This window comes from Bombyx mandarina, chromosome 09 (genome assembly GCF_030267445.1).
Source record: "Bombyx mandarina strain Sakado chromosome 09, ASM3026744v2".
NCBI lineage: Eukaryota > Metazoa > Arthropoda > Insecta > Lepidoptera > Bombycidae > Bombyx > Bombyx mandarina.
The window spans coordinates 2,820,804-2,892,892 of record NC_143216.1 but is presented as its reverse complement, the minus strand read 5'-3'; the positions used below and the strand labels follow the sequence as shown (position 1 = coordinate 2,892,892).

The window sequence follows — 72,089 nt, the reverse complement described above, 5'->3', positions numbered from 1 at the left end:
GTCGTCGGCAAAATTAGGAGATTGGGCCTCGACGTGGCGCTCAGTAAATCCGAGGCCATATGGTTCCACAGGCCCCGGAGAGTGCCACCTGTCGATGCCCATATCGTGGTTGGAGGCGTCCGTATCGGGGTCGGGGTGCAGTTGAAGTACCTCGGCCTCATTCTGGACAGTCGTTGGACCTTCCGTGCTCATTTTCAGAACCTGGTCCCTCGTTTGTTGGGGGTGGCCGGCGCGCTAAGCCGGCTTCTGCCCAACGTCGGGGGGCCTGACCAGGTGACGCGCCGTCTCTATACGGGGGTGGTGCGATCAATGGCCCTATACGGGGCGCCCGTGTGGGGCCAGTCCCTGGCCGTGGGGGTGGCGAAGCTGCTGCAACGGCCGCAACGCACCATCGCGGTCAGGGTCATCCGTGGTTATCGCACCATCTCCTTTGAGGCGGCGTGTGTACTGGCTGGGACGCCGCCTTGGGTTCTGGAAGCGGAGGCGCTCGCCGCTGACTATAAGTGGCGGGCTGAACTTCGTGCCCGGGGCGTGGCGCGTCCCAGCCCCAGTGTGGTCAGAGCGCGGAGGGCCCAATCTCGGCGGTCCGTGCTGGAGTCATGGTCCAGACGGCTGGCTGATCCTTCGGCTGGTCGTAGGACCGTCGAGGCGATTCGCCCGGTCCTTGTGGATTGGGTGAATCGTGACAGAGGACGCCTCACTTTCCGGCTCACGCAGGTGCTCACTGGGCATGGTTGTTTCGGTGAGTTCCTGCACCGGATCACAGCCGAGCCGACGGCAGAGTGCCACCATTGTGGTTGCGACTTGGACACGGCAGAGCATACGCTCGTCGCCTGCCCCGCATGGGAGGGGTGGCGCCGTGTCCTCGTCGCAAAAATAGGAACCGACTTGTCGTTGCCGAGTGTTGTGGCATCGATGCTCGGCGACGACGAGTCGTGGAAGGCGATGCTCGACTTCTGCGAGTGCACCATCTCGCAGAAGGAGGCGGCGGGGCGCGTGAGAGACGCACAATCCCGCCGCCGTCGAGCGGGGGCCAGGGAGGCGGATCTCGCCCAAGCCCTGGCCCTCTAAGTGTTTCGGGTCCCCCTCACATGTCGGTCTGGGGACCGGCGAGGGGGGCCTAAGAAGACGACGTGCAAGCTGCTCTGCACGCGTTTTACGCAAGAGCATCCGGGTGATGGAAGGCCGGCTATCCTCGACCCACGCTGGTTCTGGCCCAGCGGGGTATTCCGTAGGGTAACCCACTCTAACCGGCGCCATCTAGGCGGGCTTCGGACAGTCTGCCGACCGAGAGGGCTGGTGGTCGTGGCGCCGACGACCGCCAGTCCGGCGTCCCGAGGGGGAGGGTGATGGGAGAGATGTGCTCCGCACTAAACGCTTCACTTTCCCCCCTTTGCCTTGTCATGAGTTCTGTCTCATGCGAGGTTTGGACGTTGGTTGTTGAGCGACAGGAGGTTTTAGTCAGTTCGACTCTGACATACCCCGCCCAGTATCCCCAGAAAAGGGCGGAAGAACGGCGATATCCTCCTGACCAAAAAAAAAAAAAAAAAATGCGTGTTTGAGTATGTTGCTTAATCGATTTTTCTCAAATTGATTAAAATATAAATAAATAAATAAAAATAAAGCATAACTTCTTGATTAGCTATATTCCTATTCATTCTCGCCTTCTCGCTGATAGCCTAAGGGACTATTCCAGCCACGAGCGGATAGGTAGGTGTGCTCACGGGATCGACCTGAGAGAATTTGCTAATACTAGCCCGAGAAACAGCAGCGCTTCGCAGAATCTACCGCCGGTTCGGAATCGCGATCCACTGAGAAGATCCAGCTCAGTGGGTAACGTCTATAGGTTAGTTCGCTCTTCGAGCTCTCTGCCATAGCCGAGGAATTTAACGAGAACGGTGACCGATGCTTCCGATGCTAGATGAGCCTAAAAGCGCCGAAAGTGTATCTGAGGGTTTTGATAAGACATGTTTTGGTCGACGGGGGCTTTGCGTTAGATTCTATCGTGGGTCGGATCTGTAGTTAACGGCGAACACGACAAGAGGGTTATCGTGTCGCGCCGGTTTGTCGAAAAAGCATGTAATTATATTTTTAAACTGTATATATCATCAACATACAAAGTTCACAAGCGGTGACGTAATGAGTCACAGTTCACCGAAGAAGTTTTAAATCATCGTGTGGATTGTTCTGGAGGAAGATGGCGATTTTAAAGGAAGTCATGACTCCTTCAAGAGGAACACTTAGGGGGTCAGTAATCCCGAGATCGGCAGTTTGCGGGGTGCTGCTTTAAGCCGCCGATTATTTAAATACTCCTCAAAAGAGTAGGACCTACTTTGTATCTCAAAATATCATCTCCGCATTATCATCAAGCAGTTAAGCCCGTACAAAAAATAAAATTAGTCGCCTTCAAGATAGACGAGCCTAAAAAGAGAAACGCTTACAAAATGATACAAAATTTAATGAATTTCAGAAACAATACCAAAGTGCTTTCGGTCTTATTCCTCTACGTCAAATTTAAATGACGGCTTACAGGCGTCTTCCAAAATTTTAAATAATCATTCCAATTTTTCGGTGTAGGTTTTAAGAAAATTGGTACAAAAAAAAATTGTTTTGTCTTTTCGCTAATTAATAAGGAAGTTGCATTATCTTGTTCTCTTCGACGGACGGATGTTTTATTATTCAAGTATTTTACATCAGTGAAAACATCGTTAGCGACCGTTTATGAAAAAACGAAAAATAGGCTTTCTGGCATACATATTTATGAGTATTTCTTTTGATAATTTAATAATATTCCTTCAGAGAATACGAAATCATAGGAAGAAAACAGCATTTCGCACTCGTAAATTATTGAAATTGAATTAGTAAAGTGACAATAATCTTCCAGTCATTCTACTCACGTCAGAAGGTCGTTGCCATTTTCATCCATGACTTTCGTTCTCACGATAATGTGCCGTCTCATTCTGTTTTTGACTACTCCAAGGACATGACAGGTGGTTGAATCAAGTGTGCTGCTGCTGCGCGATCTTTTTCTTTCCACTTTGTCACTAACCATCAGTTTTCCAAGATTATTTCCGTCTTTACTACTAATAATACTAGTCGTAAATAAATTAGGTTGATCAATTTTAGATTTTAGAATCTTACATTTTTAAATCTCCCGTCAACTTGCGCGGTAACCGCGTGATCAAGCTATTGCTACTTTGTGGCAATAAGTTCGAATCTCAGGCGGGTACCAATTTTTCTAATGAAACACGTACTCAACAAATGTTCACGATTAACTTCCACGGTGAAGGAATAGCATCGGGTAATAAAAATCAAACCCGCAAAATTATAATTTGCGTAATTACTGGTGGTAGGACCTCTTGAGAGTCCGCACGGGTAGGTACCACCACCCCGCCTATTTCCGCCGTGAAGCAGTAATGCGTTTCGGTTCGAAGGGTGGGGTAGCCGTTGTAACTATACTGAGATCGTAGAACTTATATCTCGAGGTGGGTGGCGCATTTACGTTGTAGATGTCTATGGGCTCCAGTAACCACTTAACACCAGGTGGGCTGTGAGATCGTCCACCCATCTAAGCAATAAAAAAAAAAAAAAAAACAATTGAAATTGCGACTTCTTGTCTGTAGTATGTGATGCCTATGGCTTTCGGTAACCACTTGATAGCAGGTACCAATTTTCGCTTACAAAAAAGGAAACAGAAAGCTAATGTAGATTTACAGAGTAGCGAGAACTGTAGAAGATACGTTTGAATTCTAATGCAAATTACTGGTCTAATGGAGTCACGTGCTTGCCTGATGAGAGCCGATAAAGAGAGTACTATCTTGAACAGAACGATACTTCGTGTTACGTCGTCAATACACACAATGAAACAGTAGTCTATGTTGTGTATATACATTGAAGAGGTCATTAAAATAAACATCACGTAACTATAAAAGGCAATGGAACACAAACTAGAACTGTTCTCTCTCGATTTATCTTTGCGCGCACTTATCCGGCAACACAAAACGGGTTTCTATGTAGTTTGCACAGAACTAAACATGTCATATTACATATCTATACTAACTAGAGGTCCCACAGTAGTCGAAATTCGACTACAATTACTAGAATTGTAAGTTTGTACACTGTTATGATTGTATTTTATACTTCTACAGTCACAAATTTCGCCAAGACTACACTATAAAAAATATTAAACAAAGTTAAACAATATTTATTTTAATCTATTCTCAATTTGACAACAGACGTCAAGAACAAAAGTTTGACAATAAATAGTGTGCATGCGTGTGTGCGTCAAAAACATGGTATGGAGTGTGTGTAATGTTTTCTTTATTGATTTAATGTGTCTCTTATGCATTATTTAAAAAAAATATTAGCATTGTGCACTTCTTCTCTATATTCTCTATAAGTGTGGAAAATTTCTTACTCCTCCTTCGGCGCAATTTTCGTAAAAAGGGGTACAAAGTTTTTGCTTCACGTATTAATACATAGATATTATAAGGAGGTAAGATTTGTTCGTTTGTATTGAATAGGCTCCGAATCTACTGAACTGATTTGAAAAATTCTTTCACTGTTAGGAAGCTACACTATTCCCGAGTGACATAGCCTATAAATCTTTTTTGAAAAAAAAAGGGATTCTTACTAAAGCTCCAATAATATAACCCAAGGTGTAAAAAGATTACCTAAAATATTCTTAGCGTGCCCTGCAAAAACTATTGATGATAGAATAAAATAATGTATTACGCCTTTGTAGAACATATTATTATTTACAAAAAGTGTAGCAACAGCATATGTCTAACTATTAGTTATGCCGCAATAAGTGTTCTTTTATTTAAAAAAAACAAAAGAGTAAGAATTTTTCAAATCGGTTCAGTAGTTTCGGAGCCTATTCAATACAAACAAACAAACAAATCTTTCCTGTTTATAATATTAGTATAGATGTAAATTGGAAATTGAAATTTGCAGCTTTAATTGCGGATCCACGAAACACGAACTACCTAATACGATAAATATTTGTGTGCGGTGCGCCAAGACAAACTAATTTGTTTTACGTTTGTTTTGACATGTAATTGAGTTCTGTAATTATACATCTATATATTAATACGTGAAGCAAAAACTTTGTATCCCTTTTTAAGAAAATTGCGCGGACGGAGGAGTATGAAATTTTGCACACTTATCTATACTAATATTATAAAGAGGAAAGATTTGTTTGTTTGTTTGTTTCGAATAGGCTCCGAAACTACTGGACCGATTTGAAAAATTATTTTTCCATTAGAAGCCGACATTGTCCCTGATGAACATAGGCTACTTTTTTTTCATTTTATTTTATTTTATTTTTTTGATTTCATGTGTGTTTTAATGTTTCCGAAGCGAAGCGAGGGCGGGTCGCTAGTAGAGAATATAGAGAAGAAGTGCACAATGTTAATATTTTTTTTAAATAATGCATAAAAGATACATTAAATCAATAAAGAAAACATTACACACACTACATACCATGTATTTGACGCACACACGCATGTATACTATTTATTATCAAACTTTTGTTCTTGACGTCTGTTGTCAAATTGAGAATAGAATATGGTTTGTCTTTGTTATTATTTTTTATAGTGTAGTCTTTATGACCATTTAACTGGTGGTACTGTTGTGAATTTAATTGCCATAGAGTTTAGCAGAAAAACATAGACCTCGCTTACAATTTACGTGGTTACAGAGACATTTTATATCAGACTAGCGACCCGCCCTCGCTTCGCTTCGGAAACATTAAAACACACATGAAACCAAAAAATAAAAAAATAAAAAAAATAAAAAAGTAGCCTATGTTCATCAGGGACAATGTCGGCTTCTAATGGAAAAAGAATTTTTCAAATCGGTCCAGTAGTTTCGGAGCCTATTCCAAACAAACAAACAAACAAATCTTTCCTCTTTATAATATTAGTATAGAAAAATAAATGCCGCCTTAATTAATTTAACTGTCGACAAAGACCTGTTTATCTATTTTAATGTTCATGAAAAAGAAAACGTTTTTGTAAATTATATAGGCACTGTTGCTATAAATACCAAAGGTTAGAACCAATTAAATTTATTTTTTCCCCTTATTATTTTCGTCTTATCTCGACAACGAAGGATGACACTCGAGAACCCTTCTATTATAAAAATTGATTTTAATTGGACATTCTACCCTGGGAAATATAAAATTTTGTATCGTTCAAAAGTATTTCTTTTTTCGGGACCTTTGTTGGTATTTTTGTCCTCTGGCTTCTTATTAAGTGAGGTTGTTTTTCACGAACATTCTTAGACGAGAGCTTAAACACCGCCTGATTTTAAAGAATTACCGGAGCTGATCTACCAATGGCAATAGTCTTGCGGCCGTCTAAGACTTCATACTGGCCTTCATGTATGTATGTTTTGAGAAAGAAATAGACAGAAGGTTGTTAGTTCAACTCGCAAGATATACTAATGTAGGATTGGTAAGAATGGAACGTATGAAAAGAGTGTAGAACGGAGCGTTAAGATGTGAGTGAATGAAAACGGTAAAAAAGGGAAAAGAGAATGACAGACAGAATGACAGAGGAAAAGGAACATGGCGAAGACGGCTAACAAAATGAGTAAGGCGTAATAAAAGTGTTAATTAATTTTTAATTATTATTATAACATAAGATTTTGGAACAGTGGAAGTTTTATTTTATGCGCTGCGATCACTACCCTACACTGGTGGTAGGACCTCTTGTGAGTCCGCACGGGTAGGTACCACCACCCCGCCTATTTCTGCCGTGAAGCAGTAATGCGTTTCGGTTTGAAGGGTGGGGTAGCCGCTGTAACTATACTGAGACTTTAGAACTTATATCTCAAGGTGGGTGGCGCATTTACATTGTAGATGTCTATGGGCTCCAGTAACCACTTAACACCAGGTGGGCTGTGAGCTCGTCCATCCATCTAAGCAATAAAAAAAAAAAAAAAAATTAATACTAGAAATGTTATAGATAATAAGGTGGGTAAATTGTGGATGATATACGTATGGTAAATACAATTTTCTTACATATTTATGCAAAGAAGCATGCATACCGACTTGTAAGGCAAGACAACGGTGAATTCAGTATCTAAGCATGAAACAAAAGCTCTAGTAGTAGATTCGATGATATTGAACTAGGTTTAGCCCGCGACTTCGTCTGCGTCTAATTTACTTTGGGATAACGCAAAATTTTACCCGCGACTTTCAAATCGGACCAGTAATTCCTGATATTAACGCGTTCAACCAAACAAACTCTTCAACTTTATAATATTATAGTATAGATAACAAATTTTCCACCCTTCAAACCACTTCGCATGACTGTCTCGCATAAAAACATACAGAGTGATGGCACCGCACGGAGTCATAATAGCTCTCCCCGCTACGAAGCTTCACGCGAATCCATCAACCATAAACGTAACAAAAATAATCTCTTCAACGTATAAATAAAATTACACGTGAACTGTTGACCTTAAGTAATCCGGGGGACCCTCAACGGAGCAATCCATTTATTATTATTAAGCTCGCTATAAGTTCCGTCCAGCGTTGGTAAGTTGGTGCCACTTACGGCAATAACAAGCCCGTCCCGCGACGTACCCTTGTGGCCGTAAGATGCGGTTCAACTATAAAGCGCAAGGTATAATTATTGTATTCGTCGTTTTTCAATGATTCAATTTCAATGATTCCCTCCCTTGATTAAAAATCTTGCAATTTAAGAGAATAATCTATTAAATTTTATTTTACTACAACGAACTCAACACCCAAAAAATGTGGTCTTTACTGGTGGTAGAACCTCTTGTGAGTGCGTGCGGGTAGGTACCACCACCCAGCCTATTTCTGCCGTGAAGCAGTAATGCGTTTCGGTTTGAAGGGTGGGGCAGCCGTTGTAACTATACTTGAGATCTTAGAGCTTATATTATCTCAAGGTGGTGGCGCATTTACGTCGTAGATGTCAATGGGCTCCAGTAACCACTTAACACAAGGTGGGCTGTGAACTCGTCCACCCATCTAAGCAATAAATAAAAAAAAGTATGGACTACAGCGACATAAATTCGAGTCCTTTCAATCCTTTCGATGCTCGTTTGATACTATTGACAGCTGACAAACGACCTTTGACGCATGAATAATTACAGATGTATAAATAAAAATCGGTAAAAAAACTTTTAAGGTAAACGGTTTTATTTTATGTGCACTGAAAACTACAAAATAAATAAATTGTTACTTACCTATCAACCTACGTAGGTAATCTCGGTCATTAATATCTCTGATGGTAGTGGTTGTCATAACATGAACCATGTCAGCGGCCGAATGGCAGTTCATGAAAGAACACTAACACCAGGGTTTGCTTGGTAGGTAAACTAAGCAGCCCACACTATAACAAGTAGGTATTTTGACCTTCTAGTTCAGAAATATTTTAGTACTAGGCAGAATAGCTTATAGACATATTAGACTAAAATAAAAACGTGGGGCCCATTATTATTTCTGTATTACTTTCTACTATACTAAGTGTGGATTGCATCGACTTGTTACAATCGTCATCATCATCATCCTAGCGGTTTATCCCGGTCGCATCCGAAACCTCAAAGCTCCGGAGCCCATGGTCCGCTGAATCGACTGACTTTAATCGTAACTGGGGGTTTTGACCATCAATAACCAGCCGTGGCGGCTTCACCAGCGAACGCCGAGCTCATGATCTACTAAGGTATAAGATATGCTCTGCCATAGGTATGATTTCAGAGGGGCCCCACGTTTTTATTTTAGTCTAATATGCCTAAAAGCTATTCTGCCTAGTACTAAAATATTTCTGAACTAGAAGGTCAAAATACCTACTTGTTATAGTGTGGGCTGCTTAGTTTACCTACCAAGCAAACCCTGGTGTTAGTGTTCTTTCATGAACTGCCATTCGGCCGCTGACATGGTTCATGTTATGACAACCACTACCATCAGAGATATTAATGACCGAGATCACCTACGTAGGTTAATAGGTAAGTAACTATTTATTTATTTTGTAGTTTTCAGTGCACATAAAATAAAACCGTTTAACTTAAAAGTTTTTTTACCGATTTTTATTTTCTTGTTTTTAGTATTTAGTGAAATTGTCTACCGAATATTCCTCATTCTATTTAATTCATTCAGTGCATCATTATTATATGGTTTCTTACCTGATAATTTAGTACAATCTAATTCCTCAATACATAGCCCTTCCAGAGACTTGACTCGACTTAGAGCCACGTATGCTTGTCCTTCTTCAAACAATTTTGAGCCCAAATATACTACTGCATGATCGACGGTGCTGCCCTGCATTTTATGGACGGTGGATTCCCATGACAAAACTAAGGGCAACATCCTTCTTTCAGCCGTACCATAATTGAATTTTGCTGGAAACTGTATGGCTGTATGGGCAAATAACATGCATGCCGTTACATTGCACGCCGGCAAATCTCGAAGTGAAAACGCTGTGGTCACCTTGATGCCACGAAGCCCGAATAATTCTAGCAACGTCATTAATACTAATGAATACATTTGGAATTTCAATTCTTTCAGGTTCACCGTTTTCAGGTATATCTGGCACACTAAGTCGTATTAAGTCTTGTTCACTAATCTGGACATTTTCGTCAATGCGTACATCTCTATAAAGCGGGTTATTTCAAGTTAACCATCTTAAAGCGCTGTAGACTTTTTCGCGAGATATTGTGAATTCTCTTGTGATGTTCAAATTCTCCAAACGTTCTGTAACTACAACGATACCCACCTGGCTGGAAGATCTTGGAAGCATATTAGGTAATCTTTCACTGACCTCAAAGATATCTTGGGCAAACAACACTGCTTGTCCGCGGAAACCGTACTGCCCGTAAAGCCCAGTAAATTTTACGATTTTAACAAACGGGATGATTCTACACAGCAATCGCTGCTCTGCTTGCGTCAGCGCTTGAATCTCATCTGGTATTGAACCTGGATCCAGATTATTCCAGTACGCCTTTGATGGTGCTATTGTTTTATTACTGGTCACATGTGTTTGGCAGCGCAAACATAAAAGTAATGTTGTTTTTGAAGATAGTTCTGCAGGTAGATATCCTAATGCAGCTGTGTTGTAATGTACAGTATGAATTTGGTTAGGATAACAATGCTTCGTGCAAATGTCACAAACGTGTATACACGATGTATTAATAGCATTTTCAAACGCTTGTACATGATTTTCAGCTCTGCGTTGCTGTGCACGCTCACGTTGGTTATTTAACCTGTCGTGGCATTGCTCAGGTGTTTCTGAAGCTTCTAACTCCTTTCGTCTCTCACGCCGTCCTGTTAACCTGGCCTCATGTTGCTCAGGTGTTTCTGACGCTAATAGCTCTCTTTGTCTGTTACGTTGTAATCTTAGCCTGGACTCATGACGCTCAAGTGTTTCTGACGCTATTAGTTCTCTTCGTCTGTCACGTTATGATGCTAGCCTAAACTCATGACGCTCAGATGTTTCTGATGCTAACAACTCTCTTTGTCTGTCACGTTGTGATGCTAGCCTGGACTCATGACGCTCGGGTGTTTCTGACGCTATTAGCTCTCTTCGTCTGTCACGTTGTGATGCTAGCCTGCACTCATGACGCTCAGGTGTTTCTGACTCTACCAGCTGCCTTTGTCTCTCACGTTGTGCTATTAACCTGGTATCATGTTGCTCAGGTGTTTCTGTTGCTAACCGTTCTCTTCGTTTTTGTAGTCGACTATGGGTTTCATTTTCACTTTCCTTTGCACGTTTCGTTCTATACTTTTCTTTTGCCTTTTCGAGCCTTCTTTTTCGTTGTGTAGCAGTTTCGTTTTTATTTTTGTTTGCTTTTTTATTTATTGTTACCATGTTGTTCCCACGATTAAGGGGCATTTTGACGGTTGACCCCCCCAGAGGTCCAGTAAAGGGGCAAGGCTTAATATACAACAAGATGCGCCCAATCTTGAGGGGGAAGCGCTGACGACATTACATTTTTATCCACCCTAATGCCATACAGTCCTCGGCACGTTTTAACATATTACCTTAACTTGGGTGGTATAGCTACCGCTTACTAACGAGGTATCTAATTACCTTTTTTTTTTATCTGCCCCTCTAACGTCACACAATCCTGGACGCAACTGTTCTCGACACGACTAATCATGCCCCCACCTAATACGCCATTTTGTAACAGCGTCGGTCTTGAGTTTGAAATTTTGACATAATGACAGTATTCTGCTAGTGTAGTCCTATTATTTGATACCCATATTGTGGTGGTTAAGGAAAAATATGTAATCCGCCATTTTGTATCGGCGGCCATCTTAGATTTATAATGTTATTGATTTTATTATATTGTATTGTCATCTAAATTAAATGTGTGTACCAAATTTCAGATCAATCTGACCACGGGAAGGTGCTTAAATTTCAATTTCTAATTTTGACCCAAATAAATAAACAAATAAATTCCGTACGGGTCGAGCTAAATAAAACCGTTTAATAATAATAAAAACATGTTGGATTTGAAGCTATCGCTGGCAACGTTCAAATTTGTTATAAAAAAAAGCGTGTGCGTCTTGGGATGCGCGACAGAATTAATTACTTAGACTAATCTAAGTTAAACTATTTAATATTGAAATTGTTCAACTTGAGAAAAACTTAGGTTATTACTTAAATTTGATGTGTACTAATATGATAATGTTATAACAGAATGGCAGCCACGTGATGGCAAAAGAAAAATAGGTAGGCAAGCTATAGATTGATTGATTGTAGATATGAACAGATGATATAAAGATGATTGGAGGGACAATCTGGTCCAGAAAAGCTAGCAATAGAGAAGAATGGAAGCAGCTGGAAGAGGCCTATGTGTCACAGGACACGCTGATCACTGAACCGGGAAACCCGATGTATTAGATTAGATTTAAGTTAAAACAATTTGCTACTATGTGTAAATATCATTGCTTAGTATCAGCAATAAAGGCTTATAAAAAAAAATGATAATGTAAGGAAAATCCGTGCAAGTCCTTCACTTGAAGTATTCAGGAAGGCATTAAAGGAGCACTATCTATCAATTTAGTATTACTTATATGTATTTATTTTATGTATTTCATTATATATGTACGTGTATGTATATGTTTACGTTATTTATGTGTGTATGTATATATATGTAGTCTAATATATTATGTATTAGTGTTTTTTTTATTTTTTATTGTTGTTCTTGTTTATATTGTAAATTGATTAGATTGTATTCTTCCACCCACTCATTTAAAGCTTTCCTTCGTTAAGAACGGTTAGCTGGTAGAAAACTCAATTGTTGAGTTAAGCTCGCCATTTTTTATATCTTACGCAATAACTGTAATATTAACTGTGTGTACAATAAAGAATAAAGAAAATTGTAACATAAATTGAAAAAGATAAATATAAATAGTTAGGAGCTACACGTGTACGTTTTCAATACCGCTGTCGTATGCGTGAGAGAAAGAGAAGCCAGACTGACGCCGTAACGCGTTACGTAACGTAGCGGTTTACACTCCGATGAGAACTTATCACGTCAGCTATGTCTGAAATATCATGAACCTTGATAAACTTAGTTCATACGAGTGGGCGTTCTACCACGCAATATATGATGACAAACTTGACTTGATACTTTAGGGACACCCTGTAGCTAAAACCAAGTTATAATCTGTATTATCAAACTATCGCCACAAGGTATTGCTTGTGACTAATATTGGAAACCGAATCATTGGAGGCTGTTTGAATTAATTATTCCTCCGCCTATTTTGTTACTAAAGGAATACGCTATTATTTGTCATCCTAACTGTACAAATGCGCTTCTAACACAGAATCTAAGATACCTAGAAAACGCAATATTTCTCAGAGTAATTCACATAGCAACGTTCCTAGACGGGAAATAATTCCGCCAATATAAGCTCTCCTATCTATTACATAATACCTATGAATTCTAATGTAAAGAAATTAATCCTTGTGGAATAATACCTTGTAGTAGCTATATCCGAACAAAAACAGTTTCACTGTAAAAAATTGCGCCAAGTCCACGTTTATAAAACTCATCTCAATAACATTTGCACTTTACAAAAAAAAGAAGACTTCAATAGCTTTCATTCTCTACAAAAATATGTGAAATACAAAAAAATACCAAGAAACCGTCATAAAGATGAAAAAATTAAAAAAAAATTGTTGAAAATTTAAAAATAAAAAAATAAAAATTTTATCGTACTTGGCGCGCGTCATTGAGTACCCCAAATTTTTCAGGATAAATGAACATCCTTTCAATGTTTAGAAATTTATAAGTAGGTCAACCTATGAAATGCATAAATGTAATTAATGAATTATTATTTCATAATAAGTTTTACAAAAGTTAAGTAAAATCGACATCTCATACGTATGTTATTTGAATTTTTTTCATTTCCCACTCATCTTTTATGATTTGAACTTAACACCCTCTCGTGTTCGCTTATACAAATACAGGCTACTTACGAGTCGATACGTATGTATACGTTGGCTTCAAAACATTTGAAAAAATTCTCAAAGATGTTTTTCAAAGGGTAGAAAAGAATAACAAAGTTTCAACTGAATCTAAAGGGGTCGAACGCAAAAGTGGTCGATTTGGCATATAATAGCCCATAGGTATATAGTGAGAGCTGTTGAAAATTACCGTAGTTCTGTCTCAATTTCTCATAAAACGCTAACAAGAGCGAAAAAGACAACCTGGGTAACTTTTTCAGCTTTCACTGTATATTAAAGCAAAATGGTTTTTTTCTCGGGTTGAAATTCTTCCGAAAAATTTTGGGGTACTCAATGACGCGCGCCAAGTACGATAAAATTTTTATTTTTTTATTTTTAAATTTTCAACAATTTTTTTTTAATTTTTTCATCTTTATGACGGTTTCTTGGTATTTTTTTGTATTTCACATATTTTTGTAGAGAATGAAAGCTATTGAAGTCTTCTTTTTTTTGTAAAGTGCAAATGTTATTGAGATGAGTTTTATAAACGTGGACTTGGCGCAATTTTTTACAGTGAAACTGTTTTTGTTCGGATTTCATATCTTTTTGTTAAGTATTATTTTTTGCTCATTTATTACTTAATAAAAATAAATTATAAATAGTCACTCAGCTTAAAAGCTAATGAAACGCTCAATTAATTAGTGTTTTAATGTTAGGTGCCCGACTGGCATGAGACTCTCGGGTTGTCAGTTCCGGTATCGACCGGGGACGCGTGTATTCCGCTTCAAAGTCTGGCGCGCACTAATTGGGGGTGCGAATGATGCAACAGATGCGCGGGCGCGGGTAGCGCGGGGTGGGTCGTCGCGGCACGGACCTGAGTCACATTCTCTTTGGCTGCTGTTGCCCCGCGAAACGGAACGTTGCGTTACATACTCCCCCTCCAAGTTGGGAACGCGTCCCGAGTCCAACTTGGGACTGTTAGTCTGAAGACGCGGCCTTCCTCTCTGCCTCTTTGGCATAATTGGATCCGTACTTGAATTTGACGGAGAGTGGGTTAAATCCGCGGTGTGATACTTGCCGATGACATTGTTTGACAAGTCTGCTATGAAGTACGTTGTAGGACTAACTATTTTTACTACGCGATACGGGCCATCCCGTCGTGGCATGAACTTACGTGTTACACCCCTAGACGCATAAGCAAGCCATAACGAAGGAAATACTCTTCCAGTAGGACTCGGGAGCAAGCCACGGCGGTGGCATCAACAAGTGCGTAGAGTTCTACCCATCTTGTAGCTACATCCTCTACCAGGAGTACCCATCGCTCCCCCTGCTCTCCTTCTGGCAGTGGCCCGAACAAATCGATTGCGAGAACCTCTTCTCGCTGTTGAAGCACAGGAGTGAGCCTATACGGCGATACCGATATAGGCGGATGATCACCGGTATCAATGTGGTGCTCGGCGTAAAGGGTTGGGGCTCCCCCCACCCTAAAGATGTCTCCATTCTGCTGCAATAAATGTGATAGCTGCTGCCGTTCATCGGAGCCAAGCATAGAACCCTTATCATCACGCAGGAAGTCAGCAGTAGAAGCAAACATGCATGGCTTAGGGCACTCATATTCAATTGGATAGGTAACCCGTTTTCCCGAAAAATGCCAAGTGGATGAAGCAAAGTCAAGCACAATACCTGCCGCCACCAAAAAATCCATGCCAAGCAAAGTTTCATTATTTTGAGCATCTGGAAAAACAGTAAATTCAAGGGTTACTGACCTTTCGGGACTTATCCTTACTTCTAGAGTAGTGAGCAAAACTCGGCGGGTGCGCGCAGAACCGTCTGCAAGCCTCACCCGACGCCTGGTTTCCTCACACGGATGGTTATGCTTTAACAGCAATTCATAAAGCAACGCACCGGCAACGCTACTCTTAGCTCCCGTATCCAACAAAGCATTACCTCGTATACCTAAAATTTGAACACTTAAAATTGGTCTTAACCTAACCTGGTGCTCAGTAGAGTTACTCTGGGCAACACTTTTCACATTAGAATTAATCGTCGAAAAATGTCCGACGTTTTCCATGGTCACCCTATTTTCGTTCATCATGGTCACCCTATCGCGGCCACTTGGTACCTCGGAATAACTATGTTTTGGTTCGGTACCACTCGAGTAACGCATCAGGGGCCCATTCCTAGAACTAATATTATTGTTTATATTATGATTAAGTCTAGAATAATTTTGAAGTCTAACCTTGTTATCAGTACCGAAAAAGCGCGGAGGAAGAATCGCCTTAAAATCGGTAGGATAATAATTATTTTCATTATCAACAAAACATTGTTTACGATTATTAATATAAATGGACGACTTTACGGTGTTTGAAGTGCAAGCTGTATGCAACGAGCTGTCGCGATGAATAGAGTTCACTGAACTTGACAGCTGTGTATTTACTTTACCAATAGGTAAATCGGATGTGACTGATCGGGTCCGTGCAGCGTCGACGGCGTAATAACTTGCGTTACACTTTGTACACTGAGACCGAGTAACACCTTTGGTACCACACCCGTAACACGAGGATACAGCTTGCGTATTTTCGTTGTCGAATTTCGTTTTTGACGCTAATTTTAAACACTCATCACGAATATGTCCGTACTTTTTGCAATAAACACAGAACAGTATTTTAACAATCGACGTAGATGATACATTATCAGTGTTCGTGTAGCGAGGCGCGGGGACTCGAACGGTGCTCGGCGCAGCGCTGTCGTCGCGTGGCGGGCCGCCACCGGCGCCCGAGTTGAATATTTTCCGCGGCGTCATCCGCGCGTATGTATGCTGCGAAGTCGAAGTACCGGCGGGAACTTCGCCTACGGTACTACCCGATGAACGTGGCGTCGCTCGCTAAGGATGATGAATAAATTCAGGCGGACTGGTCTCGTAGATGGAGTCCTCGATATGGCGCGTTTTCTTTAATAACGTGTCGTATGAAGTTATTTCGTCTCTTCTTAATCTTTTACGAACACGACGGTGTAGAAGGCCGTAAAGCATATCAATTTGAACTTTCTCACTAAGGTCACCAGGTGGGAGTCGAGCTAGTAGGGCTCGTGCTCTGGCAACGAAGATCTCCGTCTTCTCTCTTTGTCCTTGCGACATTTTGAAGAGCTCTAAGTAGTCTCGATGGGGCGGTCTGCAATCACCGAAAGCGCTTCGTAACGATGATAAAGCGTCGTCCCAGGAAGTGATGCTAGCTTTAACGCCTTGCCACCACACGGCTGCATTTCCGGTTAGTAACATCGAGAGTCCTCGTAACGCGATGGCGTGTCCTACGTCAGCACAATCTTTGTATGATTCGACCGCGTCAAGGAAACCGTCGAGTGAGTCGCCGGGCGCTCCGCTGAACCGCGCCGTGCATGACGCGAAGTTCTCAGAATGGTGAGCGGGCGTCGAGGAAGGCGGCGATGTCGGCTCCGACGTCGGTGTTGCTGATGATTCGAGTTGAGTTTTATGCTCAAAAACTCGGTCGAGTAGGCGTTCGAATGCTGCCATTTGACTTTCTTGTAATGACGCCATGTTGTTTGCGGTAAATGTTGGCGTCGGTCCCGCGGTTGAACCAATTTCTTCTTCAACGTCTTGAAAATCGGATTGACGCCGTGACTGACGACGAGTACGTGTCGTAATTACGTAGATTCACTCCGAAATACTAGTTAAAGGGCCCGCGCTTGGGCTGCCAGTTTAATGTTAGGTGCCCGACTGGCATGAGACTCTCGGGTTGTCAGTTCCGGTATCGACCGGGGACGCATATATTCCGCTTCAAAGTCTGGCGCGCACTAATTGGGGGTAGGCTTGTGTAGTACATGTACTATGTACTAAAAGGAATTAATTCCCGACACTGAATGGAACGAACTATTCCTTTTCCTTTTTAAGACATCGTTCATTTAGTACTCTGTCGTACGTGAAACACGGAACGCGAGCGCGATTGATTTTGACCGAATGAGCGGCAACGATATGGTATGGTATCGGTGCATGAAAGAGTGAGACGCATGATAATATTCATTTGCCAAATTTGATCTCTGATAATTCTGATTCATCAAGCAATTTTGAACTTTATGATTATATATTTACTGATTATTTTAATTTTTAATTTTGTATAAACATTTTGCGAAATTGTCTTTATTTTTTAACAATTTTTTTTCAAATATGTTTTTAGGACTCGATTTCCAAGCTAGTAAAATTAAATCATAATTAACTTTATTTACATTAGTTTAGAGTATATTTTCATCAGTAAATTTGACACCGGAATGAAATGAACTAAAATGTTAAACATTAATCTAGTACACTACCTACGTAATATTTTAGTACAAACAAACATTTAAAAAAAAAAAAAACTATTTATAGAACAGAAACGATTATTAGATTTAAAAAAAAATAAGTCTTAAAAACTATCATATTACAAAACTTAATATAAATATAAAAAATAAAAATAAAAAAAAGCATGATCTATCTGAAAATTAAATGATTGTAATTATTTTGATTTTTAAATACGCCATTCTGATTCTAAAATAACCCGACAAATATCTATAAAATTTCGATATCTTATATTATAATGCATGAAGAAAAAAATATCACAGATATTTTAATGTCTAAATAACTTAATGAAAAAAATAAACGGGTATAGATTAGAATGACAGTCCTAAACCTGCAAAGTATGAACTATGAAGGAAAATCAAAATATAATTCACTATTCGTTCAGTGTACTAAACTGTACTAAATGTACTAAAATATTGAATAGAATGACAGTTCTAAGCCTGCGAAGTATGACGAAAATAAAAATATGATTCTTATTCGTTCAGTGTACTAAATTGTACTAAATGTACTAAAAGACTGAATTAGGACATCTGACAAATTGTCCTAGTACGGATCGCTCCGTTCAGTGTCCGAGCAAGAACAAGCCTAATTGGGGGTGCGAATGATGCAACAGATGCGCGGGCGCGGGTAGCGCGGGGTGGATCGTCGCGGCACGGACCTGAGTCACATTCCCTTTGGCTGCTGTTGCCCCGCGAAACGGAACGCTGCGTTACAGTGTAATAATAATCAACATCAACTTTTACAAATTTAAACCGAATTAAATTTTGTTTCAAATGTGAAGGGTAGATGACGCTGTTCTTAATTATTTCAGAATTTAAAATTAAAATCTGAAAGCCTTGAAACATCAATCCGCATAAATGTAATTTAAAAACTACAGTAAGAGGCTTAAATAAAAAGCTGAACTTAACTCAGCCTTAATTAGAATTTTCTTCGGAATTCAATAGTAAAGTTCAAGTTATTTTGATGAAATCAAAACCGAAATATTCATAGCATCTTAAACAATCACCTACGAATAAATATTAGTTATTATATTATTTATTATTCGTAGACAATCACAACGGTTTTATAGTTTTGGGAAGGGATTTTTTGTAACGCCATCTCGTAAAGTATTTCGGTATTACATTACAAAACAAAATTATTTCTCCAACAGTAACAACAGTACTTGCTTCGGCAGTACTTAAACTAAAATACTAACAGTAACAACATTAACGTTATTTAATGTATAAACCGTTCAATAAGAACTGCAAACTATCCCCTTGAAGCTACAGTTTATGTAGGAATAATGACTTTTTGGCGGGAACGCGAGGTGTGAAGTTGTGTGATTTGTTTTAATTTGTCTATTTAGTGTTTCTTCGGGTTTAAATGTGTAATAATAGTGGTTTATTAACTGTTTAATATCTGTGAAAGTGCACAAATGTGGGAAAATTAAACAAAGCCGCTGTACGTAACTTCTCGGTTTCCTCCAAAAAGTCCACTGAGATCTTAGTAAATGACCACCACCATTTTACTGAGATTATATTTCATTCCATATCATCTCATCTCATTTCATTTCATCCCATTTGATTAATGTCTCAAATTAATCATCTTCATTTCATTTCACTCCATAATATCACATTTCATTTCACTCCATAATATCATTTTTCATAAAAATATGAATATAAATTAAAATAAGACATGACTTAAAGGTCTCAGTTACCAGGTCATAAAATCCATTACAAATAGGAATAATTCCAGCGCACCCTGGCGGCCGTAGATTACCATTCTCGAATATTTATAGTCTGTGGCATGTCACTTTTTACATCGAAAAAAGTCAGGATCGAAATTTTTGAGCGAGCCATAGTTTGTGGTGATAAAATTAATAATTTCAAGTAGATTAATTGTTGTAATTGATATAACTAGTTAATATCAGTAAAATAAAGTTGTGAGTGATTGATATAATATACAATTTAGGAACCAGAAGTACCGTAGAATTAAATAAAATTTCGCAACCTCAAAAAACTGTTCTGCTCACAGTAAACACAGTCGGTAGTCTGGCGCTCCGTTTACAACGTCAACGGGATTTTTGAACGGAACTTGGCGCCAGATTCTACCGAATCTGTGGATTCAGAAAAATAAATTTTATAAAAATCTGAACAGCGACATTCTTAAGGTAAGCTTACGAAGCTAAATACAAATTCCGAATAAGAGCTTTCGGACGGAAAACCTTCTCTTTATTATTCCTTGTAAATCAACCTTAAAAAATGTTTATATAAAACGCTATATTTGGAAATTTAGACCATCGTCAATTCAAGGCAGTGGAGAGCTGTAGAACAGGGTAGGAAGGCAAACGGGCGTCGAAAAGCCTTCTGCATAATGCATTGCGATACTGCAACGACCTTTGAGTTCCGCGTTTGTACGCCCCTGGCCTTATTTCGAAAATATACAGCAATTCTCGGAATTTTTCCAGATAAACCTTTTCAGAGGTAGGTATATTTTATGGACAAGCATATTTATGAAATAAAACATTAGAGTTATTATTACAAACAAGTGCAGTAAAAGTAAAATTCATGGAATGCTCAGCATTTTACACTAAGACTTGCCGATTTTTTTTTTGTTTTATTGCTTAGTTGGGTGGACGAGCTCGCAGCCCACCTGGTGTTAAGTGGTTACTGGAGCCCATAGACATCCACAACGTAAATGCGCCACCCACCTTGAGATATAAGTTCTAAGGTCTCAGTATAGTTACAACGACTGCTCTACCCTTCAAACCGAAACGCATTACTGCTTCACGGCAGAAATAGGCAGGGCGGTGGTACCCACCCGCGCGGACTCACAAGATAGCCTCTGATTACCTTGAAAAGATATTCGTCAAAAACAAGATTGGTGGAAAACGGCCATGACGGTCTGAAGTGCTACATATTATCTGCAAATCTTATAAGATGAAGCTATTCGTGAAAGGACGAGGTGTTACGGTAGACCATGACAGCTCATCCTTTCACGGATCCACCGTGACATCTCATCCTTTCACGGATCCTTAGAAGTAAAAATTAGTACGCTAATTACCATAACTAGTGGTACCGCAGTAGTCGAAATTCGACTTTAATTAATTGAAATTATAAGTTTGAACATTATTACGGTTCTATTCTCAAAGACTACTATACTTCTATAATCACAGATTTCGCCAAGACTACACTTTAGACAAATATTAACAAAGACAAACAATATTTAATCTATTCTCAATTGGACCATAGACTTCATGCAATAAGAAATGTGTGTGTGAGTCAAATACATGGTAGTGTGTGTAAGGTTTTCTTTATTGATTTAAAGTATCTTTTATGCATTATTAAAAAAAAATATTAGCATTGTGCACTCCTTTTTTATATTCTCTATAAGTGTGGGAAATTTCATACTCCTCCGTTCGTGCAATTTTCGTAAAAAGGGGTACAAAGTTTTTGCTTCCAGTATTAATATATAGATATGGCTGAATTATTAACTAAAATATCCACCACACGAGTTAGGACACTAAAAAGCGTATGCTGCAAATCAAAATGACAAATGCCAGTAGCTAAGTCAAATTCATTTCGTTCAAAATACAAAAGGATCTTTTTTTAACAAAAACCAAATTTGAACGAAAATGCCAAGCAATAAATAAAGTCCACCCAGTTTTTATTTTCCAAATGATTTTTATTTTGTTTTCGAAGACTTGTTCTTGGTACGGTCCTTTCATGAATTCATTTCTTCGAATCTCAATCAGACAAAGGAAATATCGGCCATTCGATCGTTTCTCTCAGTTTTTTCAACAAACTATCTCTACTGGTACAAACTGTTGTATCAGAAGTAGTTCAAGTTAAATAAGAACTATACAAGGTAAGTCTACATCGAGAGCTCTTCGATTTTATTTGCTTTGTTTTATTTTCCTATACCTTTTCGAGTTTCGTCGTTCAGTATTTTTGTATTACATTTTTCGGTACGCTGATGCAGAAAATTATGTTTGTATGAAACTTGCTTGCTTTACGGTCTTGATTTAAGAAGGGTATAGCCCTAATATTTGTTTTTCTTATTTTGGTTATTGGTGTATTTCGAAAGACGACTTGGCTGTTACACGTCATCATAAATAGCAAATTTATCGGGTTACAGAAAATAACATTAACGTATTTTTTGTTTTGGGTGCGTGCTTAGTTAGTTCCCTGGGTACGAATTGGGCCGACCCATGTCTTGCCAAGGGCGTCGTAAAATATGACAGAAACTTCATTCATACGGCCCACCCCATGATGAATGGTTACCATCTCTCATTGGCGTCAGCAATGCCAAGGATATAGTCAAGTTGCAGCCTTGATCGTTGAGTATTGTCCAAAAACCGCGTTTGAAGACAGACATGTCAAAGCGTTCAGGAAACACTGTGGAGGAGTTTTCATTCCAAAGTTGGATGGTGCATTGCAGAAAAGACCCCTGGAAACGCTTTGTGGAAGAATGCAGTGGTTCTAGGTAGTGATGGATGACCTTTGTTCTGGTGGTGGGCGGTGCGATGATAAAACGTGGTACAAAATACAGATAGAGAACCGAGGTCCTTCCTTAGACCCAGATGGTCCAAACAATCCGTAAGAATGGGATTATCGACAATCCGAGCGGTCCTCTTCTGTATGGAGTCAAATGGAAGTAGCTCATATGTGGAAGACCCCGGAGGTGGGTATAGCACTCCATACAAGGTCAAATTTGTGCTTTGTAAAGCAAAAAATTTTGCCCAGGCGCAAAATACCGCTTCGCTCTGTTGCAGACTCTCAGAATTTTTTATACTGCAAAAACTTCGATACTGGACAGCAAAATCAAAAATACCAATACTCGTGAAAGGTTGCAGGGATACTCATTAGAATTGCGGCGCCATGATAAAAGGGCCCTTGTTCGCAGTGAACACGCTAACATGTGTTTTCATTAAATTTACCCCACCCCACTCAGAAACTCGCCCCAGAGAGTTATCGCTTCAGAAAAAAAAAAAATCGCCATATACACACAAGGGCAAGAAGGAGAAGAAGTATTTATTATTTCAGTAAAACCGGTCCAATAATACCAACATATCCACCAGTGCTATGTAATTCAGTAGGTATTTAGAGGGGCACACGACAACCTGTATCCTGTATTACTTAAGAGAATGTACCCAAGTACACAGGATGTTGACATTACTATTAGTTTGACCAGTGAGAGCTAGTGTTAAGGCTCAATTTGAACAATGCCAAAAAAAGAAGACCGAAAAATAAAACTTAAGTATCATATTATACTATGAAAAAACCGGTGATCCATTGTAATCGACCAAAAACCAAAATATCCGATCTCGCCCACAAGCGTAAACATTAACAAATACGGTACCATAGAACGTGACTCTCGAGGGTCGTACACGAGCTTCACAATGCGAGGGGTCACTATTATTGGCTTCGAAGATATCAGCGCCGGTGTTGTGCGCTATTTGACCCGCAGACAAAAGGGTCCCGAACCAATTCGTTGCTTATTTCAATTTTAAATAAACCAAACGTGGAATTCTCGTTTCTTTCGAAGAAAAGGTCGCATGGTTCAGTTGTGGAATTAGATACCGGGAAATTGTTTAATTTCGGTTTGTCCATGCAGTCATAAAGTTGATTATTTTTATTTAAAAAAATAATAATACAACCAGCTTTAGTGGTTATTTTTATTTTTATATACCTTACGTACATTAAGTACAAAATTTTAGATCTAGTCGAGTATATTTCTTAGAAGTATTAGCAATCGAGTTCCGAGTGACCCGTACTGAAGATTCTCCTCCAACATGTGAAAATTATAAATTTATTGTGGAACGCTAATGGTTTGTATTTGAGTATTATTTAGAAAAAAAATATTACGAAACCAAAAACTACGCTATTGATTAATTTTTTCAATGACTTTTTTTTTTATTGCCTATGTATGTGGACGAGCTCACAGCCCACCTGGTGTTAAGTGGTTACTGGAACCTATAGACATCTACAACGTAAATGCGCCACACACCTTGAGATATAAGTTCTAAGATCTCGGTAAAGTTACGACGGCTGCCCCACCCTTCACACCGAAACGCATTACTGCTTCACGGCAGACATAGGTGGGGTGGTGGTACCTATCCGTGCGGACTCACAAGAGGTCCTACCACCAGTAATTACGCAAATTATAATTTTGCGGGTTTGATTGTTATTACACGATGTTATTCCTTCACCGTGGAAGTCAATCGTGAACAATTGACAAGTGCGTATTTCATTAGAAAAATTGGTACCCGCCTGCGGGATTCGAACACCGGTGCATCGCTCAATACGAATACACCGGACGTCTTATCCTTTAAGCCACGACGACTCCAAACTTTGTCTTTCTTTGACTTTCCTTCCATCTACATTTATTCTGCCATTATAGTTCGCTACAGGCTCTCGGGTGCGTGTTTTACTCACGGTGAAAATTTAAGAAGAATTACTTAATAAAAAGTATAATTAGATAAACTGCCGATAAAATTTAAACTAAAGTTTGAATATTCGAAGCTGAATTTTCGTTTGCAATTGTACATGATTTTTATTATTGAGATTTAAGCACATGTCTATAGCAAACTACATATAAATTGTTTATTAATAGATCGCACAGCCGTTATGTAATAAAATAGACACCTTTATCTCACATCTCGACGTAAATGGCGGTTATTTCGTACTGATGTGTTAGTATGGCGTCTACAACCAGAGAGCATTGGATTTTTTTTTATTGCTTAGATGGGTGGACGAGCTCACAGCCCACCTGGTGTTAAGTGGTTACTGGAGCCCATAGTCATCTACGACGTAAATGCGCCACCAACCTTGAGATATAAGTTCTATGTTCTCAAGTATAGTTACAACAGCTGCCCCACCCTTGAAACCGAAACGCATTACTGCTTCACGGCAGAAGTAGGCAGGGTGGTGGTACCTAACCGTGCGGACGCACAAGAGGTCCTACCACCAGTAGATAGGATATTTATTCTTGATCATTTGTCTCTCCGTGGTGCTTTATAAGTACAGCAATCATCTCGTCTATCTGGCCATAGAGTGTATCACTTTTTATGACATAGGCTTCACTTACAAGTGCAACTTTTGCTGTTAGAAACTCTATACATTTTATTAAGTTAGTATTAGTTTTGAATAGTTTTCAAAAAGATTTAAAGGCAAACCGTTTGGCTCCAATTTGATATTTCCTTAAATGGAACATTTGTAGGTATTATGAAATAAATAGGAGCTTATATCTCCGGAATTGTTTCCCATCTAGGAACGTTTTTTAAGTGAGATTCTTTGCGTTCTCAGACCGTTTCTCTCGCAAATATTGCGTTTTCTAGGTACCTTAGTTTCTGTGGCATAAATGAATGTGTACAGTTACAATTGAAACAGATAATCGAGTTTTTATTTAGATATTTTGATGCAATCAAGAGGATTAATACAAATCGTTTCCAATACATTATTCTGGACATTTGTGAACAAAAGTAAGATTCTACAACGGATCTCATGCGGCCGATATACTTCTTCTTCTTCTTCGTCGCTTTCTTCATTACTGAAGGTCGTGTCCCTGAAACTCGACCGTTGCCTGTCTCGTGAGCTGTTTACATCTCATCCGGTTCTCAGCTGCTCGATATACATCAAATATATTATAATAGGTACTAAGGTATGATTTACCAATAATTAAACACGGCGGTATATTAGTGGTAGCACGTATTAGTGGGTGGTAGTTAGCATGATGTAATTGATTTTACAGCATCACATTTCACCAACTTGTGCACTGACGTAGAAGTTAGTTCAGGCGGGTCGGAACCTCCATCCTGCCTTTATCTGCGGCAAAGCATTGATACATTCAGTTTTGACGAGTGAAACAGCCTTCACGCAGTACATAAGTATTTTTACAAAACCTCTATTGCCCTTAGTTATACCAAACTAACGACAATGTACGGAAAAAGTAAATGAGAAAAAATTAGCTCGTAACTAAAGTATAAAAGGCGGATTAATCGAACTTTCTTCAATCGATGTCTTTCTTCAAACGAGGCTTGTGGAGAGTATTAAGCGGTAGACAGCGGCTTGGCTCTGCCCCTGGCATTGCTGAAGTCCATAGGCGACGGTAACCACTCACCATCAGGTGGGCCGTATGCTCGTCTGCCTACAAGGGTAGTAAAAAAAAAACTTTGGAGATGGATGGAGATTATTTTAGAAATTGCAAAGTTTGATGTAATCTAAGGACAGAATAAAAATACTTACATATATAGTTACAAAACATACGTAGATGTCTAATTATAGATATACAAAAACAACTATGCAATGTAATACTTACTACATAATATTATAACCAGTCTTGTGGAGCTCTATTTTCAAAGTAAACAGAAAATAATAACTCAAAATTACATCTACTAACCAAGCAACCACCATAACAAAAAAAATTCTGTCTACACAGTAATAAATTTAGAATTTCCACTGAAGTCGTTTCATTCATGTCATTTTACTACTATGCAACAATTAGCTGTGGTAAAACTTCTCGCTTTGGGACGTAATAAGATTTTTTTCTCGTTCACGAATATTGTTTCTATGCAATTGGCGATACCGGCATCTGAATATAAAAAGCATTCAGCTTCTAGCATGACGTGAATTTTGAAGAGTATCGATTCTGTGTGCCGCTTGTTCTAAGGCCATAGTCGATAATTGACACGATAGTTTTGCGAAACTTCTGAGGAATTTTGATCACAACGATACGTTATTAAGGTGGCTGTGACAAAGCGAAATGTTTTTCCGGTATAAGTTCGGATTGTTTTGTTTTGTAGCACCCTGGCTCCCAAAGTAAGGGTGTGAATGTGAATTAAAAGCATGTACTAAATTATCATCATCATCAGTCCAATTTACTCCGGTGTGTCCGGTTTTGGCTCTCCTCGTGCATTTCTTAGCCGACCTGGATGGAGGATGTCCCACATTACGATTACCGGTGCGTGGTCTCCACTGAATAATACATACCTAATAATCCGGTGGGGATCCAGTGGACTCAAAGAGCACAGCTAGGGCTATTGTTAGAAAATTCTATCAGGCTGAGCCATGGGCCACCCATGGGCTTGGCCTACCCATGCAGTGAAACCAGAATTATCCCTCGAGGCTACTGCTAATTAGATTTTCAAAAAAAAAACTACACATTTGATTCTAGTTGTACTTTAATTTCGTTCTCTGTAAATACATTTGAAATTTTATTAGCAATCAACTTTTTCGAGATACAGTCCCCAAGACGTAGATATACAGAGGTTAATTTTGTCTGACTCTTTTTTTGTTAGCGCACTAATGAATAATAGACGAGCTTACGGTCCACCACTAATTGATTAGCAAAGCTTATAGAAATCACGTCACCCACCACAATTTCCTTGCAAGCCGGAGCGTATCATTGCTTTATGACAGAAATAGACAGAAATGTAGAATTTGCTCGTACGTAAACCCTACCATCAATAGATGCGATTCTACACATTCTGCTGATTTAATATAAACTAGTGGACGTCCGGGAGTCGAAAATCGGCTATAATTAATTGAAATTAAAAGTTTGTACACTATTATGATTCTATTTTCAAAGACTATTATTCTATAATCACAAATTTCGCCAAGACTACACTATAGAAAAATATTAATAAAGACAAACAATATTTAATCTATTCTCAATTTGACCACAGACGTCAAGAACAAAAGTTTGAAAATAAATAAATAGTATGTATGCGTGTGTGCGTCAAATACATGGTAGTGTGTGTAATGTTTTTTTATTGATTTAATGTATTTTTTAGGCACAATTTAAAAAAATATTAACTTGTGCACTCCTCTATATTTTTTATAAGTGTGGGAAATTTCATACTCCTCCGTCCGCGCGATTTTCGTAAAAGGGATACAAAGTTTTTCCTTCATTAATATATAGATTACACAATGCTATCTGTTCGTCGTGGAAATCATTCGTGTACAATTACTAAATATAAATATTGCAAATGCGTTCTAAAACAACTTTTTTAAGAAACTCCTTAAGGCGCGTTGGGAGAAAATTTAACTTGTGACTGATTCGTTACGGCTAGAGAGAAAAGATACAATTTAGGAAGAGCGAGAGTGAGAAAACAGAATGAGCGTCTCGCTAACCACTCGACCGTTGAGACAGGGAAAGGACAAAGCGAGCTAGGTCGTGTCTCTTACGGCACGGCATGAGAGCTTACGGCTTACAAGAGAAATTTGATTTAAAACATAAAAATGAAGAAAACCACAATACTAAATACCGCAAAAGAAGTTTCACTTCTTTCACGTGCACCAAGTTGCACGCGCACCACTTTATTTAAGAACAGTAGAACGTGATTCATGCAACTATTCGCAAATCGAAGACGTAACTAATCACTCACAAAATCGTAAAAAGTCAATCTTGCAAAAAAAAATCTAGACTAACTATAAATAGAATTAAAGATCCTTGTGAACACATTCGAGTTGGTTAAAATAGTTTCTATAAGAACGTCTTCATATGTCGTCGTCTTGAAGTCGTCGTGGCCTAAAGGATAAGACGTCCGGTGCATTTGGATCTAGCGATGCACCGATGTTCGAATCCCGCAGGCGGGTACCAATTTTTCTAATGAAATACGTACTTATCAATTGTTCACGATTGACTTCCACGGTGAAGGAACAACATCGTGTAATAAAAATCAAACCCGCAAAATTATAACTTGCGTAATTACTGGTGGTAGGACCTATTGTGAGTCCGCGCGGGTGGGTACCACTGCCCTGCCTATTTCTGCCGTGAAGCAGTAATGCGTTTCAGTTTGAAGGGTGGGGCAGCCGTTGTAACTATACTGAGACCTTAGAACTTATATCTCAAGGTGGGTGGCGCATTTACGTTGTAGATGTCTATGGGCTCCAGTAACCACTTAATCAGGTGGGCTGTGAGTTCGTCCACCCATCTAAGCAATAAAAAAAAAAGTGTGTTTTGCTAACCTGACAACACTACAAGACCCAATAACAAGCTTTCTGGAAATATCAAATCTATGAAACGTTAACAATGTAACATCTATTGAATTTCCATTTCATTTGATCGTAAACGGGTATAACAATCGTGGAGAAGGGGTGTAGCGAACTGATCACGGTCGGCTTGACGAGTAATAGGATGCTTTGATTAACAAACAACTAGATCCATATTGTTGGTGTTACGTCTATTTATTGTTGTCTATTGTACTGTGATTCTCAGTTGTGAATTGTTGTTATTATCGTTTGTAATGATATATACATAGAAGTCTAAACGAAGACATATATAAGTCTAAAAAAAATCTATTATATTAATACGTGAAGCAAAAACTTTGGACCCCTTTTTACGAAAATTGCGCGGACGGAAGAGTATGAAATTTCCCACACTTATAGAGAATATAGGGAAGGAGTGCAGAGTGTTAATATATTTTTAAATTATGCATTAATAATACATAAATAAAAATATAATAAATCAATAAAAAAACATTACACACACTACCAACTATTGACACACACACACGCATGCATACAATTTGTTTATTGTCAATATTGTCAAATTTTTCTTATTGCTTAAAGTCTGTGGTCAAGCTGAGATTGGAGTAATATTGTTTGTCTTTATTAATATTTGTCCAAAGTGTAGTCTTAGCGAAATCTGTGATAATGGAAGTATAATATATACATATATAGTCTTTGACAATAGAATCATAATAGTGTACAAACTTATAATTTCAATTCATTATAGTCAAATTTCTACTACCAGGGGACCACTAGTTCAAATAAATATCTGTCATGTATCTTTCGATTCAAGAATAGTCTGACCCCTAAAGTGTTTTCTTAGTCAAAGTAAATTTTCAATTAATTCATATACCTCCTACGCATGCAGTATATTTATGAATCCCGTGAAAAAATTGCCTTTGGTTTGATTAATTAAAATGAAATTGTAATCGATTTTAGATGATTAATTTATTTATAAAGGATTAAAATAAATGCTTTATTTAAAATATATGGTTTTATTGTTAATTTACATTGGCTTTTGTGACTGAAATATGCTCTACTTGTATTTTAGATCACTGCAATTTAAATTATAAGTATGAAATAAATTAAATGCATCTACCTAATTTTTTTAGGGGCTGAGAGGCCGAAACTTCTCCAAGGTGTCCGCGCCTTGGTGGCACGCAGAGTATGTGGATCATGACGGTCTGTGGATGTTGGGAGCAGACTGGGGCCCAAGGTATTTTAAGGTCTTCCTACTTTTTTTATCGCTTAGATGGATGGATGAGCTCACAGTCCGCCTGGTGTTTAGTGGTTACTGGAGCCCATATACATCTATAACATAAATGCGCCACTCACGTCGAGATATGAGTTCTAAGGTCTCAGTATAGTTACAACGGCTACCCCACCCTTCGAGAAACGCATTACTGCTTCACGGCCGAAATAGGCGGGGTGGTGGTACCTACCCGTGCGGACTCACAAGAGCTCCTACCACCAGTGATTACGCAAATTATAGTTTTGCAGGTTTGATTTTTATTACACGATGTTATTTATTCCTTCATTGTGGAAGTCAATCGTGAACATTTGTTGAGTACGTATTTCATTAGAAAAATTGGTATCCGCCTGCGGGATTCGAACACCGGTGCATTGCTACATACGAATGCACCGGACGTCTTATCCTTTAGGCCACAACGACTAAATACGATTACTATACGACTCCCCTTGCACGCTTTTACCCGATGTCCGATCTCCGCCCAAGGTCAGAGCCCAAACAAAGTAAGGTGGGGTTCCTGCGGTCAAGATTATACCACGACTCGCGGTGCCACCCCTAGGTCGCCCGACTTACGGTTCGTCGAGGCAATCGTCGACGACCAACGATACTGGCCTCCGCAGTGCGGCAGAGGCCAGTCAGGAGCTGCCGCTGGTGTTCCGGTATACCTAACGTGACCATTAGTTTTTTTTGTCAAAGCAGGACATCTGCGGGATTATATAATAAAAAAAACAAGTATTTAGTGTTTTACAAGTATTTTATTTGTAGAAATAGAATAACACAAAATAATCAAAGCACTAAACATAAAATAGTTAGTGCTCTGTAATAGTACCTCTTTTGTTCAATTAGCCCATTCAAACACTTCTAGCTCTATGTTGAATTGAAAAATAAATTTATCGTTTGGTCTGTTTGCAAAAGCGGAACTACGTTGGCCTCACTGGCGACAGCGGGACAGAAGGCAAGAAAGCGGGACTGTCCCGCCCAAATCGGGACGTATGTTCACATTAGGTTTTTTTGTTTTGCTTAGTTGGGTGGACGAGCTCACAGCCCACCTGATGTTAAGTGGTTACTGGAGCCCATAGACATCTACAACTTAAATGCGCCACCCACCTTGAGATATAAGTTCTAAGGTATCAGTATAGTTACAACGGCTGCCCCACCCTTCAAACCGAAACGCATTACTGCTTCACGGCAGAAATAAGCAGGGCGGTCTTACCTACCCGTGCGGACTCACAAGAGGTCCTACCACCAGTAATTATGCAAATTAAAATTTTGGGGGTTTGATTTTTATTACACGATGTTATTCCTTCACCGTGGAAGTCAATCGTGAACATTTGTAAAGTACGTATTTCATTAGAAAAATTGGTACCCGCCTGCGAGATTCGAACACGATAGGTACGAATGCACCGGACGTCTTATCCTTTAGGCTACGGCGACTTCAAACCGCTGGGGCTACTCTTGCGGTTGCTCTCCCACATTAGTTCCGTAGAATTACAGCTCTATAGAACTACTCTGTCGTGTAGTGCGCTACAGTAAACTACCTATCACCTCGCATCATGTGAGAGAGAAACACATCGAGCTCTAAACATCTTTACAGACACGTTGATGTTCCGGTCGCATAAATCAAGTTGCCCTCCCAGCCTACGTTCTCGGTCGGGCTCCAAAAAACCGCAATTTTTTTCAACGCCCCTTGTGATAAATGGCCTACGCCAAGAATTTCTTTATAACGGTGAATTATTATTGAATAAGGTCGCTTATTAATTCTATTCACAGCCCTAATTAATTACAGCGATGATGACACGTCATTCAGGACGTTGGAAGTTATTTCAAAGTCTCCGAACGATGGGAAAATGTAAATTTGAATTGAAATATAATCAAAGTAGCCTTATCATCATCTACTTATGTTAAAACTTTTGTGCATATTTTATACAAGTTGACGTGGAATATTATTGTTTGATCGCCTCTTTTCAGAGTAATTGTAAGAACTAAAATCAAATCAGTAGATATAGATCAGCAGTATGTAATTAAAAAATGTATTGCATTATCTTTATTATTATTATATTGTTTTGTTTTTTTTCCTACCTATGCTGATAGCTTTGAGAGGCTATTTCAGCTTACCCTAGCGTGTGTAGGTGAGCTCACGGGGCTCAACCGGAGAATTGCTAACACTGACCCTAACAAGAGCAGTGCTTCGCAGAATCTACCACCGGGTCGGAAACGCGACCCACTGAGAAGATCCGGCGAGAAACTCAGTTGGGCTGTGTCTGTGGGTTAATTCGCTCGTCGAACCCTTCGTCGCAAGCGATGGGTTCGACGAGGACGGTGACAGTGTTTTGTGTTTTCACGAATAGCGCACAAATATCACAAAATAACTAGTAGATGGATTTACGTTGTAGATGTCTATGGGTTCCAGTAACCACTTAACACCTGGTGGGCTGCGAGCTCGTCCACCCATATCAGCAATAAAAAAAAGCTTCCAATTTAATAAAATTCAAAGTAAAATCCTGTTTTTTTAGCGGTATCGCTTGCTACCTAGCTTGAAAAATTATAAATCGATTCTCAGATTCTCTGAAAAAAAATCAACATTCTCGCTCACGACTCGGTCGTGCGCGGACGTGCTTTCCGATCCGTGGCCCGCTTGCGAGCTGCGTCTCAGAACTCACAGTTGTGCTCGACAGTGTAGTGACCGTGAATACATCGTGCGTACAATTCAGTAGTGCGGACGTGCCGATCCGTTGGTCGCTTGCGATCTGCGTATCGAGGTCCATTTTTGTGCGCTAAAGTTTTGTAACCGCGAACCCACCCTTACCAACTGCCTTTTTCAAGGCAAAACCAATCGCTACGTTCAGCTTCCTGTGGCACTCACAGGCTAGCGATTTCCTAACCCTTCCCAAAAACAACAGTCTTTTTCAAGACTAGACCCCCGCTCGCGATTCTGCCTGCTGTAGCATTATACAGCCCGAGCGGGTTCCTTTCCTTTTCCCCGCCGATTGCCGTTTTCACGGCATAGGCATTCCCCCCCCCTGCTCCTTGCTGTCCTGCAGCACAGGGGGGTTACAAATCCTATCCGGGGCCTCGCCTTTCGGCGAGTTCAACAAAAGTCCCGGGGCCGCCCCCCCCGGGCAAGAAGACCGAAGAATGGAGCATGAAGATAGTGCTAGTGATATTGTCGGGTTCCTCCGGGATAGGTACCCGTCAATTAGGGCCGAGTATCTCGAATTTAGGGCCTCTCGTGGCAATCCCTCCCCCCCGCGTCCGTCGCCGCGTATCTCAAACGTGCCTCGGAGGCACGCCGCGCGCCCCCCGCCGCCGCGTCAAGTTCGAGCGCACGTTCCAACGATGCGACTCACATAGCGCCTAACGCTACCCCCACCCCCGCGCCCGCGTCGATTACGTCATCGCGCGCTTCGTCCGTCGCGACCTCGATCGTTTCGAGTTCAGGCTCCGATACCGAATCGGAGATGGATTTCGAATCCGCGTCAAGCCCTCAGCCTGGAACTTCGGATGGGTTCCAAACCGTAACGCGCGGCAAAAAGCGTACTCGCGCCGTGGAGTCCCGGAGCTCCACGACGAAGCAAACTAAATCCGCGACCGCCTCCCGCCCGCAGGTAGTCGTGACACCGGAGTCGGACTCCGCTCGCCGCGTAACCCCGCCGCCGCGTCCCAAGCCCGCGCCCGCTCCTAAAGTAGCTGCCCCGCCCCCGCTGATACTTCAAGAGAAGACAGCGTGGAATCGCGTGTCCCAGGCCCTTCAGGCCAACAAAATTAATTACACCCATGCGCGTAACGTCGCGCATGGGATTCAGATAAAGGTCGCAACGCCGGGTGACCATAGGGCCCTCTCTTCATACCTCCGAAAGGAGAACATAGGTTTTCACACCTATGCTCTTCAGGAGGACCGCGAGCTCCGCGTAGTGATACGCGGAGTCCCCAAGGAGTTAGACATCGATTACATAAAGGAGGATCTGACCGCTCAGTCCCTCCCGTTAGTTAGCGTGCACCGGATGCACAGTGGGCGGGGCAAGCAGCCCTACAACATGATCCTGGTAGCTCTAGAACCCACCCCGGAGGCCAAAAAGAAGATCGCATGTCTCACGACAATTTGCGGCCTATCCGGGATCTCAATCGAAGCCCCCCATAAACGTGGTACTCCCGGGCAGTGCTACAGATGCCAGCTTTACGGCCACTCGGCTCGTAATTGCCACGCGCGCCCCCGCTGCGTAAAATGCCTCGGCGATCACGCCACATTAGATTGCTCGCGAGTTAGGGAAACCGCGACCGAACCTCCAAGCTGTGTCCTATGCCTTAAGCAAGGGCACCCCGCGAACTACCGTGGATGTCCTAGGGCTCCGCGTAAACGTCCGACCCACCCAGCCCCCCGAACCGTCGGCCCAAAGACTTCGGCGCCTTCAGTGCCGAAACCCGCCTTCGTGCCGGCTGCAGTTCCCACGGTCTCGGCGTGGAAAAAACCGCTGCCGTATACGAAGGCGGGAACGCAAACCGCACCCCCGCCCCCGCTCGCGACACGCCCCGCGCCCCAGCCCCTGCTCGCACCTCGCCCCGCGCCCGCGTTCCGCCCCCCGCAACCCTCTGCCGCCAACGACTTCGCGCTCGTGCGCGACTTCGTCACTGCGGTCAACTTCGACCGTCTGCGATCGTTCGCAGACGCTATCCGTAGGTCGGTAACCCCCGAACAGCGGCTCGCGGCCGCGTTCGACCACATGGACGTATACGAGTCCGTGTCCCGCACTTTGTAAATCTTTACCGGTAACCAATGGCGCAAAAAGGTAGAGAAAAACCGTATTCCCTTACGTTAGCATTCTATAATGCTAACGGACTCGCGCGGCAACGCGATCAAATTTTCGAATTCCTCCGCGATAATCTTGTAGATATTCTATTAGTGCAGGAAACCTGTCTGAAGCCCTCGCGTCGCGACCCGAAAGTCGCGAATTACGTCATGGTTAGGAATGACAGACTCACCGCCTCCAAAGGTGGGACTGCCATTTACTATAGGCGGGCCCTGCACGTTGTCCCTCTCGATACTCCCTCGCTCTCACATATCGAGGCGTCAGTGTGCCGTATCTCGCTGACGGGACACCAGCCGATCGTCATCGCATCCGTTTATCTCCCCCCGGACAAGCCCCTTCTGAGCAGTGACATCGAGTCACTGTTCGGCATGGGAGACTCCGTCATCCTGGCAGGCGATTTAAATTGCCACCACACTAGGTGGAACTGCCATCGTACTAACGTTAACGGTAGGCGTCTCGACGCGTTTATAGACGACCTCACCTTTATTTTATTAGTATTAATAGTCGGTCCCCCAACTCCAACATGTTATCCGTATAACATCGCGCTCCGTCCGAGCACTATAGACCTGGCATTGCTTAGGAACGTAACTCTGCGCTTGCGTTCCATCGAAGCAATGTCAGAGCTCGACTCAGACCACCGACCTGTCGTTATGCAGCTCGGTCGCCCCCACAACCCAGTCACTGTTACGAGGACCATGGTGGATTGGAATAAGCTGGGCACGTGCCTAGCCGACACCGCTCCGCCAATCCTCCCTTACGGCCCGGATTCGAATCTATCCCCCGAGGACACCGTCGAATCCATAAACATCATTACCGATCACATATCTTCCGCGATCATTAGATCTTCTAAAGAAGTCGATGTGGAGGACAGCTTCCACCGCATCAGACTGTCCCCCGATCTTAGGAATCTCTTAAGAGTTAGGAACGCGGCAATCCGGGCCTACGATCGTCTTCCCACGCATTCAAACCGGATTCGGATGCGTCGTCTACAACGCGAAGTCCACTCCCGCTTAAGCGACGCGCGTAACGATAATTGGCATAGTTACCTAGAACAACTCGCGCCCTCCCACCAAGCATACTGGCGACTAGCTAGGACTCTCAAATCCAAAACTACCGCTACTATGCCTCCCCTCATACGCCCTTCAGGCCAACCACCGGCATTCGATGACGATGACAAGGCTGAGCTGCTGGCCGATGCACTGCAAGAGCAGTGCACCACCAGCACTCAACTCGCGGACCCCGAACACACCGAGTTAGTCGACAGGGAGGTCGAGCGCAGAGCTTCCCTGCCGCCCTCGGACGCGTTACCCCCCATTACCACTGACGAAGTTAGAGACGCGATCCATAACCTCCAACCTAGGAAGGCACCCGGCTCCGACGGCATCCACAACCGCGCGCTAAAATTTTTGCCAGTCCAACTGATAGCAATGTTGGCTACAATTTTAAATGCCGCTATGACGCACTGCATCTTTCCCGCGGTGTGGAAAGAAGCGGACGTTATCGGTATACATAAGCCGGGCAAACCGACAAACGAAACTTCTAGTTACCGTCCGATTAGTCTCCTCTCGACGATAGGAAAAATTTACGAACGGCTCCTTAGGAAACGCCTCTGGGATTTTGTTACCGCGAACAAAATTCTCATTGACGAACAGTTCGGATTCCGCTCTAAACACTCGTGCGTACAACAAGTGCACCGCCTCACGGAGCACATTCTGATAGGACTAAATAGGCGTAAACAAATCCCGACCGGCGCCCTCTTCTTCGACATCGCGAAGGCGTTCGACAAAGTCTGGCACAACGGTTTAATTTATAAACTGTACAACATGGGAGTGCCAGACAGACTCGTGCTCATCATACGAGACTTCTTGTCGAACCGTTCGTTTCGATATCGAGTAGAGGGAACTCGTTCTCGTCCCCGTCAACTGACCGCCGGAGTCCCGCAAGGCTCCGCGCTCTCCCCGTTATTATTTAGTTTGTATATCAATGATATACCCCGGTCTCCGGAGACCCATCTAGCGCTCTTCGCCGACGACACGGCTATCTACTACTCGTGTAGGAAGATGTCGCTGCTTCATCGGCGACTCCAGATCGCAGTAGCCACCCTGGGACAGTGGTTCCGGAAATGGCGAATAGACATCAACCCCACGAAAAGCGCAGCGGTGCTCTTCAAAAGGGGTCGCCCTCCGAACATCACTTCGAGCATCCCACTCCGTAGTAGGCGCGCAAACACCTCCGCCGTTAGTCCCATCACTCTCTTTGGCCAGCCCATTCCGTGGGTCTCGAAGGTCAAATATCTAGGCGTCACCCTCGACAGAGGGATGACATTCCGTCCCCATATAAAAACGGTACGCGACCGCGCCGCGTTTATTCTAGGACGACTCTATCCAATGCTTTGTAGTCGAAGCAAACTGTCCCTCCGAAATAAGGTAACTCTCTACAAAACTTGTATACGCCCCGTCATGACGTATGCAAGCGTAGTGTTCGCTCACGCAGCCCGCACCAACTTGAAATCCCTTCAGGTTATTCAATCACGATTCTGCAGGATAGCCGTCGGAGCGCCTTGGTTCCTTAGGAATGTGGATCTCCACGACGACCTGGAGCTCGACTCCCTTAGTAAGTATCTACAGTCGGCATCGCTGCGCCATTTTGAGAAGGCGGCACGACATGAGAACCCTCTCATCGTAGCCGCTGGAAATTACATACCCGACCCAGCAGACCGAATGGTAAACCGTCGACGTCGCCCAAAGCACGTCATTACGGATCCTCCTGATCCATTAACGGTGCTTTTAGGCACCACAAGCACCGGTCACCGTCCTCGTCGAACCCGTCGCTTGCGACGAAGGGTTCGACGAGCGAACTAACCCATAGACACAGCCCACTGAGTTTCTCGCCGGATCTTCTCAGTGGGTCGCGTTTCCGATCCGGTGGTAGATTCTGCGAAGCACTGCTCTTGCTAGGGTCAGTGTTAGCAACTCTCCGGTTGAGCCCCGCGAGCTCACCTACTAACGTTAGGGCGAAGCTGAAATAGCCTCTCAAGGCTATCAGCATAGGTAGGAAAAAAAAAAAAAAAAAAAAAAAAACTGAAAAAAAAATCTCAATGAAACGGAGAACGAAACCGGGTAAGGAACCGGGTAAATTGTTCGAAATTTATTTACTTGTCTGTCCGTAACTTAGATTAAGTACGGTTCCCAACAATTGAAATGTTCCGTGAGTTCTTGAATAACTCATTTCGTGTTGAGTTGAACATTGACTTGAAAGGCTTAATAGTAAATTTTAAAAGTAGTGTATTTTTTTTTAAATTACTATTATTTATTGGTGGTAGGACCTCTTGTGAGTCCGCACGCGTAGGTACCCTGTCTATTTCTGCCGTGAAGCAGCAATGCGTTTCGGTTTGAAGGGCGGGGAAGCCGTTGTAACTATACGGAGACCTGAGAACTTATATCTCAAGGTGGGTGACGCATTTACTTTGTAGATGTCTATGAGCTCCAGTAACCACTTAATACCAGATGGACTGTGAGCTCGTCGACCCATATAAGCTATAAAAAAGGTGATAAATTGTCATTACAGACGAGTTCAAAGGCTTCCTGGCGGTAACTGGTTGTAGCCTCAAGGCGCTCGGTGTACCCACATCGACGCGCTTATACCGGTGTTCTAAAAATATGAACTGAAAATTTTCAACTATGCAAATACTACTATCTTATACCCCAATGTCGAGAATTACTTTACGAAAATGTTATCAACGAAACATTAGGTATTTAGATCGAAAGATAATTATAATTTCGCTCGTAAATCTTTTTGATATCGTTACAAAGATAAATTGTAAATAGACGTCTAAAGGTATTAATAAATTTTATTGTACAAACAACACCAAGTAATAATATTTAAGTGTAAATATTAATGTTTTTGTGTACAGCTAGACGAATGTTTACATCGACCGTTTACTTTTAGTTTTAGTTGGATTTATTTAATATTATATTTTATTTTTATGAGATTAAAGGGATATCATGTTTAAATTTTACAGAAAGGAAATAATATATAGATGTGTATTCTTGTGGTTTAATCTAGCATTTAACGTATATATTAAATAACATATGAGATGTTTCGAAAATAAATCTGATTAAGGTATTTATTTGAACTAGAGGTCCCGCAGCTGTCGAAATTCGACTATAATTAATTGGAATTGTAAGTTTGTACACTATTATGATTGTATTTTATACTTCTATAATCACAAATTTCGCTAAGACTACACTATAAAAAATATTAAAAAAAGGCAAACAATATTTAATCTATTCTCAATTTGACAACGGACGTCAAGAACAAAAGTTTGACAATTAATAGTATGCATGCGTGTGTGCGTCAAATACATGGTATGTAGTGTGTGTAATGTTTTCTTTATTGATTTAACGTATCTTTTATGCATTACTTAAAAAAAAAATTGCATTGTGCACTTCTTCTCTATATTCTCTATAAGTGTGGAAAATTTCATACTCCTCCGTCCGCGTAATTTTCGTAAAAAGGGATACAAAGTTTTTGCCTCACGTATTAATATATAGATGTGTATTCTTGTGGTTTAATCTAGCATTTAACGTATATATTAAATAACATATGAGATGTTTCGAAAATAAATCTGCTTACGGTATTCATTTGAAGTTGAATGTTGTGTTAAGTAAAGTTTATTTGAAATGTATTAGATCGAATAAACACTGCTGGGGAAATAAAATATTGTTATACGTAATTTTGGAATATAATTTATTATGATCTATATGTTTTCTTTGGGATGTCCACACAATATTAGAACCGCTTAATTATTTAGTTATTTATTTCATACTCATCAGGTAATCGTCATTAAATCCTATTTAATCATTACTCTTATTTGTTTTAAATAATTTATGCATTCCAATTTTATATTGGACATCGTTATATCGTTATAATTAGGACTTGTATATATCAGCCATTTAACCACTTAACATCAGATTGGCTGTGAGTTCGTCTGCCTATTTAAGCTAATAAACTAAAATAATATAGAAACATAAAATAGTTGTAGTCCTATTTTATATGAGGTTGGGGAAATCGAATCCAGGACCCAATGGATAATGTGGCTACTACAAAACCTCCTGGCACTTCATAATCTGTTTATAGAAAAATCGATCCTATTTAAAACTATTTTAACGTGTAATTCAAATATTCTCGATGATTTTAACAACAGATAATACTTATTTTTTAGTTTTTTTTTTTTTATTTTTTTTTTTTTAGAGACGAGCGCGCAGCTGGTAAGTACCGACTTATTGTCCTAGACATTGTAAGTAAATTGCTAAATTACTCTTTGAGGTTTGAGGTATGAGGTATGTGTCCGGCCTCAAATCTGGGCTGGCCTTTTGTGCTGGATACACGATAGAACTACGGGCTCACTTTAGCAAGTTAAATCATTTAGTTTTTTGGGTTTCAGTCTTTGTCAGTAATGGTTTGTTGATACTATCAATAAGTTCGGGGTTCGCTTCCAATATCGCCTTTCCTTCGGCCGTTTCTGCAGACGGAGCCTCACCGTGGAATGTCTCTTCGGTGTACACGCTGTACTGCTTCCTCATCGTACCGTGCCACTGGAAAATTAGACTAATTTTGAGTTTATGCGATTTTCAGTAGTCAGCGTAGTTTGGAATATCTTAGGGTTTTTCATTATCATAATTATTTTGATAAATTGTCAACATGATTACAATTTTATTCTAACTTCTATACCCATTTGAATATACCGAGTACATAAATAATTGAAGTAACTTTTTATTTTAGTAGGATTGATTTTTCTTGACTTCATAAAGTTATTAAAAACAATATCAGCATGTTTGAATGGCGTAGGTGGACATACGAACTTGCAGTCTATCTTAGTTTATGTAGATATTGAAGCCCTTAAGCACCACGCTAACGATTTAAAAGACGATCATCACGACAAATAAATCGGAAAGTGTAAATTCATACCCGCAGACGTACATACGTTGAATATCGATATAACAAATCATGGGATCGACTATAAATAAATTATTAAAGTAGAAATAGCTGCAGGCGGTTGATTTTTATTTTTAATTTTTTTTTATTGCTTACTTTGGTGGACGAGCTCACAACCCACCTGGTGTTAAGTGGTTACTGGAGCCCATAGACATCTACAACGTGAATGCGCCACCCACCTTGAGACATAAGTTCTAAGGTCTCAGTACAGTTACAACGGCTGCCCTGCCCTTCAAACCGAAACGCATTACTGCTTCGGGCAGAAATAGGCAGGGTGGTGGTACCTACCCGCGCGAACTCACAAGAGGTCCTACCACCAGTAAATATGATATAGGCAAGAAGAAGATAGCTCGTTGCTATATTAATAGATATTGTTTAAGGTTTCTACAATAGCGTGAGTAATAGCTGACCTTGTCCCACAGAGACATATTGAAGCCAAAGTTGCAATGGAAAAATTCGTGATGCTGATCATGGAATTCGGCGTCAGGCTGCCACGGCTGCCACCACTGGGCCTTAAAATTGATGCCGGAATGATCAATGATGCCGTGGTAGTAATTGTAAATGGCCACAGCGTAGAATGATGCTGGAAATATTTTTAAGATTTTATTATTACAACTACAATTACAACAATTATTACAATTACAACAACTTAAATTATATACTCCTAAAATAAGACGGTTTTGCAACTTCAATTCAATATCCGTTTGAATAACTCTTATATACTATTACAAATGGCGCGAAATTTTTTTTTCCAAAATCGAGTCATACCTAAATCTATTCAAAATTTAAATTAAATAAGGAACCATTGAAGCAATTGGTGTATCTATGCATAAACAGGCGCAAAACGGTTAAGTACCATTTTCTTCTCTGGAATTATTTTCCGGTGTTTATATTTAGTAGCTTACGAACTTTAGTGCTATCCATACTTTTGGGATTTTTTCCGAACATTAACAACAACATAAAAGAGAAAAATTATTACATACAATACATCTAACACTAGAAGTAGTATCGGTGTTTTGGTCGACTTTTGATGAATAGTTTGCCTACTATAGATATACTAGGTATTGCCTATTATAAATAAGAAGAGTTATTAGTTCATTGAAAAAATTAAAACATTTTTTGGAGGACGTTTTAAGATGAAATAATATTATATCTAATGTTATAATTTATGATCAACAAATAATCAGTCAAAACTTACCCCAATGCGTAGGTATTGTGAAGAGAGGTAGACACATCGTTAGTTGGATATGCATAATTTCTACTGGATGAATAGCAGTTACAGAGAAGGCTGTAGGCTGTTTGTACTTATGGTGGAGCTTGTGGAAATGCTTGTACAACCAAGGAGTGTGATAAAGACGATGCATAATATAGGTCGTGTAATCCTGGAAAAAAAGGAACGGAAAATTAGATCTTCTTAAAATGAATGATATTGATACACAGATAAACTTAGGGTTTTTTTTATTGCCATATAGGCAGACGAGCATACGGCCCACCTGCTGGTGAGTGGTTACTGTCGCTCTTGGACGTCAGCAATGCCAGGGGCAGAGCCAAGCTGCTACCTACTGTTTAATACTCTCCACAAGCCTCGTTTGAAGAAGGACATGTCATAGCGCTCGGGAAACACCGTGGAGGGGAGCTCATTCCATAGCCGGATGGTACTTGGCAAAAAAGATCTCTGGAAACGCACTGTGGATGAACGTAATGGCTCCAGGTAGTATGGATGAACTCTACTCCGGTGGCGGGTGGTGCGATGGTAATAGGGTTCATTGATTAATTTCTAAAGTATCAAAATAAGTAAAAATATTCAGGGACAACTTACAATATAAATGAAAATAACTGGAAACTGCAAGAAGAACCAGATCCATCCGTACTCATCGAACTGAAAATAGACTGTGCACGGATTCCCATTGAATATGTAACAGGCTAGAAAAGCTGAGAATGAACTTGTAATGATGAGTGATAGGGTTCCTATCATGATTTCATGGCGTTCCAACTCAGGGGACAGCCATTTGTTCGGCTGGATCTTCCATTCACTGGCGAGGTGCCTTCTCTTCACGTAGAAGTACCACTGGAAGAAAAACACTTTTCTTGGAATCTATGCTTTATTGCAATCAGTCAGCGTCAGAGAATTTAACAGTGCACTGAATTCTAGTGAAAGATAAAGTTACCAAAAAAAAATTGACGCGTATTCCTGAATTAAATTTCTTATGCATTTGTATTTTCTTTAGACTGGCTTCGATGACGATTGCTTTTAAGGCCATTTCAAATTTGTCAATATTAATTACAACAAATAATCAATTGATTAGCGAAAGATAAATACTTACATGTAAAAATCCTCCGATGATAAAGTAAAATCCAAACGAAACAACATTAGCTAATATGAATATGATACTGAAGTTCTCCATTTTCAAGTTTCTAGATGTAAACAGCTCGAATATTTCCTCGACTGAGGCATTTTTGGTCTGCGTGTGACCCGTGATTTGCTTCAGCGCTGTGACTAGAATGACGACCCACTCTCCTGGAAAACGAATGATTAAAATTCAGAAATCTATTTCATTTAATTGGTTTTGAATTTTGGCTTTGTACTCATAGCTAGCTGGGTATTCGAAATTTGGGCTATGGCCCAAATTTAATATTTGATTATTAAATAATAATTGATTATAAAATAATTATTGAAGTATTAGATAATACTTCAATAATTATTTAAATCGAACTTGTAGTTTCAGATGAGTACGATCAAAAAAAAGCTGGGAGCTTTTATATTGCAGAATTTTACCACGTCCGGACATATTTCCGGACATATTACAGAAAAATCTTCAAAAATGATTAATATACGTACATACATAAATTATACAAAATAGCGTCACCATGATTATCCTAATTGTGTTTAACTATGAGGAGTGTATTTTTATGCTTTTTAAGATAATATTGAAATAATCCTCGTGATAAGTTATCTAATTAGATGCAGATACTATTAGACGGCTATTAGGTGCAGACGAGATTTCAGATTTTCAAGCCTGCTGCTGAGGATGAGCATTACATAAACAGGTAGGGTAGGTAGGGTAGGGTAAGTACTACCTGCCTTTTTCTGCCGTGAAGCAGTAATGCGTGGGTGGGGCAGCCGTTGTAACGATACTAAAACCTTAGAACTTATATGTCAACGTAGGTGGCGCATTTACGTTGTAGATGTCTATGAGCTCCAGTAACCACTTAACAACCAGGTGGGCTGTGAGCTCGTCCGTCCACCAATCTAAGCAATAAATAAATAAAGTCATTTAGTTAAAACTTCTATGTTTCTATATATAGGTTGTTGGATCATAGTTAGATATTTTTAAAGCTACTTCTTACTGTTAAATCTTTTACCATTATAATTTTATTCATTTTAAGACTTTTGGAATAGATTTCATGGTCGAATATAATAAAGGCGAGATAAAAATTAAAAAAGTTGTTTTAATCATGCCAATGATCCCGAAAAATGAAAAAGTCCCAAAACAAACATTTTTTAATGCGATATTAGACATCAATAATTATTCAAATTTCGATTTTAATACAAATAAAATTTAGTGTTTGTTTAGTTTTAAACGTGAGACCAATCACAAAATAAATTAACGAGTCTAAAGAAAACAAGTTAATTCCATGTACAGTCTATAAGGTCCTTGAAAAAAAAGCAGCCTGACTTTGATAGAGAAGATGTTTAGCGTTTACTAACATCTGAACATGAAGATGAAAATCCAACTCAAACAAACTGCCACGCCATAAGATACTCTTGGATTTTATATTTTGAAAAAAAATATAAACATTGAATATCAAGAAATATACGGTAGTTGTCCTAAAAATCAAATGTCGAAGAATAACAAACTTAGTCGTCTGTGTACAGGAAAAATGTAAAGCAATCGGAACTTCGGAAGTAATTGGAAGTGATTAAAGGCGCTTTTAAACCGTAAAACTAATTTTAATCATTTATTTAATATTTATTATACAATTATTAGTTCACTGCGCTTATCTAATCAATATTCCTGCATTCGTAATACGCTGTATGTTACGAATAATTCATGGTTCTCGGTTGCTCTGTATGTTTCATGAGATGAGCTTTGAGGTATTATCCGAGACAATACCGTCTAAGCCTTTCAACTAAAGGAATAATATCTGTATCGAAACTGAGTTTACCCACATTTCTGGGCACCATTGCACTCATGTACGGTGCATCTCCAGAGGTATTTACTGATGACCGGCTAAGCCCACGGGTAGAGGCTAACCTCATGCTTTTTTTTATATTGCTGAGATGAGTAGACGATCCCACAGCCCACCTGGTGTTAAGTAGTTACTGGAGCCCATAGACATCTACAACGTAAATGCCACCACCCACCTTGAGATATAAGTTCTAAGATCTCAGTATAGTCACAACGGCTGCCCCACCCTTCAAACCGAAACGAATTATTGCTTCACGACAGAAATAGGCACGGTGGTGGTGCCTACCCGTGCGGACTCACAAGAGGTCCTACCACCAGTGAGTTTCTGCTGAATTTACTGTCGACCTGTCAATGCTGATATTCATGAGAAACAGCTACTATTTACCAACAATTAGAGTAATCTAGTTTATCTCTGAAGTCAAAAAAATGCTCAAGTCGACATAAGAATAGGACACAAATCTGTTTATTACAATATGATGTCGCCAACTCAAAACAGTCAAACTGAAACTATACGCTTTCTTCGCCCTAGTGTTTACATATCAATAAAACAACGTGGACTTACAACCAACAGTACAATATATACGTGAAGCAAAAACTTTCTACCCCTTTTTCCGAAAACTGCGTAGACGGAGGAGTATGAAATAGAGAATTAGAGACTTATAGAGAATTTAAAGAAGGACTGCAGAATGTTATTCCTTTTTTATTTTTTGCATAAAAAATACAATAAATTAATACAAAAAACATTACACACACTACCATGTATTTGACACAACACACCTAAATATACTCCTTGTTTATTTTTATCGTTTTAAGTCAGTGGTAAAATTGAGAATAGATTCATATTGTTTGTCTTTATTTGTATTATTAGTCTTGGCGAAACCTGTGATTATAGAAGTATAATAGTCGACAATAGAATCGATAATAATATTCAAAATTATAATTTCAATTAATCATAGTCGAATTTCCTTATTAATAATGTATACATTTTTAAACACTTGAACTTGGATAGAAATGTGTTGCCAAATACCACGACTCAATCAATGCTTTTGATAGCGTATCAGCTAATAACATTACTATTCGATAATGTTATGATAACGTGTTGTTGTTACGTTGATTGCATTATTTAAAGAACGTATCACTAATTACATATTATCTATATATTAATACGTGAAGCAAAAACTTTGTATCCCTTTTTACGAAAATTGCGCGGACGAAGGAGTATGAAATTTTCCACACTTATAAAGAATATAGAGAAGAAGTGCACAATGCTATTTTTTTTTTAAATTATGCAAGACACATTAAATCAATAAATAAAACATTACACACACTACCATGTATTTGACACACACGCATGCATACTATTTGTTTAATGTCAAACTTTTCTTTGCATTCTGTCAGTTATAGTCTGTCAAATTGAGAATATATTAAATATTGTTTTCTCTTTACTATTATTTGTCTAAAGTGTAGTTTTGACGAAATCTGTGATTAAAGAAGTATTTAATAGTCTTTGACAATAGAATCATAATAGCGTACAAACTTATAATTTCCATTAGTTATAGTCGAATTTCTACTACCAGGGGACCACTAGTTATTCCAATTGCGTCACGCATTTCATTAAGTACAGGATTTTAATAAGAGATTTTAAGTTCCTTAAAGTGCTCTAGCAGACTAAATCTTGGCTTAAATTGTCATGCTTTGCACTATACTCCGCGTATCTAAGACCTGGGATCTTCTTATCGTAAAAATGAAACCCCTTAGAAAAAGACTGCCAGACACCGTTGATTATTTCTGCATGAAAAACAAAAGTGAAGAGCTTACGATCCATCTGGTGTTAAGAGATGATCGTCTGCCATAAAAGTGAACAATATAAAGGCAGAAACCCACTTAGAGAAATGATTTCTAAGTTCCAAGTCATCGTTTTTACAGTATAAACTGTATCTACCTACCTACCTACCCTACCACAAGTGAAGACGCTACCAGTATGACGTCCTACTCCCAGTAACCGTACTCTCAATAGACGTCCTACCATCAATATAGTCACCCTATCACTAGTATAGACGCCCTACCCCCAATCAGACGCCGTACCCTCAATAAGTCACCTCACCACCGTTCTCTTATCATGTTTCAGAATTAACTTAAAGCATTGTTGCATGACATTTGGATTACATTAAATGTCTGCCTATTAGATAACGCTATTTTTTTCTTTCAAGTTGAAACCCCACAAGGTGTTCAGAACCTACATATACATAGGTTTAAGAAAACTATTAAAGAACATGCACAACTGTGCAATAAAGCTTACTATAAAGTCAATGATTATCTAGAAGATTACACAAAGTGGGAATGAGTTGCTCGCTCCGGGAATTTCAATATTGTAATAATTGTTATGTTATAATACTCATTATAAAAATGAATATTTAACAAAAAACTTATATTAAAAAAAAAAAAACTAATATTAAAAAAAAAAGACATGCCCGCTGAGTTTCTTGCCAATTCTTCTCAGGACGGAGGCTAGTTCTTGTGAATTGGCGGTAGTTCTTTTGACGTTCAACAAGTATGTACTTTCATTTATGTTGACTAAATTTTTTTTGATTTGATTTGATTTGATTTGACACAGATGGTATAGCGTTTCATAGCATAGTATTTTCATCGGTTTTCATGAGCCTTAGGTATAATTAAAGCTACTTTTACATTTATTATTATTATTATCTATTTCGCTTTTACAGTATAAATTAAACACGAAGAGATTAAGCCGTAAAATTAGTTTTAATTATCTTCCTTAACTATCGAGTTGCACAAATAATAAAGATGCATTTCTCACAGAAGAAACACAAAGGTATCGACTTTTTGCTTTTTCGTGATCTAATAAATCACATTATTAATGCTAAATTGATAATCAGATCCTTTGTTTGCGCATAAATTGTACATGTCATTAGAATTATCTACATTCATGATGATATGATGGAAAATATATCTGAAGGTTATCAATGTGTACATAGAGGTTGTTTTATTTTTATTTGTGAAGGAATAATACATTTTGTTGCTTTTTTATCACTTTCTATTTAAGGTAGCAAGGGCTTTCTTGTTCGTCTGTTTGGGTGGAGTGTATTGGTAGTAATTAATTTACACATTTGCTAGTCTTGAACATTTTGAAGTAGTTCGGAAGCAGACAACAGGGCAAGAAAACGCGGAGAAAACGCGGAAAAGAAAGTTTTTCAGTGTTAAGTTCGTTTTAAAACTATTATTTACTTTCTTATCTGTTGTTTCAATTAACAAACCAGTATACAAAGTTTTTATATAAAGTTGGTATGGTAAAGTTGGAATATAAAGCCGGTATGGTTGGTATATAAAGTTGGTATAGTAAAGTTGGAATATAAAGCCGGTATGGTTGGTACCTATATAAAGTTGGTATGGTAAAGTTGGAATATAAAGCCGGCATGGTTGGTATATAAAGTTGGTATAATAAAGTTGGAACATAAAGCCGGCATGGTTGGTATATAAAATTGGTATGGTAAAGTTGGAATATAAAGCCGGTATGGTTGGTATATAAAGTTCGCTAAAATTAAAACTGGCATTGCCACAGGGATGCCGCATCGCTGAATGCCATAAATACTTTGTACAAGTCTCAGTTGATGGAAGATAATGATGATGAGATGGAACCTACAAAGTGAAAATCAACCCTCGCCACAACATAAAAAAATGTATCCTTCGTATAAGCCCTCAGTAGGTTCCGTAACTCTCAGCACGGCTTGAAATTTAATTGAGTCTTCTGACGAAATTCCTAATGGGCATGAAACGAAATATAATTAATTTCAACTTAAACATCATCGTATTATGCTTGTTAAATATTAAAACGTTGTAACTCTGTTCCGAAAATCCATAATTCTGAGAAGTACCAGTGAAACAAACTCAGTTGTTTGATATTATTTTTCTACTTTAGGTTCCCTGTTAATGAAATGTTAACAAAAATCTACCGTATGAAGAACAGAATGTAGAATAAAATAAAAATTATCTCTAGAGAACACTACTCCCAAATGGTGCTATTTATTTGATAATGCTTAATAATGATAACTTTGTACTACACGAACCTTACTCATTATATTTTATTAAATGTAAGTTCGATTGAAGAATTCGTGGTATTTTCTTGTTACTGCGCAGACAAAGCTCTCACAAGAGTTATATTCTCTTTGGCTCGAATTCTATGATGTTCACATTTTTTTATCATTTTAAGGCAATGTATAGCAAAAATGTAGTTGATCTTGAATTTTTGTTAATATTAATTTGTTTTCTTTTGGAAATGTAAAACAGCACTAAAAAATTTAATTCGAATTTGGAAAGTACTAGTTTTTTTTGGAAAATCACAAAATTGGTAGGAAATTCCGAATGCTGAAGGTTATTTTGTTTTGTATTGCATGGAATGGTGTGTGGGCTCATGGTTAATCTGGTAACAAGTGGCTACTGGAGCAGTATATACTACAATTATCACTTAAGACATGAGAGCATCTGTATTATTGTTAAGTTAATAATAATAATAAATAATTAATATTTTCTAACAATCACGCCACGTTAACTGGTCCCGTGATAAGTTCGTAAAGAACTTGTGTTACAGGTACCAGATAACGGAAATAAATTAAGATTTTTATTATACACATACATATATTTAATATACATCCATAACCTGGAAAAGACATTTATATTTATCATACAAATATATTCCCTTGGCGGGATTCGGGATTTGTTGTTAACTGTATATGTTCGAAGTCGTCATGGCCTAAAGGATAAGGTCCCCGATTCATTCGTATCGAGCGATGTCGTTGTGCCAGCGTTCGAATCTCACAGACTTAAACCAATTTTTCTAATGAAATACATGCTTGGCACATGTTCAAAAGTAACATCCAAGACGAAGAAACAGCATCGTGTAATAAAAAATCAAACCCGCAATAATTATATTAGCGTAATTACTAGTGGTAGGGCATGTTTTGAGGCCACACGAGTAGGTACCACGACCCTGGCTATTTCTGCCCTGAAGTAGCAATGCGTTTCGGTTTAAAGGGTGGGGCAGCCGTTGTAACTATACTGAGACCTTAGAACTCATATCTTAAGGTGGGTGGCGCATTTACGTTGTAGATGTCCATGGCCCCTTTTTTTCGGGTCAGTGGCCGAACCTCCTACAAGGTCCCCGCGCCTTGGGAGCACGCGGGGTATGTGGGACTTGACGATCTGCAAGGTGTTGGGAGCAGACCGCGGGCCCAAGGAATTTTAGGGCCCTACCGCACAAAACGACTCCCCTGCACTCTTACACCCGACGTTTGATCTCCGTCCGGGGTCAAAACCCGGTAAGAGTAGAGGGTTCCCGCGGTCAACACTACAACCAAACACGTGGCGCCACCCCGAGGACGCCCGACCGACGGGTCATCGAGGCGATAGTCGACGCCCAACGACGTCGGTCTCCGCGGTACGGTGGTCCTACCAGGCCGCCCGGGTGATGCCGTTGGTGTTCTGGGATACCACGCTAGGCCAGAACCAGCCTGCCGGGTCGGAATGCGATACACCGCCGACCGGGTTGCTCTTCCAAAGTATGTTCGGCGACGACAGCGACGACGAAAATGCGGACCGCATCCGCAGCCGCCAACGCGTCGTCCCGTCCTCCTAGTGCCAGCGTGCTGTGATGGTAGCGTGCGGCGCAGCCTCAACCCCCTTAGGTCGCCCCGTGAGCATCACTGGGAGGAGACTGCATCCTCATAGGGGCCGGAGCTGGACAAACGCCCTCCTCCGACCCCGGCTCGGCGGCGGCAGCACGGCGCCGAGAGGAAAGAAGAGCTCTCCCTCTCCCGTTCCGCCGCCTCCTTCTTCTGCGAGATGGTGGGCTCGCAGAAGTCGAGCAGGACTCATCGCTGCCGAGCATCGTAGCCGCGACGGTCGGAAGCGACAAGTCCGGTCCTATTTTTGCAACGAGTACACGGCGCAGCGAAAGCGGGGCAGTACGCGAGCGTGTGCTCCGCCGTGTCCTCGTTGCAGCCACTGCAGTGGTGGCACTTCGACATCCAGTAACCACTTAACACCAGGACGTGGACTTATGAGATGGTGGTATTAGCCCGAGTGAGCTCATAATACGCTTTACCGCCCTAATCGCAAGCTGAGGTAAAAATTCAAAGCCGATTTCAGTTAACTTCTTTGTTAACTCTTATTAAAAGTCACTGACCTCTTAAAATTGATCCAAAGGTAAACACCGCCAGAGTCGCTATAAACGTGGAAATGAATTCCGGTAGTCTTTCGAAGAAATTTTCCAAGTTTTCGGCGTATCTTTCGATCCATTTCACGCCTTCCGTCAAAGGATCTTTATGTTTTTGTTCGTGTTTCTCTGTAATTTTGGATCCATTCTCGCTTTTACCGTTTCTGTGCAACGTATCGGAGGCCTTCATTCTAAAAAGTAAGTAATATGTATTTTATTTGAAATAATAATTGTAAATAGACTTGCTTTAACAAAAACAGTCTTCAAATAGAAAAAAAAATAGATATTCGTAAATGAATATACACTAAAAACAATAATCATCGAAATCGGTTGGCATGATATTGAGTAATTGAGTAATTCATCTATTTGTTGCGCACGTACTTAATGCAAATTTAAGACTTATATGGTTTTCTCATGGGCACCATTATCAGAACTGGACTAAATTGAAATGGGACCACACGGGAAGCATCAGCTTTCTAATAAAAAAAGAATCATCAAAATCGATTCACCCAGTCAAAAGTTATGAGGTAACAAACATAAAAAAAGCATACAGTCGAATTGAGAACCTCCCCCTTTTTTGAAGTCGGTTAAAATTGAGATATTATAAAATACTTCCAAGCTGTGAAGGCGAATGAACAGCTGCTAATCGTGAATTTTATCATATTTGTTAATACTTAAATGAAAATGATAAATTGACTACGTAAGAACACTTGATCAGATATAAACATGGAATGTTGAATAAAAAAAAAAACAAATGTAACCCATTAAACACACAAAATATCATGGGCCGTCTTATCGCTAAGAGTGGTCTCTTCCAGATAATCGTTAGGCCGACAAAAGTAATCTAAGGAAAGAAACTAGCCGTGGTGTACTTACATAATATAAAAAAGTATATTTCAATCAATATCAATAATCGAATGATAATATTATTTTATTATACCATTATTATTTCCAAAATCACATGGTTTATTTTCATTGAAAAAAGGGTGGGTGAGCTCACGGCCCACCTGGTGTTAAGTGCGGTATCCACTTAAACACAGACATCATAGAGCACGTAGATATCAACAAGGTACCTGTCGCCATTCACCTTGAGACATCAGTTTTTTGAGTCTTAGTTTTTACAGTAGCACGGCTGATCCTACCCTTTAAACTAAACGCGTTACTGCCCTGCCGCAAAAATCGCCGCAGATCAGTAGTACCTACACGTGCAAGCTAATAAAATAGGGCATCTTGCAAGCCAGTATCCAATGCCTATATACTTAATATATATTATTATGTTGACAGTGATTGACTGTGTCTACGATTTTACTCTTCAAATATATTATTAAGCTGTCAGCAATACTTTTTAATCATATTAGAAAATTTACGATTTGCAGGAGAATGATATTTAGGCTATAAAGCGGTAGCTTGTCTACTGATTTAGATTCGGACAATTTGCTTAATTACTGGTGGTAGGACCCCTTTTAGGTTCACACGGGTAGGTACCATCACCCTGCCTATTTTTGCCGTGAAGCAGTAATGCGTTTCGGTTCGAAGGGTTGGCCGGTGTAACTATACTGAAACCTTAGAACTCATATCTCAAGGTGTGTGGCGGCATTTACGTGGAAGATGTCTATGGGTTTTCGGTATCCATTAACACCAGGTCGGCTGTGAGGTCGCCCACCCATCTAACCAATAAACAAAAAACAAATTTTGTCTCCCATGTTATACCTTACCCGTTACTGTACACAGAGCTGCCTGGTATAACACAATCAGTTTTACCAACGTTTGAAATTACACAAAAAGAGCCTTTCTAGCATAATCAGTCAAAATCCAAATTACCTTGAGAAACTGTATAAGATCACATTAATTTAATCACAACACGTCTATTTTCTTGTTAAAGCCATACGCGAATGAAAGTTTAATGAAAGCAAAAACGCGTGTTACTTATCCGCATCGATAAGCTTATGTCATGTGTCTAATTATTGGCGATTTTTTTATTATTTAATCTGATAACAAAACGAATTGTGTCCTTAATACTAGGATTCTAAATGAAAGAATGGTTCCACGGAACTCTACTCGACGTGTTTTTGTTGGGACCCAGTCGAAAAGCTGTTGGGACGACCGTTTCCTGAAAGAGTTTAGTGATTTTTATCACACGATAAACATGGTTACGTGATTCGAATCACGGATGGTTCTAAGCGGATTGATTGGCAGAACGGCTGAGTTTCACGTGTGAGGATCAACTTCAGTCAATTCTAGATTTCGGATTCATCTCATTTTCTACTGGTGGTAGGACCTCTTGTGAGTCCGCACGGGTAGGCACCACCACCCTGCCTATTTCTGTCGTGAAGCAGTAATGCGTTTCGGTTTGAAGAGTGGGGCAGCCGTTGTAACTATATTACTCTTCAATAGAACTTTAAAACCTTAGAACTCATATTTCAAGGCGGTGGTGGCTTTTAAGTTGTGGATGTCTATGGTAACCACTTAACACCAGGTGGGCTGTGAGCTCGTCCACAGACCTATGCAATACAAAAAATTGTATATAGTGAAGCGAATTAGCTGTTCTCAAATCCTTCATCAAATAAAACTTGTCCTTGTCTCACATAATGTGAGGCCGTCTTAGCATTAGCAACCCTCCTTGGAATATCTGTACTATACCGTGCCTACATGGGGCTAAATTTCCGTATATTCATTGCAACGCGCCATATGGAGGGTGTTTTCTATTTCTTATTTAATATTATTGAAGTTATACTTCTTTAGGCGCGTTATGAAAAATTGATGAGAGTGAAATTTTACGATGCGCGCGCACCGTGACGCAAAATTAACAGAAATGAAGTTGCCCACTAAATCACTCATTATAAATACGACCGACGTAACTTGACGAGTCTGAATATAGCCGCAGGTGAACTTTCGCGCATGTACACTCGCAAAAAAAAGTGTTATTAGCATTCATTTTTTACTAATATAAATGATAAAATTATTATTTAATATAATTCATACTAAATATTATTAAATTATTAACGTTAAATATTTATTATTAATAATTTAAATAAAAAAAAAGAAATAAATTTAATAAAAAAAAAGTTTAACTTCTTACGCGCGTAACATAAGTACACACACCCTTTTTTATCTATCTATTATGTACATATTCACGATCGATTTCCACAATGAAGGAATGGCATCGTGTAATAAATTATAACCTTCAGAACTTGTAAATTAGCGTTGTTACGCACACGCATTATTTGCCCTATTATCTCGCACTCTACAAATTAGGATATGGCAACATTTAAACAAGGCAGGCTGGAAGTAAAGCGACGCTATATAAAATCTTCACTTAATTTGTAAAGGACAAACCCAAAATCCATACAAACTTGGGCCTGGCGTTACAGTGCTAGAATTTGGGCATAAGTTACAATACCTAAGAAGGTTTCATGAGCCCAATTTTCAGGTCTCCCAGCAATGGCCAAATTGGTAAAATCAGACAATGTTTACATTTTAGGTTATGTTTATTGTTCGAGATATTTTAATAAAAACGATATTTTTGAGGCTATTTCCTACTAAAGATAAGTAATTTTTTACGAAACCTGTTGCAGCAACAGGTTGCTTTAAAATAAAAATGGAACCTGTTACGAGAAATCGCGCGTTAGGTTGTTTACGAAAACGAACGAAAGCCAAAAATTAAAAACAACGTAATGCGAAACGCGCTGCGCACGAAATGATTTTTTTAAGGGATTTTATGACCTGGTAACTAAGACCTTTAGGTCAGTCTTATTTTAATTTTAATGAAAACTTTTTTATATGAAAAACTATATTTATATGATAACTTTTTTATATAAAATATAAATCATTACGTGCTCCCATATTATCTCATCACATTTCATTTCATTTTATTTCATGCCTTTTTTATTTTAATTTTTTATTGCTTAGATACCCTTCGACGAGCTCACAGCCCACCTGATGTTAAGTGGTTACTGGAGCTCATAGACATCTACGACGTAAATGCGCCACCCACCTTGAGATATAAGTTCTAAGGTCTCAGTATAGTTACAACGGCTGCCCCGCCCTTCAAACTGAAACGCATTACTGCTTTACGGCAAAAATAGGCGGGTGGGAGGCGCGGACTCACAAGAGATCCTACCACCAGTAAAATTATTAATATAACTACACCATAGAAAAACTCAAAGTACCAAATCGACCTTTTCATGTTATATTTAAGATTGCCAGTTGAAAATATTTTGAATTGCCGCAGTTGCCGACATGATTTCGTGTCATAACTAAATGGCACAGTTATTTATTTCTTTTAATTATTTTTGTTAGTAGATTTTGGTGCTTTACGTTACGTTATTCAATGAGATTAAGTTTATAGTCTGGCCAGCGAATCATGGCACAACTAAATAGCGGCAATCCAAAATATCTTCAGTTGGCAACATTAAAGATAACATAACACGATTTGATACATTTGTGTTTTTCTATGGCATAGTCACATTAATATAAAAATGCAAAACTACCCTTTCATGCTATATTTGATGTTGTCAGTTGTAGATATTTTGAATTGCCGCCATTGTAAGTAGTTGTGTCACGATTCGATGGCCATACTCTATTTACATTGATTAAAATACCTATAAAAACAGTCATTTATCCTAAAGCAAAAGAGTATTAATTATTTTTTACACCCGATTTCCACTAAATCGATCATATTTTATGGATGCTCTAATTCTAATCCGCGCGTTTGTGGAGCTAGTTACGTATATTGAAATAAGTATTGTAGATGTTTACAAAGATTGTTTAAAACAAAAAATTGAATATAACTTATTTTCTACACTTGGCCATTGTCAATGAAGCTAAGATTTCAATAGGTTAATCAAGCAAAATAGACGAATTTTTTGGTACATATCCCATTCGTGTAACGCTTAGGCCCAAAATGGGGTTTCTCCTTTGGATACCGATAGCTTTTTTTATTGTTGAGATAGGTGGAAGAGCTCACAGCCCACATCGTGTTATATAGTTAATGAAGCCCATAGACATCTACAACGTAATTACCACCACCTGTCGTGAGACATGAGTTATAAGTTCTCAGTTTTTACAGTACTGCTTCATGGCAAAAATAGGCAGGGTGGTGATCTACCCGTGCGGACTAACAAGCCCTACCATCAGTAAAATAGTGTAATAGTTTACTCTAAAAAGGTTTTCAAGGTGCGTGGCGCATTTACGTTGTAGATGTCTATGGGCCCCAGTAACCACTTAAGACCAGGTGGGCTGTGAGCTAGTCCACCCATCTAAGCAATAAAAAAAAAACAATGGGACTGGCAGTTCCTGATTGCAGCACGTAGTCACGTAGGTACCATTAAAATGTATGAAAGATAACCTCAATTATCGGCTAATTGCAATCAAAGAATTAACTTAATCGTAAGTAATTACTGTCTTACGCATAACATTGTTTCAATGTCGATTTAATTTTCATTATCAGATTTTGTATTTAATTTAATTTCTAAATCTAAAGTATTTCCGAATCTCAAAGGGTAAAAATGTAACTCAGTTAAAATAACAAGTAAGGACTCGTTGCTCAAAATTCCACCTTAATCCTTCAGAACACAAGGCTCAGATTTAATTTACATAATACATTTTCTCTTTTGTTTCGTTACTGTCATTTTTCTGAGTTGGCCAATACTCAATTTCTTATTGGTTGAGTGCACTTTATATTCGCATTAATAAGATATTGATCAATGGGTATTACGCGCGGTATACTCGCATTGAGCGATGGGACTATGTCGAGGTTCGAATCCCGCGGGCATGTCCCACTTTGTCTAATGAAATCATGCGTTCACAATGTACGTTAGTAAGTCTTAAGATTTTTTTAAATAATATTTTACGATACCTACAACATTCAAATCTCGATACCTTAGTTAACTCCTTAGTCGTTCGTGATCACGGTAATATATTTTTTTTTTATTGCTTAGATGGGTGGACGAGCTCACGGCCCACCTGGTATTAAGTGGTTACCGGAGCCCATAGACATCTACAGCATAATTGCCGCCATCCATCTTGAGAGACGAGTTCTAAGGTCTCAGTATAGTTACAACGGCTGCCTGCCCTTCAAACCGAAACGCATTACATTTTTATTTTATGATTGAAAAATTACTGGTAGCCCAGAGGCCTTTCCAGTTTCACCAGGACAGGAAACGCATTACTGCTTCACGGCAGAAATAGGCGGGGTGGTGGTACCTATCCGTGCGGATTCACATGAGGTCCTACCACCAGTAAATGTAGGTATTCGAAACATCTTATCTATCTATGAAATGAAAGGAAAGTATTAGGCGCGAAATTAATTACCTAAAAGTAATTTCATTAATTTCTACAACGCACGAACGCTAAAATTCTTGTCTGGTTGCGGCATCTGTTGATAAAGTATTGAAGCGCAATATATCATGGCTGATGAAGTCATAAGTTTACTATGAGCGTAAATAGATGGGGCTTACTTAAAATTTAACAATTCTGATGTTATACTGTTGTACTAACTATAGTAATAATTTGCAATTCGTTTTCGATCTAACATGTTTCTCGAGCTCTGCAATATATCCTTCGTTAAATAGGATAAAAAAGAGCTTTTAGCTTTTAAGTCATAGGTAAGTAGGCACTTGATTGCTCCCTTGGCGTTGCTATTGTTTTTGATTGACGGTAGTAGTCGGTAGTAGGTTATAAGGTGATCCGTTAATCCATCTGCTAACGCAGGTAACAAAAACAACGTTTATAGTTTAAAAAAAACTTTATTAAAAGAATGAGAAGTACCAAATGAAAACAGCGCTATCTAGTGGCCAAATTTAAAATTACTTCTATAGAAGCCGTTTCTAGTAGATACAAAATAATTATGATAGATGGCGCTATTTTTAATTTTAGTATGATCTTAAATTTGGTTTTATGAAGTACTTGAAAAGGGTAGGTGCATTAAACTGGTTTTTTATTTAATTATCACCCATCACTGTAAATCACAGTGACTGGTGGAAAAATCATTGACAACATTGAATTTGATAATTTAAATTTAATTTAAAACGATAGATTGTTGCTCAAATGGTTTCAGTTTAAAATTACGAAAATCATAATATCGTTTTTTTTGTGTGTGTGTTATTTTATTGAGCACCAACCTGTTATTTATACAATAGCACAAAACATTTCAAGTTGATCTCACCTTAAATGCTAACACAATTACCTACAGGTACCGACTGCATGCATTGATGAAACAAGCGGTTCATTGTATGGTTAAAGAAAAATAAAAATATAACATTAAAAGATAATTTAACATTATTAAACGTTACTACCTACTACATTTACTACCAAATCGAACCAAAAACGATATTTTCTTTGAAAGAAAAAATCTTTATGGGCAGACGACAAGCCCATCAGTCTATTGATTATATAAGTTTGGTTTATATTAATTCACTTTTCCACTTCGTGTAAATCAATTTGGTACTTTCAAAAAATATCTTTGAATTGTGAAAAAATTCGGTTGTCTGTAAAGTCGGTTTACTGACGATAGTTGAACGTGACAACGTCACAAGAAAATACTGATGGAATGGTTTCATTTTTCAATTATCGCAGTTATCGTTGCTATAAACAATTGACACCATATTCATTTTTTACTGAACTTCATACTTGACGAAAACATGTAAATGTATTATTGTATAGCAGCTGTCCACGCGGATGCATCGCTCACTCAAGTAGGAGAGAGACAGATGTCGAACACTGCCGAACGCGGAGGCCGATTGTGCCTCTTTGTCGCTCGTTGCGCGCTCTCGCTTGCACTTCAAGCCATAAATGGAACGCCTCATGAGCCATATTTTTTGTGCGTGTAGCCGGCTCCATCGAATTATAAGACGTTGTCACGTCAAAAATAGTGCGCGTGCAACTTGGTGCACGTGAAACTTCTTTTGCAGTGTGTAGTATTGTATGTAGCTTTCTTCATTTTTTATCCTTTAATCAATTTTCTCTTGTAATAAGGAACGCTGTGTATAAGAGAAATGACCTAGCTCGCTTTGTCCTTTTCTTCTCTCAACGATCGAGTGGTTCGCGAGACGCTCTGTCTATTTTCTCACTCTCGCTCTTGCTAAGTTGTATATTTTCTCTCGATCCGTAACGTCTGTCGCGAGTTAAATTTTACTCTCAACGCGCCTAAAGAAGTTTCACTTCAAAAATATTCGTAGTAGCATGCAAGTATCTAATATAAAAGCTAATTATAAAACTTATTCAAAAACATAAGCGGGAAGCTTAAATAGCGAGCCGAACTGAGAATTTGTTATGATTTTTTAGAACGAAGTTCCTTATGGGACGATGCGGAGGGGTACCCTAGCCGGGAAAAAACGTCCGTAACGTAAGATTTTTATTAGTAATGCACACAGTGTACGACTTAAATTTGTAATAACGTACAAACAATAGCATATTTTTTTATCATTCATTGACCACAATCTCAGAGCGTTCGTTCGCGCAATACACTAAAAGTCTTATGCAAACAACCGTGAATGAAGTGTACCACAATAAGTTCGCACGTTACCGAATGACCGTGGGTTGTTGCGAAACCTCCAGTTTTATTTTCTTTATACCTCGAATAGAACTAAAAATTAATATTTTTATAATAAGGAATTTCGTTCCTATCCGGTGTCCCACGACACCACACATCTTTTTTTTATCCCATTACTATACTGATCGGGATGTTAGACCAAGATATACATACAATTAATGTATTGCCATCGGTCCTTGATGCGTGTGCTAATTTTCAAGCTAATCCGGCGTCTTGAAGTCGGAGAAAACGACGTTCAAACATTCGGTAACATACATACCGAGCTCATAAAAGCATGTTAATAAGCATACATTTTTTTTTCAATTTATTAATTTCGTAAAGCCTCGATTGAAAATGAGATAATTAACCCGCTGCTAGGGTTACATCGACAATGTATTAGCAGGGGGTAATTGGTGGCCAGATTAGTAATCTGCTCGCCGCATTGTGATAGCGACACCCGCTGGCACTTTCACGCTTGCTCTAGTGATGTCCCATACGAACAATATATTTGTCGATAGATTTTTTTTATAGGTGAGAATTTGAAACTCTAATTAAACGCCTTTTTTAAATGGATTAGATATATAACTTTGAGTCCATCATGTAATGTTCGAAATATAGCAATAAAAAAACGCTGTGTATGTTCTAAGCAGCCTACCAGAAAAAATAAAAAAAAAATTGTGAGTATTAAGTTTTTTTACAAAGTATTTAATGAATATATTTTTTTCTAATTATAAGAATTGGAATAAATTGCTGGTTGCTTAACGTTCCTCATCCCTATCAAAATTGTTCAATAAGTTTCAAGAGTTTATCGAAAACAATTATTTTCAACAGTTTCCTTTTTTAAAACTGAAATTAGATTTGATCATCGTTTAATCACAAGATGTTCGATTTATTACATATTTAATTCAGACGGGTCTTATATGCCTCATTTACCATACATAAGAATAATTAAAAAAATAGTTTCCAAATTATTCTTGTCCACCTGATGGTTGTCTGAAAAAGATCGCTCTTAGCGATAAGACCGTCAATTGTACTTTTTTGTATTAAATATATCGCATTGTTTATTTATTTTTGGTGTACAATAAAGAATACTCTCTCTCTCTCTCTCTCCCTCTCTAAAAAAAGGCACACAAGTAACTTTAATATGGCTAATAATTTAAATAATTTTTTTTTTTACTGCAAGTGTACTTGATATCTCGTACGGCCAGTTATCACCATTCTGTCTATTTATGCAGCGAATCAGCCATGCGTTCCAATTTCAAGCGTGGGATCACCGCTCTACAATACAAAGACTTATAAATCAGGTCTGAAGATGAATGACGGTATTATGACGTCTATAAATTGGAAACCACTGAACACCAGATGACCTGTGTGCTGTGTCATTCAGCTGCAAAATAAACAGTTCTCTTTTTTTAAATCTAAGGCATTCATATAACCTTTATCGACTATCGATAAAACAAGTTACCTACAATCGCAACACTAACAAAGCTCCCCCTAAATTTTAGCGCGTGATTGCTTTTCTATTAAACCTCAACGGTTTCCGGGACTACCAGATAATAATCGAGTCACTTGAATCATTTCATCATTCAAAAGTTTAATAACGTTACTCAGCTGAGCCTGACCTTGTCGAATTCGATGAGTATCGATGACCACGCCTTGGTGTGGTAGGCCATTTTTTAGTTTTTGTATTTAATTCCCTTTTAATGCGGATCTCGGTGTAGATTTTTTTTTTTTATTGCCTTTGTAGGCAGACGAGCATACGGCCCACCTGATGGTGAGTGGTTACCGTCGCCCATGGACTTCAGCAATGCCAAGGGCAGAGCCAAGCCGCTGCCTACCGCAAAAGAAAGAAAGAAGAAAGAAAGATTCTTTAGAGATTAAAGTCATTACTTTACTATGTATAATTTTAAGATCAATTAGTCCAGAAACGGTCGCACAGATATTTATAACAAACAGTATTCGCGAATTAATTAATTAAGTTAGTTTAGTAATAGTGGAACAAAATACATAAAAACTGGTATATCTTAAGTATCCGTATGCTTAATTGAAAAAATATGTATATAAAACATGTAATTTGCGTCTATTTGAGTCTACGAATCTTTCGTATTAGTGATAATTAATAGTGAACTAATTATGTTCAACAAAATAAATCTAGCCGTTATTAGAACAGCTTCATAGCTCTCTTTCTCTGAGATTCTAAGCATTTTTTATTGATCTGTACTTATAGCAACAAGACGAGAGACGACATCTCATTTCAATGAACTCGCTGTTGGTGGCGTGCACATTCATCACACACGCGCCGGGGGGGGCTTTTGTGTGCAGAATTATGGTTTGCAGGCTCGTACTAGCTGGGAATTAGGGCTGCAGTACACGTAAAAATGATGCACGATGCACGATGAAGGACTGACAAAGTTAAAAAAGTTATAGTTGACAAACTTAAGGAACTGACAAACTTGAGGGAAGACGGGTCTATTGCGACACGGGTAAGAACCTATCGTGCACATTTTTAACCCAAGACAATTATCTGGTTTAAATTTCAACCTAAAACTGGGTTTACGTTTTGGTATGACATATTTGGTGGTAGTTACGATGAGAATAAAATTCCTAAGATCAATATTACGGTTAAAAATGGACGGATATTATTAGGCCAAACTTTTACTTCAGGGAATGTATTTTGTAGCGAAATTATTCGATAAACAACAAATTGCCTTTGGCATTATTAGCGTCTATTACCAACCGTGACCAAATCACTGTCTAGGGCTTAGTCTGTTTGCAAAGCCAAAAAATAATAATCCATTTTTTAAACCAATCATGTCCTAGAGCCCCCTTTTTGTTTGAAAGTCAATGCATGCGTATACATGGTAATTTAAATTTTCCTTTATCCCCAAGAGGGTTGCATGTCACAGCGCACTCAGTGAGCCACCAACCTTAGTTCTCGCAGACGAGGACCCCATAAGTTATTGTGGCTACAAATTTAATGTAACCTCGTGTACAATAGCCGATTGATTTGGCAACTGACTAATGGTGTTGTATCACGATATCGGAGTTGATTTTGGCTTAGAAGAGATATTGTTTGGGAAATGATTCTTCAGTCATTGTATCGGTGTTATTCGATAAGTTCGCAAACACACACACAAACTATTACGAGTATATACACATACAAACAAACTATGTTTTGCTGATACACATACAAACTATTTTTTGTCATATTTTTTATCTATCAATATGATTTTTTTCTTTAGAAATGTTGTGTGTTTGTTAGTTAAGTATTTTAGAGATGTCTTTTTGAAAATGGAAAAGTTGCTTCCAAAACGATTCATGAAAGATAAAAATCTATTGGGACTAAAGTACAATATAAAAAAATAGAATACGTGGAAGGAACTTTAAATTACATTACGTATTGTGTTTATGCAAAAAAATCTCAAACATTTTTTTTTTATTAATAACAAAAGAGTGAAATGTTTTAATAAGTTCATCGATCGAAAACGTATTTTGTATCCATTTCACGGCACCGTTGGATCCGACCCCCTGTCGTCAAATGAGGGCCCTTTATGCTTTAACCCTGGAGGTTAATACAGATTACGATATATTTAGAAAGCGCACATATCATATTGTAGGAACATTTTAATTGGTATATGAGGATGCATATCGTATATATAGGATAGAGGTATAGAAAGAATATTGTAGGTAACGACAATTGCACTGCCCAAATTTTAAAATAAATTCCAATGATTTTAGCAAACGCAATATTGCAAGCTAAAATAGACTGGCAATACCTATCTATACTAATATATAAATCTACAGTGGTTTTTACGGATGTTCCGTTATAACTACTTAACCGTACATCCGATTGACTTGAAACTTGGTATCCATGTAGAAAATATATGCACTTAATGGATAGGCTAATATTTATATGAGTGTTGGACTCCCTACACCATTTGCGGGGGCCTTGGTGATTAGAATCGTTGTGGGGGTGAGAAATAATAATGTTAATTTTAAATGCCCAGCGGAGCGGAGTAGTCTTCAATAAAATTAAATAAAATAAGAAGTGAGGAAAGGGAATTTGTGGGAAAGAGTAGAATATAGGGAAGATTATAGTTACTACGGCTGATTTAATATATTGTATTAGTAGCTAGTAGACACCGGAATCGTATTTCTATATCACCCGTTAAATCGACAGACCTCAATCCATAGACACAGCCCACTGAGTTTCTCGCCGGATCTTCTCAGTGGGTCGCGCACTGCTCTTGCTAGGGCCAGTGTTAGCAACACCTCCAGTTTGAGCTCCGTGAGCTCACCTACACGCTAGGGTAACCTTGATATAGCCTCTCAAGGCTATCAGTATAGGTAGGTAAAAAAAAGACAGAGAGAATATATTCTTCTAGCTCTATCTTCTAGCTCTTGTCATCTACCGTCCGACATGAGATTAAAATTTCTTCGTATATTTTTTTCTAGTATCTGGCATGTGTTCTTTGGCAAAGCCCATTTCAAAAGAGTCCATATCTAGAAGCAGGACTTGGCTCTCTGGCGTTACTGATACCTATCGTCAACAGTAACCATTCATTACGATGTGTTCTGTGTGCTCTGAGTTATTGGAATAAGCCATTAAAGGCAAACAAAACTGATTCTACCTATTAAACAATACATTATTTGACGATGCTTTCTTTTACTTCTAATATTATTTTATCTGTTGATATTTGGGGTAGACAAAATTCGGGTTTTCCGATTAGTAAGTAAAATAAATGTAGCACATAATAATATGAAAGAGATACGACCCAAATTGAGAACTTGTTAATGTAGGTTAATAATATATTTAAGGTGAAGAATTTTAATAACTCCTTTGCCCCAATGCCGTCAATTTAAAACTGACAATTTCATATTACGGTATCTATGTTTCTTGTTTAATCTGTGACGCGTAATACTGGAACCCCGGGCAGTGCCCCGCGGGACCCTAGCCTATTACCAACTATATTACATATTTTTAAGTAAAGCTCAATATTAAATTTAATGATGAAGAGCTTTTCTGGTATATGATAGATCACCGCTGCGTGAATTGCTAGTTTTATGATGTAACTTTTATTTAATTTTTTTTTTTTTTTTTTTTTTTTTTTAGTTTTGACTCGCACGGTTTGTTTTATTTATTTATTGTGTAATTGCGTAATGAAGAAATATATTCGAAAAACGAGGATTACTTTTAAAATGATTATTCATTATTGAATCGTGCTGAGTTCTTGATTATTTTATTTCGTTATATAGCATGCGTTCGATGCGATCTTAGATGGTTAGGTACTTTCGATTTCGGTCAGGCAAGTAGCTGCTCTCGTTTGTAGTACATATCGACGCTTGAAAGGCGAACGTGACTAAGCGACAATAACTGCTTTGTACATAAATGATAGGCAATAACCATATTCGATGCGCAAAAATATATATATTTCTAGGTCTATTAAAATCATTTCAATCCTACAGCTAGATTCGTTAAAATAGATTTTTCTTCAGATATTTCAACTTTAAATTAGTCTACTGTAAAGTTTACGCATTGTCGCTTAGTCACGTTTGCCTTTCAAGCGTCGATATTTAGAGGAAATTGCCCAAAAGTGGGCCAACTTTGTGTCAAAACTATTTGTACTTGAAAAAATATGCCTAAAACCACGTTGTTTAATTTATGTATCAAAATTTCTTTCACCCTGGCATTGTTTTACAAAAAAATAAATTGCTTGTTTGATAACATCCGAAAACTGAGTACTTTCATCATTCATAGTTTTTAAATTCACCAATAGGCAGACAAAGGGCTTATCCCATACAGCCTTATAGTAAACCTAAATTCTGCCAAACGAAAGAGTTGTCTCTGACTTAAACAACAAATTAAAATAAAATAGCTAGTGGAACGGTTATAATTCACAGACTTTTTTAGTTTATTTTTGTTCAATTCAATATTTATATATTGTAATAATAATTATTACTTAAAACCATGAATTATTTAATATTTTTAAACATTAATGATTCCATTAGTAAAAATCTCAATGGCCCACCATTACTTATTCTTATTATCTATGGTCAGAGAGTTTTGGCAGCAACCCGAGTGAAGCGTCACTTGAAGTTTTATTTTAATGTTTTTTTAATAGTTTATTGTGATGTATAATATATAAATTGTGTGTTGTTTTGTGTATTAAACGTCAATCGTTGTTCACGATTATTGAGACACTGGAATAAAACTGTGACTAGCATAGCAGTGACTGTTTTTTTTTTCAAGATAAAAGGTCTGCGGAAACTCACGCTCAGTCAATGTGCTATTCGTCGAGTTGACGTCAAAACTCGAAAAAAGCAATAAAAAGAGATACACCGGCTTTTTATTGACATGAAAATAATATAACTACGACAGATTAGGCTGTATAGGCTACGCTCTTTGCCTGCCTATTGGCGAATTTAAAAACAACAATAACAATATCGTTGCCGGCTTCCGGATTTTCATTTCCGAAAGAAGGGTCAATGAAGTCCATTCTTAAAAACCTCCTTCATTTTATTATTATTATGAGGATATAATAATAAATAAAATGTACATAAGGGCTTATTTCTATCAACATTACCCACAATTAATTTATTTAACACTGAAACTAATTATGAGAGCGATTATTTAATGAAACAATTAACAACATAATTTTAGCTGCAGAAAAAAAAAGATTTCTCTTAAACCTGGGTGGGAATATAAAACTCGTTTTCTGAATATGAAACGATATTTCTTTGTCTATCAAATTAAGTTAAAACCATCATGACTGGACAACTTTTATTAGGGGCCCAAACGCCCAAAGAAAATGGGCATTGTCCTTTATAGAAATTATTTAATGAAAACTATACCTTCCATCATTTCAAGTTTACATGGATGAGTTCACAATCTACCTGGCTTACCAGATTTACCTGGTGAATACCAACCGCCCAAAGAATTGAGGTCGAAGGCTTAACGCTATTAGAACACGGTTGTCTCCCTATTCAAATTAGAACACATGACAACTCCATTATAAAATTATGCAAGAATCTATCCCTGTGCACCACATGACTAATAATGAAAATTTCGTTAGTATTACGCCTTTTTTTCCATACTTATGCTGATAGCCTTGAGAGGCTATTTCAGCTTCGCCCTTACGCGTAGGTGAGCTCACGCGGTTCAAGCCGGAGTGTTGTTAACACTGGCCCTAGCAAGAGCAGTGCTTCGCAGAATCTACCGCCGGATCGGAAACGCGACCCACTGAGAAGATCTTAACAAAGGTGTCATAGTGAAGATTCAATATTAGATTGATTTAGGTTTAGAGAAATAATCTCATTAACCGTTCTTAAAAATGTTTCTTAGACGGCAGCATATATTATGTACATGTAACACAGAAATCGAGAAACCAATAATGAGACACGAAAATATTACAGAAATGTGTACGTAAGTCACTACATAGTATAAAACAAAATCGCTTTTTCTGTCCCTATATCTGTCTGTCCCTATGTATGCTTAAGCCTGTAAAACTACGCAACGGATTTTGATGCGGTTTTTTTTTAATAGATAGAGTGATTGAAGAGGAGGGTTTATATGTATAACATCCATTAAATAGTGGAGAAATCAATAATAAATTACAGTTTCTAGGACCTATTGTGAGTCCGCACGGGTAGGTACCACCGCCCTGCCTATTTCTGCCCTGAAGCAGTAATGCGTTTCGGTTTGAAGGGTGGGGTAGCCGTTGCTTAGAACTTATATCTCAAGGTGGGTGGCGCATTTAAGTTGTAGATGTCTATGGGCTCCAGTAACCACTTAACACCAGGTGGGCTGTGAGTTCGTCCACCCATCTCAGCAATAAAAAAAAAAAAAGCGAAGCGAGGGCGGGTCGTTAATGATTTTCATAAAAAGAAGAGTCGAGTTCGAGAAACACAAAAGCTAATCGTAAAATGTGAAAATCAAATTAAGCAATACGATTTCTGTAGGCCTAGCAAGCAGAAACCGACAAGTCAGTACACCTAGAATGTTTCGCACAATGCGTACATAAAACAACACTTATTTACCTGTAACATAGACAAGAAGACATTTTATTACCCAATAAAATACAAGCCAGCGCCTTTATTCTTGGGCCACCTATCGCGGTCCTATCGCAACAAATTGCAAGTGACTTATGATCACCCTACGTTAGGGCGACACTAAATTTTGTTCATTACCGGATTTTAGTTGTGATAAAATTTGTAAGATAGATTTAAAAGTAGTGAAACTTTTAAATTCGCCGTCCTTCGCTATATAGATAGTCACTAGATGTTACATATACCTACCCATTTGTATGAACTGCACTTGCACTACTTTTCCTACCTATGCTGATAGCCTTGAGAGGCTATTTCAGCTTCTCCTTGACGTGTAGATGAGCTCACGGGGCTAAAACTGGAGTGTTGCTAACACTGGCCTTAGCAAGAAACAGTGCTTCGGAGAACCTACCACCGAATCGGAAACGCGACCCATTGAGAAGATCCGGCGTGAAACCCTGGCTGTGGGCTGTGTCTATGGGCTAATTTACTCGTCGTAAGCGGCGGGTTCGGCGAGGACGGAGACCGGTGCTTGATGTACCTAAAAACACCATTTATTGATCGGGATGATTCGTCATAACGTCTTTAGGGCCTACTTTTTATACATTCCTGATGCTATCAGAAAAATAACTGTATTAAGGTTCATCATAGTGTAATGAAAGGCTACAAAGGACTAAATAATATTTATTTAGTACTTTTATCTAGTTTTTATTTAGTAGTAGTAAAAATCAGCTAAGTTGTGGCTATTGTTAAATGAATTGAAAACATTTGTTGAATCTATTCGCCCGCCATTTGTGGAAAAAATCCGTGAAGCGCCATTAACGTATAATATGTCCACAAAGCTTCGAAACTAACACAGATTTTCGATTAATAACAATTGTTTGTACAAAAAAAAAAATATTATTTATCAGAAGATTATCAAAATTGCATTTCGTTAGCTTTTGAATTGACGAAAATAAATTTGAAGTAAATTCACACCCTTTCACGTGTTGAGCGTTGATATGCAGGATTGTGGATCCTCCTGATGAAGCTTAACAATATTCCGTTACTCTGGCAACCTTTATTAAAACACACGAGGATTAGAGGTAAAGCATATTGTGGAGACACATGCACATCTAGTTTGTAGGTTCTAAGGAAGAAGAAAGAATTAACCCCTTTAAAAATAATGTGACAATGTTTCGCTTTGTGCAGTAAAATATACTCACTTCTCAGAGAGCGCTTTCACTGCACCGAGAAGATTAAGTGTATTAAAATTTATTGAATAAAAGTAGATGTTTTTGTGATATTTATGTCGCAGGTAGTGTGGAGGATCAAGACGGGTGCACGTAGATAATGTTCTCAATCTAACCATTTCAAAGTTTTTATTCCGCTTGCGCGATGCGAGACCACGATTTTTCATGTTCTAACTTTAAGCCATTAGACACGGGCAGAGTAATTATTCAACAACAAGACCGAATAAAAAATTCATGTACCGTTTACCAAAGTCAGTCCACAAATTATCCGGAGCAGAGCCCACCGTAGCTATTACCCGGGCTGGCCGCCAGCTAGATTTTATCGTTCCTTCGAACCATTAAACCGGCCATAATGAAGTTTCCCCGACGGATAATGCACTGAAGCATTACGCAATGATTTACAAGGGCGGCAATAAAAAGAATTTAAGGGATGACCCGAGGCTGTAAAAATAGCGAGCCTTTTAGGGATTTCGTTGAGTCAGACTCGTTAAAACGGTCTCTATTAAAACAAATTGTTACTGTCTATTTCAGATATTTAAAAAAATATATGTAATGCCACATACTTTTTGAAATGAACATTTTTTAGGGATCGTTGGGATTCGAAGGCGAGGAAACGGACAGATAAATTCATAATATTTAACTTGGGAGAAAATGAGATAGGAAGCATTATACAGTCTTTCTTATATTAGTGGTTCTCTTTGTGCTCTGCTTCGTACCTAATGGTACTTAATACATTCTGAACAAATCTATGTAATTTATTCGAATGAAATGTAAAATAATTATCAAACTTTGTATCACTATGATCATTACTAAAACCTACAATTATCCTCTTCCCGAAATTTTACATTCTCTTTATCTTGAAATTTCTCATTATCTTGAAAGCAAATTTTTTTAAGATTTCTCCTCTATCAGTTGTGAGTTGCACACACGTTTGTTTAAATTTGAAATTATGGATCATATCCCGTTTTTCTTAACTGTGAAAGTTATCACTCAGCCAACCACTACTTATTTCTGCCTCAACCAGTCAAGCGCTTCTTTTTAAAAGGCTTGATTAATGTGCAACTCTTACTGCTCAGAATTGTCTCAAGGTAAGTCCTTAATCGAATTCGGTAACAATTTAGATCATCGTGGTCAATGTGATCTTTGGTACTAACTAAACACAGAATCCCATATTATTCTAAGAACTTATTTTACATAACGTCAACACGAGCAAAAGTCAAAAATATTTATTGCTGTAATATTTCAAAATAATTTATCGGCATTATCGATTACAGATAACATAGTAACTGAGAATTTCGCTTACAACGAAACTGATCCCATCCTTAACAACACGAGTTATAGATGTTCCACAGTACTTTTGGGAGTGAATCGACGTCATAAAAGAAGAGGAATGGTCGACGCAGCCGGCAATAACTGCTGTACCTAGCAAAGCATTACAAAGCAATTTATATAGCGTGTTTTATTATTTCATATTTCGTTTTGTTATATGATATTTTATCGCGTCGTATTCGTACGCTTTGGATCCCACAGCCAAACTAAATACGAAAAGACACGTCATGATCATTTCGCCAATGTCCGTTGGTTAAATTCGATTGATCTTTGGACAGAACTTAAATTTTCACCAAATCGTTTGTTATTAATGAAATCGCAGTATTCCCTTCATAGCATGCTTTTCTAGTATGAGACGGAAAGTGATGATTTTAGTTCAAACAATATTTCTTAAAAAATAATAATGGATACACGAGAATTTCTCCCTTCAAACCGAAACGCATTACTGCTTAACGGAGAAATAGGCAGGGTGGTGGTCCCTACCCGCGCGGGCTCACAAGAGGTCCTACCACTAGTAATTACGCAAATTATAATTTTGCGTGGTTGATTTTTATTACATAGTACAAACATATCAAACAGTACGAAGACACATGGTTTACATTACATTACATTGTCCATGAGTGACAATGACTACTTATCGACCAGTAAGACAATTATAAACTACTCTCAGTTCTATGGTAAAGAGTACAACTCAAGAACTTAAAAAATGCGTATCAGTTCCGACGTGCGACCGGAGATTACTGCTTTAAAACAAAATTTAATGTAATTGAGTGTAGACTATGCAAAGGAGTAAATAAACTAATCTCTGATAATGAGGGCATGTACAAACTTTTATTCATGTTACTAGATTCTAGTTGGAGCGTCACAATTGAATACAATGCACTCCAATTTTCTGTGTTACTCTTCGATTCTTAATTGCTTTACCCAGTATTTCCTTAAATAATAATCGAATTGCTATTTGATTTTTTAACTTAGACCTTATGTGTTAATGCAAAGGAAGGCTTTTACGCTTTGGTAGCACGATAAAACCTTCGGTAATCGCTTAACACAAAAGCCCACGCGCCTAACAAAAATAACTTTTTTTGACCTCGTAAAGCCGTATCTCGAAAACCCAACATTAACTCATCGAAGTTTCCATTCCGTCTCAGTTAAATGGTGAGTAATAATTCAGGTCCTTTTTCGTAAATCGCAAACGTTAAGGGGCCGATAATAACAAATTGAAATCGTCCGTTTGCGGCAATCGGCTTGCAATTAAGGCGGGCTGGATATAAATCGGCGCGTATCTGATTCGGACATGAAAGAGGCGTTGCGGCCGCCGGCGTGTACCCAGGCTTGGGACACACTGAGGTAATATGTTGAAGTCACTCTTTTATTTATTTATTTATTGCTTAAATAAGTGGACGAGCTCACAGCCCCACCAGGTGTTAAGTGGTTACTGGAGCCCATAGATATCTACAACGTATATGCGCCACCCACCTTGAGATAAGTTCTAAGGTCTCAAGTATAGTTAAAGTTACAGCGGCTGCCCCACCTTTCAAACCGAAACGCATTACTGTTTCACGGCAGAAATAGGCAGGTGGTGGTACCTACCCGCGTGGACTCACAAGAGGTCATACCACCAGTAACTTTACTATTTACTTACTATTTATTGAGTGGTGCAGTAGTTACCGCTCCTGACTGCTCTGTCTGTGTGTCTGTTATTTATATACGTGTCAA

General features: G+C 38.9%; 1 protein-coding gene and 1 long non-coding RNA gene across 3 annotated transcripts; one reads left to right on the top strand and one right to left on the bottom strand.

Moving 5' to 3' along the window:
* The first annotated feature begins 18,927 nt into the window (after positions 1 to 18,927).
* On the top strand, positions 18,928 to 38,753 carry LOC149502296 (uncharacterized). 2 transcript variants are annotated; one of them, XR_016323519.1, is made up of 4 exons: positions 18,928 to 19,927; positions 20,053 to 20,240; positions 29,882 to 29,985; positions 38,391 to 38,753. It is a non-coding gene; the product is annotated as an uncharacterized LOC149502296 (long non-coding RNA). The 2 variants fall into 2 exon arrangements; XR_016323518.1 differs by lacking the exon at positions 38,391 to 38,753 and adding an exon at positions 30,505 to 30,752.
* Positions 38,754 to 39,506: 753 nt separating this feature from the next.
* LOC114240844 (uncharacterized) lies at positions 39,507 to 53,170 on the bottom strand. The gene is made up of 7 exons (XM_028171528.2): positions 53,061 to 53,170; positions 51,210 to 51,430; positions 43,145 to 43,338; positions 42,640 to 42,888; positions 42,019 to 42,202; positions 41,231 to 41,403; positions 39,507 to 40,420 (listed from the first exon to the last, which is right to left on the bottom strand). The coding sequence occupies exons 2-7, from the start codon at positions 51,427 to 51,429 to the stop codon at positions 40,247 to 40,249; spliced, it is 1,194 nt and encodes a 397-aa protein (XP_028027329.1). The 5' UTR covers position 51,430; positions 53,061 to 53,170; the 3' UTR covers positions 39,507 to 40,246.
* Between the last annotated feature and the right edge of the window lie 18,919 nt (positions 53,171 to 72,089).

What these genes read in the sequence shown, in the direction of transcription:
- LOC114240844 (XM_028171528.2), bottom strand. Translation starts at nt 51,429, where the DNA reads ATGAAGGCCTCCGATACGTTGCACAGAAACGGTAAAAGCGAGAATGGA. An exon ending in CTTTGGATCAATTTTAAGAG is followed by an intron (nt 43,339 to 51,209) that starts GTCAGTGACTTT and finishes TTCGTTTTCCAG; the next exon opens with GAGAGTGGGTCGTCATTCTA. An exon ending in CACAATACCTACGCATTGGG is followed by an intron (nt 41,404 to 42,018) that starts GTAAGTTTTGAC and finishes AAATATTTCCAG; the next exon opens with CATCATTCTACGCTGTGGCC.